Source organism: Haematobia irritans, chromosome 4 (genome assembly GCF_050003625.1).
Source record: "Haematobia irritans isolate KBUSLIRL chromosome 4, ASM5000362v1, whole genome shotgun sequence".
NCBI lineage: Eukaryota > Metazoa > Arthropoda > Insecta > Diptera > Muscidae > Haematobia > Haematobia irritans.
The window spans coordinates 14,184,810-14,256,898 of NC_134400.1; the positions used below are offsets into that span (position 1 = coordinate 14,184,810).

Consider the following 72,089-nt stretch of genomic DNA (forward strand, 5'->3'; position numbering starts at 1 on the left):
GTTCTGTACAAAATTTTGACAGAATTCTTGTTTTATAGAAAATTTTCTCAAAATTTTATTTCTATAGGAAATTGTGTCAAAATTTTATTTCTATAGAAAATTTTGTCAAAATTTTATTTCTATAGGAAATTGTATTAAAATGTTATTTCTATACGAAATTTCGGAATTTTATTTCAATGGGAAATTTCGGAAAAATTTTAGTTGTGTAGAAATTTTGTCGTAATTTTATTTCTATGGAATTTTGTCAAAATTTTATTTCTGTAGAAAATTTTGTCAAAATTTTATTTCTATAGTAAATTTTGTCAAAATTTTATTTCTCTAGGAAATTTTGTCTACAGAAATAAAAATTTGACAAACTTTTCTTTTGAAATACAATTTTGTCAAAATTTTCTATAGAAATAAAATTTTGACAAAATTTTCTATAGGCATTAAACTTTTGACAACATATTCTATAGACATAAAATTTTGACAAAATTTTCGATTCGATTTCCTTGACATTTTAAATTTGTGGAATACCTTTTTACTTTATTTTTCTAGGAAGTTTGTTTTAAATTTTCCCAATCATTTAAATTTTCTAAATATTCTTAATTTACTTTCACTTTCATGTGCATAGAAAAATACAATAAAAAAAGAAAAAATCTAGAAATAGAAAATAGAACAAAACCAAAAACGAAAACTTACTTATATACATTTGCCCTAAAATATATATGGCAATTGTGGAATATATTCCAAATACACAATTTCAGGCATTGGAATTCAGAAAATCCCGTCACGAAAAAAAACTAAATCTATGGCCATTTTGTCTTTTGCCCATATGAACAACAAAACCTCCAAATTTAAGGCAAAATAGTTGTAGATGATAACCCAAACCCTCGATGAAAATGGTCACACACACACACTCACACAAAATTTCTAAACTCCATCTAACACTGGGAAAACTAGCAAAACTATTTTTAAAGTCATAAATTCTACAAAAACCTACAAATGCCAAAGCCATGCGACAAATGCCAGAAACCTCATCACCAATACCCTCAATATCAATGGCACCACCATCAACACTACGGTGTTGTTGCATGGTGGTGGTGATGGTGTTGGTGTAACCTTGTCCCAGAGACAAATACGAATAGACATTCCCAACTGCTGCTGAAACTAAAACTAAGTGCAAAGAAATTTTTTCCACTCTCTTTTTCCTGGGACAAGGTCAACTATTGGTAGACAGATGGACGGACAAACAAAAAAACTTAACTTCAAATTCTATGCTCCTACATGCAGAAAACTTGCAACTGCTATGGTCTGGCCATAGTAACAACATCATCATCATCATCCTATAGCCAAAACTATCTACCCCTGAGAGTAGAAACCCCAGTATAAACTGGGAACTTAGATGGGCCAACAACTCAAGTTAGGCCTTTCTGTAAACGTAGCCCCATAACCATGCTCCGATTCTAGGACAGAATCACAAGTATTCTGCATTTGGTTTAGTTTTTCGGCTATTCATAGTGGGGGGGGGGGGGGGGGGGGAGGCCAAAGTGCAAGAGTATTTGTTTTTGCTGCAACAACAACCAATTCACGAAAATGTTTCATTCATAAAAATTCTAAAATTCGCCGAAAAAAAATCTAAAATTCTAAACACATTGGCAAAATACCAAACAATACTACCTCGTCATGTGTGGATGGTCGTAGCTCTGCTCTGCATCCAGACAACACCTCAAACTCAGCCTCAGCCTCATCCTCCACCGAAACCCATGCCCCATCAGCCGTGCTTAGTGTTGGACCAGCTACTGTTGCATTAGAATTTCAATGCCTCAAAAAAATATGGTGGGGTGAAAAATGCCTCAATGTGGCTTTGCAATGCATTTTTCCCGAGGGTTTTGTCCATGCAGCGCAAAGGGGTCGGGTATTTCTAAAATTGTTTCCTACCTTATATACGAACTTATGAGCCATGTACACTGCGCTCGATTGTTGTGTCTGTTACGGTGTTGGCTCTTATTTTTAGCCGGGTTGCCATGGAGTAGGTGATTGCCATAAAACGCGTAAAAATTTTTATTCTTCATCCCCCCTCTTTGGCATTGGGTTTTATTGCACATTTTCAGGACTGCATGTCCTAACATAACATCAGGTTCGTTTTATTTCCCGAATTCACGTTTCCATCTAACACTTGAAGTCAGTTTTTATTTTTGTCATCTCTTTGCCAGTGTTTCACCAGAGTTCGTTGAATCGTTTGAATCACACGGGGTTTGAGTTTTATGGATTTTGTGGAAATAAAACCAAAACTAAAAAATCTCGCAAAATATCTTTTATGTGCACATTGAAGATGAAAGAAATATTTTGCATCAAACAGGAAAGGAAGTTTATGTTTCAAAAGGAGGTCAAAAATTCTAGATTCAAAATAAATAAAAAAAAAACTACTAAAGAAACGCGAATAAAAAAATGGTATATATATATAAAAATTTCTTAAAGACGAAGAAATAAAATTTTGAGAATTTAAACAAAATTTTCTATAGAAATAAAATGTTGACAAAATTTTCTATAGAAATAAAACTTTGACAAAATTTTCTATAGAAATAAAATTTTCAAGAAATTTTCTGTAGAAATAAAAGTTTGAGAAAATTTTCTATAGAAAAAATAAAATTTTCAGTATTTTTCTATAGAAATAAAATTTTGACAAAGTCTTCTATAGAAATAAAATTTTGAGAAAATTTTCTATAGAAAACATTAAACAAAATTTTCTAAAAAAAATACAATTTTTGAGAAAATTTTCTATAGAAATAAAATTTTGAGAAAATTGTCTATAGAATAACAATTTTAAGAAAATTTTCTATAGAAATAAAATTTTGAGAAAATTTTCTATAGAAATAAAATTTTGACAAAAGTTTCTATAGAAATAAAATTTTGACAAAAGTTTCTATAGAAATAAAATTTTGACAACATTTTCTTCAGAAAGAGAAAATTTTCAATATATATATAATTTTGATAAAATTTTCTACAGAAAGACATTTTTTGAGAAAATTTTCTATAGAAATAAAATTTTTGACAAATCTTTCTATAGATATAAAATTTTGAGGAAATTTCCTATAGAAATAAAATTTTGACAAAATTTTGTATAGAAATAAAATTTTGACAAAATTTTCTATAGAAATAAATTTTTGATCACATTTTCTTTAGAATTAAAATTTTCTATAGAATAACAATTTTATAAAAATTTTCTATAGAAATAAAATTTTGACAAAAGTTTCTATAGAAATAAAATTTTGACAAAATTTTCTTCAGAAAGAGAAAATTTTCAATAGATATATAATTTTGATAAAATTTTCTATAGAAAGGCATTTTTTGAGAAAATTTTCTATAGATATATAATTTTGATAAAATTTTCTATATAAATAAAATTTTGAAAAATCTTTCTATAGAAATAAAATTTTGAGGAAATTTTCTATAGAAATGAAATTTTGACAAAATTTTCTATAGAAATAAGATTTTGATCACATTTTCTATAAAAATAAAATTTTCTATAGATCTAAAATTTTGAGAAAATTTTCTATTAAATACCATTTTAAGAAAATTTTCTGTAGAACAAAACTTAAACCAAATTTTGTAAAGAAATAAAATTTTTGCGAAATTTTTCTACAGAAATAAAATTAAAATTTCTATAGAAATAAGATTTTGATCACATTTTCTATAAAAATAAAATTTTCTATAGATCTAAAATTTTGAGAAAAATTTCTATTAAATACATTTTAAGAAAATTTTCTGTAGAACAAAAATTAAATCAAATTTTGTAAAGAAATAAAATTTTTGCGAAATTTTTCTACAGAAATAAAATTTTTGAGAAAAATTTCTATAGAAATACAATTTTGAAAAAATTTTCTATAGACATAAAATTTTGACAAAATTTTCTAAGAAATAAAATATCTATGGAAATATAATGTTGACAAATTTTTCTATGGAAATAAAATTTTGACAAAATTTTCGATGTTATTACATGTTTGAGAAATTTTTCTATAAAAAATTGACAAAACTTTCTGTAGAAATAAAGTGTTGAGATAAAATGTTATTTTTCTATAGAAATAAAATTTTGAGAAAATTTTCTATAGAATAACAAGTTTAAGAATTTTTTTTATAGAAATAAAGTTTTGAGAAAATTTTCTATATAAACAAAATTTTGACAATATTTTCTATAGAAATAACATTTTTAAGAAATTTTTCTATAGATATATAACTTTGATCACATTTTCTATACAAATAAAATTTTGAGAAATATTTCTACAGACAGTTTTAAGAAAATTTTCTATAGAAAAAAAAAATTGAACAAAATTTTGTAAAGAAATAAACTTTTTGGGAAATTTTTCTACAGAAATGAAATTGTGACATAATTTTCTATAGAACTAAAATTTTGGCAAATTGTTCTACAATTTAATTTAAAAAAATTAATATTTGGACAAAATTTTCTATAGAAATAAAATTTTTAGAAAATTTTCTAAAGAATTAAAATTTTTGAAATGAAAAAATTTATAGAAATAAAAGTTTTGGGGAAATTTTTCTGCAGAAATAAAATTTTTGAGGAAATTTTGTATAGAATAAAATTGTGACAAAATTTTCTATAGAAATAACATTTTGAGAAAATTTTCTATAGAATAATAATTTTAAGAATTTTTTTTATATAGAAATAAAGTTTTGAAAAATTTTTCTATAGAAATAAAATTTTGACAATATTTTCTATAGAAATAACATTTTTAAGAATTTTTTCTGTAGATATATAATTTTGATCACATTTTCTATGCAAATAAAATTTTGAGAAAAATTTCTATAGAATAACAGTTTTAAAAAAATTTTCTATAGAAAAAAAAATTAACAAAATTTTCTAAAGAAATAAACTTTTTGGGAAATTTTTCTACAGAAATAAAATTTTTACATAATTTTCTACAATTTAATTAAAAAAATTAATATTTGAACAAAATTTTCTATAGAAATAAAATTTTTAGGAAATTTTCTAAGGAATTAAAATTTTTAGGAAATTTTCTAAGGAATTAAAATTTTTAGGAAATTTTCTAAGGAATTAAAATTTTTGAAAAAAAAAATTATAGAAATAAAGTTTTTGAGAAATTTTTCTACAGAAATAAAATTTTTGAGAAAATTTTGTATAGAATAAAATTTTGAAAAAATTTTCTATAGAAATAAAATTTGGACAGAATTTTCTATGGAAATAAAATTTGGACAAAATTTTCTATGGAAATAAATTTTTGAGAAAAATTCCTATGGAAATAAAATTTTGACATAATTTTCTATAAAAATAAAATTTTGGCAAAATTTCCTTTAGAAAGAAATTTTTCTATAAATTTTTGAGAAATTCTTCTACAGAAATAAAATTTTTGAGGAAATTTTGTATAGAATAAAATTATGACAAAATTTTCTATAGAAATAAAATTTTGAGAAAAATTTCCATAGAATAATAATTTTAAGATTTTTTTTATAGAAATAAAGTTTTTAGAAAATTTTCTATAGAAATAAAATTTTGACAATATTTTCTATAGAAATAAAATTTTTAAGAAATTTTTCTATAGATATATAATTTTGATCACATTTTCTATGCAAATAAAATTTTGAGAAAAATTTCTATAGAATAGCTCTTTTAAGAAAATTTTCTATAGAAAAAAAATTTAACAAAATTTTCTAAAGAAATAAACTTTTTGTGAAATTTTTCTACAGAAATAAAATTTTGACAAAATTTTCTACAATTTAATTTAAAAAAATTTAATATTTGAACAAAATTTTCTATAGAAATAACATTTTTAGAAAATTTTCTAAAGAATTAAAATTTTTGAAAAAAAAAATTTATAGAAATAAAATTTTTGAGACATTTTTCTACAGAAATAAAATTTTTGAGAAAATTTTGTATAGAAGAAAATTTTGAAAAAATTTTCTATAGAAATAAATTTTTGAGAAAAATTCCTATGGAAATAAAATTTTGACAAAATTTTCTATAGAAATAAAATTTTGACAAATTTTCCTTTAGAAAGAAATTTTTCTATAGATGTATAATTTTAACAAAATTTCCTATCGAAATAAAATTTTTGAGAAAATTTTCTATAGAAAGAAAAATTTTGGCAAAATTTTCTATAGAAATAAAATTTTTACAAAATTTTCTATAGAAATAAAATTTTTGAGAAAATTTTATATAAAAATACAATTTTTAAAAAATTTGTGATAAAAATAAAATGTTTGAGAAAATGTTACCTTTTTTCGGAAGGTTGAAGTGTGGTTCACTGTTGGGTTTAGTGAACTGCCTGAATTTATTCTGATAATTGGTTGATAGTTTTGCTGCAAGTAGAGGATGCTGATGAGGAATGTGGTAATTCCGAAACGTCCGTCCATCCAACCATCTTGCAGTCTATAGGGCTTTGCCCAAATAAATTTGACAAACATTCTTTTCCTCTGTTGGTTAAGCTACACTTGTAGTTTAGTCAATGCATGGTTTTAAGCTATAATCAAAAACAACAACAATCATAAAAATAAAATTTTGACAAACTTTTCTATAGAAATTATATTTTGACCAAATTTTCTATAGAAATAAAATTTGGGAGATACTTGTAAAATTTTCTTCAAATTTTGGTAGATTATTTTTACCACTAAAATTGCCAAAATAGGGTATTATTTAAAAAAAAATTCAAAAACAATTCATATTGGAAAAGGAGAGCTTTTATTTCCAAATAATTTCCATGTTTTTAAGCTATTTAGTTAAATGTCATTAAGACATCTGAATGAAATGTTACGTTGCCTAGTGTTATCTTACAAATTATGGTAAAATTATATAGAAATCATTTTTGATATTATTAATTTTTAACAAAAGCAAGGAAATTGTATATCAAAAATCATTGAGGCATATGAAAATATAAAATTACCATTTCAATTTGGTATCCTAAACTTTGGCACTTATGTGTTCATTAGTTTAGATTTTTCATTTTTTTGCTTTTTGTATAACTTTTGAAATATTAATATTTAATTAAATTTATAGAAAATTTAATCCTGCCTAAATATGAATACATATAAAAATATCTGCATACACATGTGGTCATGTATGTCCAAGCATTCTCTAACATACACACCCACACTCATTTACACTCATGCGAGTGTATATGTGTGTGTTTGTGTGTAGGGTTAAAATATAATAAAAATAAATAGAAATATATTTTTAAACTCTGTCTGGTTGTCAAGTGCCAAAGCATAAAATTCAAAATCCAAAACCTAAAAAAATATCCCCTTCCATTAACGATCTAGACAAACACACCCGCATACACATACACATTCATCCTCTATACTTTAGCTTCAAACTGAAATCTAGACTATGGCATAATAGCTATCACTATGTGAGGAGAGTTTGGACATTTGAACTAACTAGCTTTTGGAGTCTATTGGTCCATTTAGTCATCCCACAGCTGCATTCTGATGCTATTCATTACTAACAAAACAAAAAATCAAATGCAACAAACAAACACCACACACACACACATACACGCAAAAAAAACTTGGTAGATTTAGCATGAATTTGTTGAAGTATTTACACAACGTCATGTTGTAGTTGTAACTGCATTTCAAGAGCCTATCTATCCACTGCAGTGCATTTGATTGCAACGGACCCCCCTATACTGCTGCATTTATAAAAATGCCTGGCAACAGAATGCCCCCTTACATAAGGAGAGAGAGAGAGAGAGTGTGGAGAAATACAATGCAATTCGTTGAAATGTTTTGTTCTACTTGCAGTTGAGTTGATTGTACTCTTAAAAACTCTCTGCCATGGTAGGGGCAGGGTTAATATAACTAATGGACGATGATGATGCCACAATGGGAGAGAGAGCTTTAAAAATTTATATGGGATTTTAGTCGGAATTTCCTATTGAAATAATGAATAAAAAAATAAGGAAGATTGATGAACATTTTTTATTTTTTTCTTTAAGGGGGACTTCTAGTGTAGCCGCTAAAATCAAAAAAATATTTATAAAATTCATGTTTTTTCAAGCTCGAGGTCTTTTTTAAATATTTTATTTGTTTTTTGTGGACTGTTTTGGTCAATGTATATAAATGCAAATAAAACAAGTTTGTTTCATCTTTTTTCACGATGTTTCGTCGGCTTTTTTCCGACCTTTTCCAGAGAATTTTCTTATTTGAAATATAATTGTTTTACATTTGTTTCATTTATAAATTATTAAAACTGGACATCACAAACAATTATAATAACTAAATAAATAAATAAAATGTAAATATTGCAACAAAACATAAAATATATATCACAGAACTATGTATGTTTACTCTTTAAACTATTCTATTTTTCCCAATATTTCGCGGTTACGATATTAAATCGCTTCGTAATTACGAAATATTGGGAATAAATAAATAAATTATTTAAAAAAGGCCTCAAGCTTGAAAAAACATGAATTTATTATTCTAACAAAAGGTCGACCACAAATCAAATAACAAAACTAATATTTTATTTATTTATGTAATTTTGTAGGTAATTTCAGTGAGACTGATTTTCATTTGAAAACTCTCTTTACATTCAAGCCTTACCAATAAGCACCCAAGAGGATTCTAGAAAGAGAAATGCTCTTAGATGATGCTCTCTCACAATCCGAACTAAGCGAATAAAACTCATCGACCTTATAATACATAGATGATCCACTATTCTCTTTTAAAAAAATGTGTCAGTTCCAAAAACTAATTTTCTGACATTTCGTTTTTATTTTTTCGTAAAGAGTCAGTCCCAAACATTAATTTTCGCGCATTTGCTTTTGTGTTGTTCGTAAAGAGCAATGCTGGTCAAACTTAAATTTCGTATTTTCGCGGTTTTGGTCACAACTTTTTGTTCAAATATGAACTTTTAATATATTAATTTATTTACAAATCCTCTGGTGCATCTTAGAAGGGTTTTAGACGATGCAATAATTGCATGCAATAATTGCACGCAATTCTTGTTTGTAGGCAAACGGGGTAGAGAAGCAAAGGGGGTAGAAAAAATTTCATGTTTTCCGTTCCTCTTGCAATTTTTTGACATTTCTGAAACTTGAAATTTCAAGCGATTGCATGAAAAATTTCAACGTATAAATGCTGAAGTTTTTAAGAAGCAACTTTAAAAAAGAATACAAAAAATTGCACGCAACCAATTGCATCGTCTAAAACCCCTCTTAAACGTTCTAATTTTGTGAAAAATTGGCAAACTACAAAAAGGAAAACGAAAGAGATTGTAAGCGTGCTCTTATTTTTCTCCTTTATTCTTAATCTTCGGAACTGTCAAACATAGTTTGACACCCATGGCTCATCTATGTATTATAAGGTCTATGATAAAACTTAACATATATTACGTTCTCACTAGGCACAAGATCTCCCCCTAAAATCTCTTTACAAATCTCTAGTGGTCAGAATGGTAAAATATTGTGATTTCGATCATTTGCGTTTTTTAGTTTACATTTGTTTTTAGTTTACAAATGAAATCAGTAAACACTTGACCAATTTTTAATATATACTGAATATTATTATATTATATTAATTCCATCAAAATCAAAAAAAAAAAATCTTTTTTTTATATGAAAATTATGAAAATTCCAAATCCCAAAAATTCAAATTTTTATATGAAAAACTTCTCTCCTGAACTAAGCGCCGAAAAGAGCGAAAGGACGTTAATTCGTGATCAGCCCCCAAACATTGGAAATTCCATCCAAATCCCAAACAAAATAAAATTTTTATATGAAAAACTTCTTTTGGTAATATCTCCTCAAATATTCGCTCTAGATCCAAAAGGGCCTTAATTCGTGATCACCCCAAAATATGAAAATTCCATCCAAATCCCCAAAAAAAAATCAGATTTTTATATGGAACACTTCTCTCCTAAATTAAGTGTTTCTGTGTGGTGGTTGGTCTGATTAAAAATTTAATTGATTTTTTATATCTCAAAAATCAATTAATTACTTCAAAGAAATTAAATTTTTGATAACATTTTCTACAGAAATAAAATTTCCGATAGAAATAATATTTTGACCCATTTTTCTATGGAATACAATTTTGACAAGCATTTTCCATAGAAACAAAATTTTGGGTAAATTTTCAAAAGAAATAAAATTTTGGCAAAAATTTTGTATAGAAATAAAATTTTTGAAAAAATTTTTGAAATAAAATTTTTGGCAAAAATTTCTATAGAAATAAAATGTGACAAAACTTACTATAACATAAGAATAAAATTTTTCCAAATTTTTCTATAGAAACAACATTCTAGTTGAACCCATCAAATATTTATTGTATTTTTTTTTTTATAATTATTCCATTTTCATGTGGCATAATTTTCTTGCAATTTTATAAGATTTCACACAATTTTCCATTTTCTTATGAATTTTCGGATTATAATTATAATTGGAAATGAAATCTTTTTTTTAATATTTTCCATCTTTTTTTATTTTAATTCCATTGTGTTTGATTATGATATGCAATGATTTGTTGCAGTTGTTGCAAATGCAGATCTTAGTGACGATGTCATTGTTGTTGTTATTGTTGTTTGATGCAGTTTTTCACTAGCAAGTGTTGTAGTAACGGCTGTTCTTGTTGTTGTTGTAGTTAAAATACATTTTAAACTGCAGCGTAGGCACTTGCATGGAAACAAACACTAACTGACTCACTCACGCACATAGAAAGCCAAAACATATTCAACTACTCCTATATGTACATATATTGGCACACAGACACACAAATATATGTATATAAATCTATATGTAGCCACATGTGTATAGCAAAGTTTTTCTGTACTCTTTTATATTTTAATGTGTGTCTATATATGTATGTGTTGTTGTGGCTATGCCTATAACAAAATAATACCAAATAATAGAGTATAACAAAATACCATTCACAAATAAAACGCACAAAAATATGTCTGGCTGTGTGTGTGTGGATGTGATTGCGTTTGGCTCTCCCTGTCCAGGCTAGCAAAATGTTTGCCACAGCAGAGACCAGCCTAAAAGTATGCTTTTATAAAAGTTGCATAACAAAATGCATTTTGTTTTATAAAATAAACTACACACTTGTACACACACACAACTACGCATTAACTGTAACGAGTTAGGAAATATAAGAACGGTTAGCACTCGAGCCAAATTTTGTTAAAAATTTTATTGAAAATTTTGAAAATTTTATTTCAATAGCAATTTTTTTCAAAATTTTATTTCTATGGCACATTTTGCCACAATTTTATTTCTGTAACAAATTTTGTCAAAATTTTATTTCTATAGAAAATTTTGTCAAAGTTTTATTTCTATAGAAAAAAAAAATTGCCAAAAATGTCTACAGAAATAAAATTTTGACAATATTTTTAATAGAAATAAAGTTTGACAACATTTTCTATAGAAGTAAAATTTTGACAAACTTTTCAATAGAAATAAAATTTTGAGAAAAATTCTCTATAGAAAAAAATTGTTTGATAAAATTCTCTAAGGAATAAAATTTTGCGAAAATTTTCTATAGAAATAAAATTTAAGAAAATTTTTTTATACAAATAAATTTTTGAAAAAGAAAATACCTTTTATATAAATAAAATTTTGACAAAATATTCTATAAAATAAAATTTAAAAAAATTCTATAGAAATAAAATTTTCTATATAAGTCAGCAAAAAAAAAAAGTAGTACACCAATAAATTTGAAATAAACTGTGAAACGATATGAAAAATATGAACTAAATGTATATGGCTACAATATAGAAAGAAAATTAATGCAGATTTAAGTCTGTTTAGGGAAATAAAAAACAAAAAAGAGTTAATTTCACTTGGCAAAAAAAAAATTGTACACTAAAAATAAATAAAAAATATTGGTTTAAACGCTAAATTTTTAAATATTTTATATGGTAGCCCTTAGTGTCTTCTACTGCCTGGAGTCTATTTGAGGGTGTGTTTAAAGAGTTTCTTTGCTAAAAATGTTAAAGTTATTGCTCATCTTTGTTTTCATATATGACCACATGTATTCAATTAGATTCATGACCGGGCTCTGCAGAGGTGAGGTAATACTTTTCTGGTGTTGTTGTATATCTGAATTTTTTTTCTATATTGTAGCCCGGATCTCAAGCTTTAATTTTAGGTATAATACATATATATTTAGTTCATATTTTTCATGTTCCACAATTTACTTCATTTATTTTTGGCTGACTGTAAATATTTTTCTATAGAAGTAATATTTTTGATAAAACTTTCTATAGAAATAATATTTTGACAAAATTTCTATAGAAATACAATTTTGACAAAATTTTTTATAGACATAAAATTTTGACAAAATTTTCTATAGACATAAAATTTTGGCAAAATTTTCTATAGACATAAAATTTTGACAAAATTTTCTGTAGAAATAAAATTTTGACAAAATTTTCTATAGAAATAATATTTTGATAAAATTTTCAATAGACATAAAATTTCCGATAAAACTCTGTATAGAAAACAAATTTTGGAGAAATTTTCTATAGAAATAAAATTTTGTTAAAATTTTCTATAGAAATACATTTTTGACAAAAAGTTGTTATAGAAATAAAGTTTTGACAAAATTTTCTATAGAAATAATATTTTGACAATATTTTCTATAGAATTAAAATGTTGGCAAAATCTTCTATAAAAAATAAAATTTTGACAAAATTTTCCATAGAAATTAAATTTTTCATAACATTTTCTAATGAATTTAAATTTTCATAAAATTTTCTATAGAAATAAAATGCTGACAAAATTTTTATAGAAATACAATTTTTGATAAAATTCTCTACAGGAATAAAATTGTGGCAAAAACTTTCTATAGGAATAAAATTTTGACAAATTCTTCTATAGAAACAAACTTTTTGATAAAATTTTCTATTGAAATTAGATTTTCACAAATTTTTTTAGAAATAATAAATAAAATTTTTGATAAAATTTTCTATAGAAATAAATGTGTTCATAAAATTTTCTTTTGAAATAAAATTTTGACAATATTTTCTATAGAAATAAAATTTTGACAAAATTTTCTGAAGAAATAAAATTTTGACAAAACTTTCTATAGAAATAAAATTTTGACAAAATTTTCTATAGAAAAAAAAATTTAATAAAATTGTCTATATAAATATTTTTTATAGAAATAATCTTTTTGATGAAACTTTCTATAGAATTAAAATTTTAACAAAATGTTCAATAGAAATAAAATTTTGTTAAAATTTTCCATAGAAATAGAATTTTGTCAAAATTTTTTATAGAAATAGAATTTTGTCAAATTTTTCTATAGAAACAAAATTTTGACAAAATTTTCTATAGACAAGAAATTTTGGCAACATTTTTATAGAAATAAAATTGTCTATCAAAATAAAATTATGATAAAATTTTCTATAGAAAAAAAAATTCATAAAATTTTCTATATAAATATTTTTTATAGAAATAATCTTTTTGATAAAACTTTCTATAGAAATAAAATTTTAACAAAATGTTCAATAGAAATAAAATTTTGTTAAAATTTTCTATAGAAAAAATTTTGTCAAAATTTTTTATAGAAATAGATGTTTGTCAAATTTTTCTATAGAAATAAAATTTTGACAAAATTTTCTATAGACATGAAATTTTGGCAAAATTTTTATAGAAATAAAATTGTCTATCATAATAAAATTTTGATAAAATTTTCTATAGATATAAAAATTTTGATAGAATTTTCGTTAGAATTAAATTTTTTTATAAAATTTTCCGTAGAACTAAATTTTTGGATATAATTTTCTATAGAAATAAAATTTTGATAAAATTTTCTATAGAAAAAAATTTGACAAAACTTTCTATAGAAAAAAAAAAAAATTTGATAAAATTTTCTATATAAATATTTTTTATAGAAATAATCTTTTTGATAAAACTTTCTATAGAAATAAAATTTTGTTACAATTTTCTTTAGAAATAGAATTTTGTCAAAATTTTTAATAGAAATAGAATTTTGTCAAATTTTTCTATAGAAATAAAATTTTGACAAAATTTTCTATAGAAATTAAGTTTTGACAAAATTTTCTATAGAAATGAAATTTTGGCAAAATTTTTATAGAAATAAAATTGTCTATCAAAATAAAATTTTTATAAAATTTTCTATAGATATAAAAATTTTGATAGAATTTTCTTTACAATTAAAATTTTTTATAAAATTTTCCGTAGAACTAAATTTTTGGATATAATTTTCTATAGAAATAAAATTTTCCATAGAAAAAAAATTTTGACAAAATTTTCTATAGAAATAAAATTTTGACAAAATTTTCTACAGAAATAAAATTTTGAAAAATTTTTCAATAGATATAAAAATTGGAAAAAAATTTCTATAGAAACAAATTTTGACAAAATTTTCTATCGAAAAAAAAAATTTTTTTTGATAAAATTTTCTATATAAATATTTTTTATAGAAATAATCTTTTTGATAAAACTTTCTATAGAAATAAAATTTTGTTAAAATTTTCTTTAGAAATAGAATTTTGTCAAAATTTTTTATAGAAATAGAATTGTGTCAAATTTTGATATAGAAATAAAATTTTGACAAAATTTTCTACAGTAAATCTAAAATATAAAAATTGGAAAAACTTTCTATAGAAACAAATTTTGACAAAATTTTCTATAGAAAAAAAAAAATTTTTGATAAAATTTTCTATATAAATATTTTTTATAGAAATAATCTTTTTCACAAAATTTTCTATAGAAATTAAGTTTTGACAAAATTTTCTATAGAAATGAAATTTTGGCAAAATTTTTGTAGAAATAAAATTGTCTATCAAAATCTAATTTTTATAAAATTTTCTATAGATATAAAAATGTTGATAGAATTTTTTTTAGAATTAAAATTTTTTATAAAATTTTCCGTAGAACTAAATTTTTGGATATAATTTTCTATAGAAATAAAATTTTGATAAAATTTTCTATAAAAAAAATGGTGACGAAATTTTCTATAGAAATAAAATTTTGACAAAATTTTCTACAGAAATAAAATTTTGAAAAATTTTTCTACAGAAATAAAATTTTGAAAAATTTTTCTACAAAAATAAAATTTTGACAAATTTTTCTATACAAATGAAAATTGGAAAAACTTTCTATAGAAATAAAATTTTGATAAAATTTTCTATAGAAAAAAAATGTTTGATAAAATTTTCTATGTAACAATTTTTTTATAGGAATAATATTTTTGATAAAACTTTCTATAGAATTAACATTTTAACAAAATGTTCAATAGAAATAAAAGTTTGTTAGAATTTTCTATAGAAATAGAATTTTGACAAAATAAAGTTTTGATAAAATTTTCTATAGAAATAAAATGTTAACAAAATTTTCTATAGAGATAGAATTTCGGCAAATATTTCTATAGAAATAAAATTTTGACAGAATTTTCTATAGAAGTACAATTTTGGCAAATATTTCTATAAAAATGAAATTTCGGCAATAATTTTATAGAAATAAAATTCTTGATAAAATTGTCTATTAAAATAAAATTTTTATGCATTTTCTATAGATATAAATTTTTTGATAAAATTTTCTTTAGAATTAAAATTTTTGATAAAATTTTCTATGAATTAAAAATGTTTGCAAAATTTTCTATAGAAATAAAATTTTGACGAAATTTTCTATAGAAATAAAATTTTGACGAAATTTTCTATAGAAATAAAATTTTAACAAAATTTTCTATAGAAATAAAATTTGAACAAAATTTTCTATAGAAAATTTTCGATAGAATAACAAATTTGACAACATTTTCGATAGAAATAAAATGTTTGATAAAATGTTTGTCTATGTCGTTCTGTTTGGTGAAGTTGTTCACTTACCTCGTCTAAATAAAAATACAAAATTTTGCTTAACGTTTTGTAAAGTTTGAAGCAATTTGATGCAATTGCTTCACCTCCCCAACCACAGTGACAAGTGGGTGGGGATTGAATGCGTTTTTACTGTGAAAGTTCAATGCAATTGTGTGTAAATGCAATTTTTGTCTGCATTTGGATGTCTGTGTTTGTGTACGAGTATGATGCTATATGGCAATGCGTGAGTGTATGTGTATGTCGATTAATATAAGCCTAGTTGGGATGTATGTGAGTATTAACTCTTTTTTATAATATAACAAATAGATAGGTTTTACTACTAAAATTTACTCTTTATTTTATATTTATTATATATGTACATACATATATAAATATATTTTTTGTATGTATATATATATAGATATAAAATCTATATATACAAATATATTGGAGTATTTTTGTTTTTTGTAATTTGTATAGATATATATATATAAGAAAAATGTTATAAATACAAACATATCTCTGGGTATAGAGGATAGGTGGTATATGTAGGATTTTGGTCTTTCGTTAGATTGTGTGGACTTTTGAAATAGGCTTTGAAAGTGTAAAATAAAATTTTGTTTTAAATATAGACATTTATCATATACATACCTACAAACACATGAAAAAAAATATATATATATATATATGTAAATTGCGTTTATACATTTATCAATAATACATAGTCTATATGTATGTGTAATAGTGGCTATATATCAAGAGCCATCTATTATGGTTGTGTATTATAAAAAAACTCGTGTGTAGGCTTATATTTGTATAAATTTCCTAGAGCTAAATGTATGTGTGGATGTGGCTAGATTTTTTTTTTATAGAAATATAAATACGTATTTAAAATTACTCATAAAAAATATTTATAAAATAGAGATATAGTTTTTTGCTCTTTCATATATATAGGCATAGCCTAGCAATATATATAGATATATATTTATTTGATTTGAAATTGATGATGATCCAAAAAAAAAAACAAAACTGGCGTCAAAGACCACAAAATGAACTACAAAAAAATATTTTTTAACCATAGCCATATTGCTGTAGGTGTGTGTTTGTAAACAGGGAGAGAGAAATTTATTTTATTTTATTTTTTTTTTGTTGTTAAAATTTGTGGCATTAAAAAACTACAACCCTTACTTCTAAATGGGTCGCCATTGTATGCATTTGCATTGTTTGATGTTACGCAAAAAATGAAATCTCTAAAATCCCTATAAAATTTATTTATGAACGGTACAGTCTAGACAAAACATTTTTATAATCGTTATAGAGTATTTTCTAGTCTAGTCTAGAAGCATTACGAATAACTTATTTCTGGTTAGGCTAAAGCATTAATTTCACCTAAAATCTTTGTTATCCATATGAAGACGATAAAATGTTGAATTTCAAAATTTGTCCTTATGCTGGTGATATGCATATATAAATATGGCCTTAAGGACACTCCTTGGTTTCATCTTCATCTTAGTGGATGTCCTTTTTGGTTTGTCTTAGCAATTGCTTTTAGATACTGTTGGACAAGTGTAAATTATTTTGCCTATTAGGATTAAAAAGAATGCTAGATGAAACCACAAACAACCATGGTTTATGGAATCCAAAAGTTAGTTATGTACACGCAAAGAAAAAAAAAACGTTTGCAAAACGTGTACCGAAAACGTTTTTCGTTTTTTTTTTATATATACACTCGAAAAATATACACTTTTATCACCAAAAAATTCGTTTGTTACAAAATTTTTATTTTTTCAATAAAAAAAGTTATTTTTGAACCAACAACACAGTCCATTTCGTTTATATCAAACACTGTTCTTTTCTGACTTTAAGTCTTTAATAAGACACATTTCATAGTTCAGAGTAAAAATTAAATATAGTACAATGTAATGTTGAACATTTTTTCGGGATCTTCCGACCATATCTGTAATATAAAAAAAAGCAGGGAACGAACCCACGACCCTTGGCGTGCAAGTCGGACGTAGCAACCACTGCTCCACGGTGCCCAACTAAATGTTTTTTTTTTTTGTTAAATAAACTTTGTTTAATCGGCTCGTGGGCGCCGCAAGCTATGCTATATAAATAACGGCTACATAGCTCAGTGGATAGTGTGTTGGCTTACAAATTGTAGGGTCCGCGGTTCGATTCTCCGTTAAAAAAAAATTTAAATTTATAAAATCGTATAATTTCTTCTACATTGTTTGTATTACAGAAAAAGGTGCTAAGAACTAAAAAACTTCGTGGATGTGAGAAAGATGTGAGGGAAAATGCAATTAGCCAGAAAAAATTTTTTTTTTGAGTTTGTCTTTTTGAAATTGTTTTTACATCCTGGAAAAGAATAACCGTTTATCACAAAAAGTATATACTTTTCTTCCAAATACACTTTCGTTTCAACGAAAAGCAAATGAGAAACGAACTTTGTTTGTCTAAAATTTCGTTTGGGAGGAAAGAATTATTTTTTTGCGTGTATATTCTTTCATTCCTTAAGATAAATGAAGCTATTTTTAATTGAAGTTTTAAAAGAGTTTAAAGAGTTTGTCTTACAGGAAAAAGTCTTACAGGCGAAAGTGTTAACATGGTATAGTGGGATGAGATAAAAAAGAATATAGAGACTTAATTTCGATTTATTTCTTTAAAAAAAATTTCTCAAAATTTATAATTATTTATATGGACAATTTTCTCAAAATTTTATTTATATGGACAATTTTCTCAAAATTTTATTTCTATAGAAAATTTTGTTAAAATTTTATTTCTTTTTTTTTGTCAAAATTTTATCCCTTTAGAATTTTTTTTTATCAAAATTTTATTTTTATGAAAAATTTTATCAAAATTGTATTTCTCTATGAAATTTTCGCAAAATTTTATTTCTACAGAAAATTTTGTCAAAATTTTGCTGCAAGTAGAGGATGCTGATGAGGAATGTGGTAATTCCGAAACGTGCGTCCATCCAACCATCTTGCAGTCTATAGGGCTTTGCCCAAATAAATTTGACAAACATTCTTTTCCTCTGTTGCTTAAGCTACAATTGTAGTTTAGTCAAGGTATGGTTTTAAGCTGCAATAAAAAAATCAACAACAATGCTTAAAGAACAAAACCAACAATAACAAAACAAAACAAATGAAAAAAGAAGAGGAGGCACGCTCAAAATAAACCCAGCCATGTGAATTCAAATCGATGATTTGACAGTGGCATAGGAAAAGAGATATGTTTGTTTCGAATTTATTTCGGCATAAGCCGGCTATCAATGTAAAACCTTTTTTCGGACGGTTCAAGTGTGGTTTTTGTTGGGTTTAATAAACTGCCTGAATTTATTCTGATAATTGGTTGATAGTTTTGCTGCAAGTAGAGGATGCTGATGAGGAATGTGGTAATTCCGAAACGTGCGTCCATCCAACCATCTTGCAGTCTATAGGGCTTTGCCCAAATAAATTTGACAAACATTCTTTTCCTCTGTTGGTTAAGCTACAATTGTAGTTTAGTCAATGTATGGTTTTAAGCTGCAATAAAAAAATCAACAAAATTTATTTCTATAAAAAAATTTATTTATATGGACAATTTTCGCAAAATTTTATTTCTTTCGAAAATTTTGTCAAAATTTTATCTCTATAGAATTTTTTTATCAAAATTTTATTTCTACAGAAAATTTTGTCAAAATTGTATTTCTATAGAAAATGTATTTATATGGGCAATTTTCTCCAAATTTGATTTCTTTAGAAAATTTTGTCAAAATTTTATCTCTATAGAATTTTTTTTATCAAGATTTTATTTCTACAGAAAATTTTGTCAAAATTTTATTTCTATAAAAAAATTTATTTATATGGACAATTTTCGCAAAATTTTATTTCTATAGAAAATTTTGTCAAAATTTTATCTCCATAGAATTTTTTTATCAAAATTTTATTTCTACAGAAAATTTTGTCAAAATTGTATTTCTATAGAAAATGTATTTATATGGGCAATTTTCTCAAAATTTTATTTCTTTAGAAAATTTTGTCAAAAATTTTCAAAATTTTATATCTATAGATTTTTTTTATCAAAATTTTATTTCTACAGAAAATTTTGTCAAAATTTATTTCTATAAAAAAAAATTTATTTATATGGACAATTTTCGCAAAATTTTATTTCTTTAGAAAATTTTGTCAAAATTGTATCTCTATAGAATTTTTTTATTAAAATTTTATTTCTACAGAAAATTTTGTCAAAATTGTATTTCTATAGAAAATGTATTTATATGGGCAATTTTCTGCAACTTTTATTTCTTTAGAAAATTTTGTCAAAATTTTATCTCTAGAGAATTTTTTTATCAAGATTTTATTTCTACAGAAAATTTTGTCAAAATTTTATTTCTACAGAAAATTTTGTCAAAATTTTATTTCTATAAAAAAATTTATTTATATGGACAATTTTCGCAAAATTTTATTTCTATAGAAAATTTTGTCAAAATTTTATCTCTATAGATTTTTTTTTATCAAAATTTTATTTCTACAGAAAATTTAGTCAAAATTTATTTCTATAAAAAAAATTTATTTATATGGACAATTTTCTCAAAATTTTATTTCTTTAGAAAATTTTGTCAAAATTTTATCTCTATAGAATTTTTTTTTATCAAAATTTTATTTCTATAAAAAATTTATATTTACATAAAATTTTGTCAAAATTTTATTTCTATAAAAAATGTTGTCAAAATTGTATTTCCACACGCAAAAAAATAATTCTTTCCTCCCAAAAGAAATTTTAGACAAACAAAGATTGTTTCTCAATTGCTTTTCGCTGTAAGAAAGTTTATTTGGAAGAAAGGTATATACTTTTTGTGATAAACGTTTACTTTTTTCCCGAAGGTAAAAACAATTCCATAATGACTAACTCAAAAAACAATCTTTTCTTGCTAATTGCATTTTCCCTCACATCTTTCTCACTTCAACGATGTTTTTTATTTCTTAGCACCTTGTTCTGTAATACAGACAATGTGGAAGTAACTATTCGATTTTATAAATTTCTTAAATTTTACCTTTCGCCTGGACGGGGAATCGAACCGCGGACTAATTTGTAAGCCAACACACTATCCACTGGGCTATGTAGCTGCTACTGTCATCAATATACAATTATCGTTATAAGTTATATTTATATAGCGTATTTTGCGGCGCCCACGAGCTGATTAAACAATTTCTATTTAACAGAAACATACGTTTAGTTGGGCAACGTGGAGCAGTGGTTGGTACGTCCACCTTGCATACCAAGGGTTCTGGGTTCGATCCCTGCTTCGACCGAACACCAAACAGTTTTTTTTTTGCTTTTTTTTCATATATCCTGATTTATTCGGATGATTCCGAAAAGGTGTTCAACATTACATACTACTATATTAAATTTTTATTAAACGTGTCTTATTAAAGGTTTAAAGTAAGAATAGAACAGTGCTTGATATAAACGAAATGGACTGTGTTGTTGGTTCAAAAATAATTTTTTTATTGAAAAAATAAAAATTTTGTAACAAACGAAGATTTTTGGTGATAAAAGTTTAAAATTTTCCAAGGAAATTTGTTTAGGCAGGTGCCGACTATCAAACCCTTTTTCGGGAGGTTCAAGTGTAGTTCACGTTGGGTTGAGTGAATTACCCGAATTTATTCTGATAATTGGTTGATAGTTTTGCTGCAAGTAGAGGATGCTGATGAGGAATGTGGTAATTCCGAAACAGCTGTACATCCAACCATCTTGCAGTCTATAGGGCTTTGCCCAAATAAATTTGACAAGCATACTTTTCCTCTGTTGGTTAAGCTACACTTGTAGTTTAGTCAATGCATGGCTTTAAGCTGAGATCAAAAAAAACAACAATAACAATTTTCCAAGGAATTCAAAAAACTCAAAAAAAAAAAACGTTTGCGGTACACGTTTTCCAAACGATTTTTATCCAAATTTTATCTCTATAAAAACTTTTGTCAAAATTGTATCTCTATAAAAAATTTTGTCAAAACTTTATCTCTATCGAAAAGTTTGTCTAAATTTTATTTCTAAAGAAAATTTTATTGCTAAAGAAAATTTCGTCAATATTTTATTTCTAGAGGAAATTTTGTCAAAATTTTATTTTTTTGAGGAAATTTGTGAAGTGCCTCTTGTTGGAGAGGAATATTTTGCAAAATCTACTAAAACATTAAGAATTCTACCTTTCTACCAAACAGTAAAGAATGTACCATTTTTTGTACCATTATTGGAAATTTTTTTCAAAATTTATTATTTATTTATTAAACTTATAGTAAATATAAGAATAATAGAGAGAAAATCTAGCATTAGCTACTATAGAAATGAAATTTTTACAAAAATTTTCTAAAGGAATGAAATTTTGACAAAATTTTCTATAGAAATAAAATTTTGACAAAATTTTCTATAGAAATAAAATTTTGACAAAATTTTCTATAAAAATAAAATTTTGACAAAATTTTCTATAGAAATAAAATTTTGACAAAATTTTCTATAGAAATAAAATTTTGACAAAATTTTCTATAGAAATAAAATTTTGACAAAATTTTCTATAGAAATAAAATTTTGACAAAATTTTCTATAGAAATAAAATTTTGACAAAATTTTCTATAGAAATAAAATTTTGACAAAATTTTCTATAGAAATAAAATTTTGATAAAATTTTCTATAGAAATGAAATTTTGACAAAATTTTCTATAGAAATAAAATTTTGTCAACATTTTATTTCTATAGAAAATTTTGTCAAAATTTTTTCTCTATCGAAATTTTGTCAAAATTTTATTTCTATAGAAATTCTTTTTTCAAAATTTTATTTCTATAGAAATTCTTTTTTCAAAATTTTATTTCTATAAAAAAATTTTGTCAATATCTTATCTCTAGAGAACATTTTATCACAATTTATTTTCTATAAAAATTTTGTAAAAATTTTTATTTATATAAAAAATTTTGTCAAAATTGTATTTCTATAAAATATTTTTTCAATATTTTTTTTTCTAAAAAAATTTTGTCAATATTTTATCTCTATTGAAAATTTTATCGCAATTTTATTTCTATAAAAAAATGTTGTCAAAATTATATTTTATATAAAAAATGTTGCCAAAATTTTATTTCTGCCGAAAATTTTGTCAAAATTTTATTTCTACCCTTATTGGTAGAATTTTAACAACTGTAGCAACCATGGGCTTGTTTATGTACTCGAAATGCCGCTAGATTTCCAATTTCAGGAAAATCGAATAAAAATTGCGATGTGCAGATGCTCAAGATTCCAAATTGGAGGGTCGGTTTGTATAGGGGTAAATCAAACTCTAAACCCATATAACCAATCTTCGAACTTGACCTGCTTGACCTTTAATATTGAAAAATGGGCTTAGGTTAGGTTAGGTTATGTGACAGCCCGATGTATCAGGCTCAGTTAGACCATTCAGTCCATTGTGATACCACATTGGTGAACTTCTCTTAATGGGCTTAAATGTGCAAAAGCTCACCGATACACAAAGAGGGAGAGAGAGAGAAACTGAAAAGATCTTAGGAGTTGCTGCTCTTGCACGAAAGTGTCCTAAAGATAGTATTGAAACCCAGAGCAGTCAAATATTTCGCCCATGGACATTCCACCAGGACTCTGCATCATGGCATTCACCACTCAACAAAGAATAGCTTAAAAGGATAGCTCCTTGCTTTATTTCCACCAAATTGCTTTATGGCCACCAAAATCTTCGAATCTCAATCCGTTGGTCTTTTGTTCTTTTCGTTCTATTATCTCAAGTTGAAATGAGGCAAAATATCGGATGGAAAGCCTTATAGCAGCGACCTCACACTTGGTAACTGGCTTAAGGCCTCTTTATGTTAGGTTAGGTATAGTGGAAGTCCGATATTTCAGGTTCACTTAGATTATTGTGATACCACAGTGGTGAACTTCTCTCTTATCACTGAATGCTGCCCGATTCTATGTTAAGCTCAATGACAAGGGCAAAAAAATATTACCACTATGGTCATATGAGTGTAATCGGGTAAATGATATATATGGGAGCTATATCTTAATCTGAACCGATTTCTTACAAAATCAATAGGGTTCTATTCTGACCCAAAATAGATACTTGTGCTAAATTTCAAATTGATTTGGCCAAAACTGTGAATGTGTTCACAGATAGACGGACATATAAAATAAATAAAATTTTGCTAAAACTTTCTATGGAAATAAAATTTTGCAAATGTTCTATAGAAATAAAATTTTTCAAAAATTTTCCATAGAGATACAATTTTGCGAACATTTTCTATAGAAATAAAATTTTAACAAAATTTTCTATAGAAATAAAATTTTGACAAAATTTTCTAAAGAAATAAAATTTTAACAAAATATTCCATAGGAATAAATTTTTAACAAAATTTTATATAGAAATAAATTTTTGACAAAATTTTAAACGGAAATAAAATTTTGACATAATTCCCATAGAAATAAAATTTTAAAAAATTTTCTATAGAAATAAAATTTTGACAAAATTTTCTATAGAGATAAAATTTTGACAAAATTTTCTATAGAAATAAAATTTTGGCAAAATTTTCTATAGAAATAAAATTTTGATAAAATTCTCTATAGAAATAAAATTTCGACAAAATTTTCTATAGAAATAAAATTTTGACAAAATTTTCTATAGAAATAAAACTTATAGACAAAAATTTCTATAGAATAAAATTTTGACAAAATTTTCCATAGAAATTAAGTTTTGACTAAATTTTCCATATAAATAAAATTTTAACAAAATTTTCTATAGAAATAAATTTTTGACAAAATTTTAAACAGAAATAAAATTTTGACACAATTCCTATAGAAATAAAATTTTAAAAAATTTTCTATAGAAATAAAATTTTGATAAAATTTTCTAGAAATAAAATTTTGGCAAAATTTTCTATAGAAATAAAATTTTGGCAAAATTTTCTATAGAAATAAAATTTTGATAAAATTTTATATTGAAATAAAATTCTTGATAAAATTTTCTATAGAAATAAAATTTCTACAAAATTTTCTATAGAAATAAAACGTATAGACAAATATTTCTATAGAATAAAATTTTGACAAAATTTTCCATAGAAATTAAGTTTTGACTAAATTTTCTATAGGAATAAAATTATGCAAAATTATTCTATAGAAATAAAATTTTCTATAGAAATAAAGTTTTGCAAAAATTTTGTATAGAAATAAAATTTCGACAAAATTTTCTATAGAAATAAAATTTTGACAAAATTTCCTATAGAAATAAAATTTTGGCAAAATTTTCTATAGAAATAAAATTGTTAATACAATTTTCTATATAAATAAAATTTTGCAAAAATTTTCTATTGAAATAAAATTTTGACAAAATTTTCTATAGAGATAAAATTTTGACAAAATTTTCTATAGAAATAAAATTTTGGCAAAATTTTCTATAGAAATAAAATTTTGGCAAAATTTTCTATAGAAATAAAATTTTGATAAAATTCTCTATAGAAATAAAATTTCGACAAAATTTTCTATAGAAATAAAACTTATAGACAAAAATTTCTATAGAATAAAATTTTGACAAAATTTTCCATAGAAATTAAGTTTTGACTAAATTTTCTATAGGAATAAAATTTTGCAAAATTTTTCTATAGAAATAACATTTTCTATAGAAATAAAGTTTTGCAAAAATTTTCTATAGAAATACAATTTTGCTAAAATTTTCTATAGAAATAAAATTTTGACAAAATTTCCTATTGAAATAAAATTTTGGCAAAATTTTCTATAGAAATAAAATTGTTGATACAATTTTCTATATAAATAAAATTTTGCAAAAATTTTCTATAAAAATAAAATTTGTCAAAAATTTTCCATAGAGATAACATTTTGCGAACATTTTCTACAGAAATAAAATTTTGACAAAATTTTCTATAGAAATAAAATTTTAACAAAATATTCCATAGGAATAAAATTTTAACAAAATTTTCTATAGAAATAAAATTTTGAAAATATTTTCCATATAAATAAAATTTTAACAAAATTTTCTATAGAAATAAATTTTTGACAAAATTTTAAACAGAAATAAAATTTTGACACAATTCCTATAGAAATAAAATGTTAAAAAATTTTCTATAGAAATAAAATTTTGATAAAATTTTCTAGAAATAAAATTTTGGCAAAATTTTCTATAGAAATAAAATTTTGGCAAAATTTTCTATAGAAATAAAATTTTGATAAAATTTTATATTGAAATAAAATTCTTGATAAAATTTTCTATAGAAATAAAAATTCTACAAAATTTTCTATAGAAATAAAATTTTGACAAAATTTTCTATAGAAATAAAACGTATAGATTTTAATTTAAATTTTGACAAAATTTTCTATAGAAATAAAATTTTGGCAAAATTTTCTATAGAAATAAAATTTTGGCAAAATTTTCTATAGAAATAAAATTTTGATAAAATTCTCTATAGAAATAAAATTTCGACAAAATTTTCTATAGAAATAAAATTTTGACAAAATTTTCTATAGAAATAAAACTTATAGACAAAAATTTCTATAGAATAAAATTTTGACAAAATTTTCCATAGAAATTAAGTTTTGACTAAATTTTCCATATAAATAAAATTTTAACAAAATTTTCTATAGAAATAAATTTTTGACAAAATTTTAAACAGAAATAAAATTTTGACACAATTCCTATAGAAATAAAATTTTAAAAAATTTTCTATAGAAATAAAATTTTGATAAAATTTTCTAGAAATAAAATTTTGGCAAAATTTTCTATAGAAATAAAATTTTGGCAAAATTTTCTATAGAAATAAAATTTTGATAAAATTTTATATTGAAATAAAATTCTTGATAAAATTTTCTATAGAAATAAAATTTCTACAAAATTTTCTATAGAAATAAAACGTATAGACAAATATTTCTATAGAATAAAATTTTGACAAAATTTTCCATAGAAATTAAGTTTTGACTAAATTTTCTATAGGAATAAAATTATGCAAAATTATTCTATAGAAATAAAATTTTCTATAGAAATAAAGTTTTGCAAAAATTTTGTATAGAAATAAAATTTCGACAAAATTTTCTATAGAAATAAAATTTTGCTAAAATTTTCTATAGAAATAAAATTTTGGCAAAATTTTCTATAGAAATAAAATTGTTAATACAATTTTCTATATAAATAAAATTTTGCAAAAATTTTCTATTGAAATAAAATTTTGACAAAATTTTCTATAGAGATAAAATTTTGACAAAATTTTCTATAGAAATAAAATTTTGGCAAAATTTTCTATAGAAATAAAATTTTGGCAAAATTTTCTATAGAAATAAAATTTTGATAAAATTCTCTATAGAAATAAAATTTCGACAAAATTTTCTATAGAAATAAAACTTATAGACAAAAATTTCTATAGAATAAAATTTTGACAAAATTTTCCATAGAAATTAAGTTTTGACTAAATTTTCTATAGGAATAAAATTTTGCAAAATTTTTCTATAGAAATAACATTTTCTATAGAAATAAAGTTTTGCAAAAATTTTCTATAGAAATACAATTTTGCTAAAATTTTCTATAGAAATAAAATTTTGACAAAATTTCCTATTGAAATAAAATTTTGGCAAAATTTTCTATAGAAATAAAATTGTTGATACAATTTTCTATATAAATAAAATTTTGCAAAAATTTTCTATAAAAATAAAATTTGTCAAAAATTTTCCATAGAGATAACATTTTGCGAACATTTTCTACAGAAATAAAATTTTGACAAAATTTTCTATAGAAATAAAATTTTAACAAAATATTCCATAGGAATAAAATTTTAACAAAATTTTCTATAGAAATAAAATTTTGAAAATATTTTCCATATAAATAAAATTTTAACAAAATTTTCTATAGAAATAAATTTTTGACAAAATTTTAAACAGAAATAAAATTTTGACACAATTCCTATAGAAATAAAATGTTAAAAAATTTTCTATAGAAATAAAATTTTGATAAAATTTTCTAGAAATAAAATTTTGGCAAAATTTTCTATAGAAATAAAATTTTGGCAAAATTTTCTATAGAAATAAAATTTTGATAAAATTTTATATTGAAATAAAATTCTTGATAAAATTTTCTATAGAAATAAAAATTCTACAAAATTTTCTATAGAAATAAAATTTTGACAAAATTTTCTATAGAAATAAAACGTATAGACAAATATTTCTATAGAATAAAATTTTGACAAAATTTTCCATAGAAATAAAATTTTGGCAAAATTTTCTATAGAAATAAAATTTTGGCAACATTTTCTATAGAAATAAAATTTTGATAAAATTATCTATAGAAATAAAGTTTTGCAAAAATTTTCTATAGAAATAAAATTTCGACAAAATTTTCTATAGAAATAAAATTTTGACAAAATTTCCTATAGAAATAAAATGTTGGCAAAATTTTCTATAGAAATAAAATTGTTAATACAATTTTCTATATAAATAAAATTTTGCAAAAATTTTCTATAGAAATAAAATTTTGGCAAAATTTTCTATAGAAATACAATTTTTGATAAAATTTTCTATAGAAATAAAATTTTTACAAAATTTTCTATAGAAATAAAATTTTGACCAAATTTTCTTTAGAAATAAAATGTTGACAAAATGTTCTGTAGAAATAAAATTTTGACAAAATTTTCCATAGAAATAAAATTTTGATCAATTTAAACTCTCCATTTAAATTCTTTTGGTTTATTCTATACCATTTAAAGTTCTTGCTATAGGCCATAATCAGAAGAAATGAAGATGAAGTAGACGAACACGAACACATCCCAATGAATCTGTGTTAATGGACAAGAATTTTTCTCATGCTCTCATCATCTTTCTTGTGGCCCATTTATGGGATATATCCTTTTTCGCTGAAAGAATACCTCAATGCAGCGAATTTAAAAATGCAACTCCCATCTTTCATACATTGCAATGCTATGTCAGCCAGGGGAACACAACACAGAATCCAACCCCCACCCAGTGGAAGTAGAAGTGATGTTGGGGCTAACATCAATGCCTTGATGAATGAATGAATGGAGGGATGCAGGAAAAGATTGCATTCGTAAACACGCACACACAAGCCAAGCATATAGCCTTGCATCTAGTCACCGTCGTCGCCATCATCATCATCGGGAGTAATGGCAGTAGCCACTAAAAGCGAGCAGCAAGTACTCGTAGAAAGTCATGCCTCAACAATAATACTTAACAGCAGAATCGTCGTAACAACGGTGGCTAAAATTAAATACGTCCTCGACCTAGTTCGATGTCAATGTTATTGTGCCACACAGTCACAGACACAATCTCATTTCCTCCTCTATATATACACATGGACAAGAAGGAGTTTGGCTATATATACATACCCAGGCACACACAGCTATATATGCACTCTGTTAGCCTCAAAGGCCGAATACCAAGAGTCTGGCAAAAGAGGTACAACTCCTCGCACAAACTCAAATCCCAAAATTTATACCAACCAAACCAACCACCTAAAGGCAACATTAAGCATTCAAGAATGCACATCCAATACTCCCATAAATGCTCGCACCCCAACTCGAACTCGAACACCAGACACCAATACCCATACACAATAGCCACCACAACATATGGTGGCTGGCGTAAGGCCTCTTTACGACCATCATCGCCATCACCAATAATAATATCGCCTTAAGGATGAGTATAATGATGATAGCGCCAACGAATTTCACGTTTTGTTGATAGTCTCTCGGTCTTTGGGTAATCTCAGTATCGCACTTACACCAAAATCCACCAACAGATATCACCACTACCGCCCCCCATCACGGTTGCCACTCGAGCAAAATATAATCTACCAAAATTCGGAGAAAAATTTTACCAAACAAAAAATTTTATTTCCATAGAAAATTTTGTCAAAATTTTATTTCTATAGCAAATTTTTGCAATATTTTATTTTTATAGAATATTTTTGCAATATTCTATTTCAAAATTTTATTTCTATAGAAAATTTTGTCAAAATATTATTTCTATAGAAAAATTTGTCAAAATTTTATTTCTATAGAAATTTCAAAAAAAAAATATTTTATAGAAAATTTTAATAAAATTTCATTTCTCTAGAAAATTTTATTAAAATTTTATTTCCATAGAACATTTTGACAGAATTTTATTTCTATTGAAAATGTTGTCAAAATTTTATTTCTATAGACAATTTTGTCAAAATTTTATTTCAATAGCAAATTTTGACAACATTTTATTTTCATAGAAAATTTTGTCAACATTTTATTTCTATAGAAAATTTTGTCAAAATTTTATTTCTATAGAAAATTTTATCAAAATTTTATTTCTATAGAAAATTTTGTCAAAATTTCATTTCTATAGAAAATTTTGAAAAAATTTTATTTCTATAGAAAATTTTGTCAAAATTTTATTTCTGTAGAAAATTTTGTCAAAACTTTATTTCTATAGAAAATTTTGTCAAAATTTTATTTCTATAGAAAATGTTGTCAAAATTTTATTTCTATAGACAATTTTGTCAAAATTTTATTTCTATAGATAATTTTGTCAAAATTTTATTTCTAAAATTTTATTTCTATAAAAAATTTGGTCAAAATTTTATTTCCATAGAACATTTTGTTAAAATTTTATTTCTATAGAAAATTTTTGTAAAATTTTATTTCTATAAAAAATTTTGTCACAATTTTATTTCTATAGAAAATTTTCTGAAAATTTTAATTCTATAGAAGATTTTCTCAAAATTTTAATTCCATAAAAAATTTTCCAAAAAAATTAATTCTAAAGAAAATTTTGTCAAACTTTTAGTTCTATAGAAAATTTTGTCAATATTTTATTTCTATAGAAATTTTGTCAAAATTTTATTTCTATAGAAAATTTTGTCAAAATTTTATTTCTGTAGAAAATTTTGTCAAAATTTTATTTCTATAGAAAATTTTGTCAAAATTTTATTTCTATAGAAAATGTTGTCAAAATTTTATTTCTATAGACAATTTTGTCAAAATTTTATTTCTATAGATAATTTTGTCAAAATTTTATTTCTAAAATTTTATTTCTATAAAAATTTTGGTCAAAATTTTATTTCCATAGAACATTTTGTTAAAATTTTATTTCTATAGAAAATTTTTATAAAATTTTATTTCTATAAAAAATTTTGTCACAATTTTATTTCTATAGAAAATTTTCTGAACATTTTAATTCTATAGAAGATTTTCTCAAAATTTTAATTCCATAAAAAATTTTCCAAAAAATTTAATTCTAAAGAAAATTTTGTCACACTTTTAGTTGTATAGAAAATTTTGTCAATATTTTATTTCTATAGAAATTTTGTCAAAATTTTATTTCTAAAATTTTATTTCTATAAAAAGTTTGGTCAAAATTTTATTTCCATAGAACAATTTGTTAAAATTTTATTTCTATAGAAAATTTTTGTAAAATTTTATTTCTATAAAAAATTTTGTCAAAATTTTATTTCTATAGAAAATTTTCTGAAAATTTTAATTCTATAGAAGATTTTCTCAAAATTTTAATTCCATAAAAAATTTTCCCAAAAATTTAATTCTAAAGAAAATTTTGTCAAACTTTTATTTCTATAGAAAATTTTGTCAAAATTTTATTTCTATACAAAAGTTTTTCAAAATTTTATTTCTATAAAAAATTTGGTCAAAATTTTATTTCCATAGAACATTTTGTTAAAATTTTATTTCTATAGAAAATTTTTCTACAATTTTATTTCTATAAAAAATTTTGTCAAAATTTTATTTCTATAGAAAATTTTCTGAAAATTTTAATTCTATAGAAGATTTTCTCAAAATTTTAATTCCATAAAAAAATTTCCCAAAAATTTAATTCTAAAGAAAATTTTGTCAAACTTTTATTTCTATAGAAAATTTTGTCAAAATTTTATTTCTATAGAAAAGTTTGTCAAAATTTTATTTCTGTAGAAAATTTTGTAAAAATTTTATTTCTATAGAAAATTTTGTCAAAATTTTATTTCTAAAGACAATTTTGTCAATTTTTTTCTATAGAAAATTTTGTCAAAATTGTATTTCTATTTTTTAAAATTTTATTTCTATAAAAATTTGGTCAAAATTTTATTTCCATAGAACATTTTGTTAAAATTTTATTTCTATAGAAAATTTTTTTAAAATTTTATTTCTATAAAATATTTTGTCAAAATTTTATTTCTATAGAAAATTTTCTGAAAATTTTAATTCTATAGAAGATTTTCTCAAAATTTTAATTCCATAAAAAATTTTACAAAAATTTTAATTCTAAAGAAAATTTTGTCAAACTTTTGTTTCTATAGAAAATTTTGTAAAAATTTTATTTCTATAGAAAATTTTGTCAAAATTTTATTTCAATAGCAAATTTTGTCAACATTTTATTTTCATAGAAAACTTGGTCACAATTTTATTTCTTTAGAAAATTTTGTCAACATTGTATTTCTATAGAAAATTTTGTCAAAATTTTATTTCTATAGAAAATTTTGTCAAAATTTTATTTTTATAGAAATTTTTTTCAAAATTTTATTTCCTCAAAAAACTTTGTCTGAATTTTATTTCTATAGAAAATTTTATTTCTATTAAACACTAAAAATTATACCAATCTACCAAACAGTAAAAAATCTACTATTTTTGGTTGAATTCTACCAACTGTGGCAACCGTACCCCCAAACCCCACTACTAAAGCCTAAAAACGCATTATAGAACACCAAAATTCTGCAGCCATCCCGATAACCTCGGTGAAAGCTACAACTCCTCCATCCAACTGTTGCAAATACAAAACATCGAATGCCGCTACTCTTGAATATAAATGCAAGGTTTCGTACCTTCCGTACTCCTTTCACCACAAATAACAACCACGAATAATGGCCAGGATGTGAAAACGAATGCCAATGCGAATACGGATGATGATGATGATGAAAAGCGCCTAGCCATACGGGGCGAACAACTCCTTTGATAGTATGGCAGTTACGTGCAGTTTTGTTTTTTTTCCGGTTTCATATGGCGCATCCACTGTTTTGCGAGGACTGATGATTGTGTTGGTGTTAAGTGCATGTCCTTGCACTTGAACAGGCTTTTCAATGGCAACGAATGTTGCTAAAGTTAGTGGCCTCCTTATATATGTACGTATGTTTGGAAGCAATCCCCACATTTGCCACATTTGCTCTACTTGCCAATGTCAACCTATGGTGAGGACACAATCTGCTGCAGCAGCATCAACAGTACCCCCAGCTAAAATGGCTGTATTAACACAGTTCCCACAGTTACAAAAGCTAGCTAGCTAACAATACCACCTTATGAATGAAGGCCACGCTTAGAGCCATTATTTTTGGATCATTGTACCATGCAAATCCAGTCAACTTTCTAACACTGAAGTGGCGGCGGTTAAAATCACCCATAGAATGCAACGGAGGTAGCTTCCCTAGTTTCCCTTTCCTAGGATGTAGATTCATCTTTCCGCTGATTAGGAATGCTGGCCAATGTACCTTTACATATTATCCCCCCCTCTCGCCCAGCCTCACCAAACATCAGTCACCATAGCAAATAAGCATGAATCCTTCCATCTAAACCAAAACCAAACACAAAGTGCACTAAACTCTCCCACCCATACTCTGAGAAACTTTTTGCACTCGGTTAAAGTTCAACATCCTCTACCTCAACCTTCTCTATTGAAATATTCTGCCGCTGCAGAGAGATAGAGAGAGATGGAGATTTCTGTTGCTCAAAATATTACCAGAGTTATTATTTACTGGTTCTTATCCCCAAAAAAAATCCCCCCAATTATGACAATTTTTGATAAAACAAAAAGCCTTAATAAATTTTGTAAAAAATCTTATTTCTATAGACAATGTTTGCAAAATTTTATTTTTATAGAACATTTTTGCAAAATTTTATTTCTATAGAAAATTTTGTCAAAATTTTTATTTCTATAGAAATTTTTTGCAAAATTTTTACTTGTATAGAAAATTTTAACAAAATTTTATTTCAAAAGAATATTTTGTCAAAATTTTATTTCTATAGAAAATTTTAACAAAATTTTATTGCTATAGACAATTTAAACAAAATTTTATTTCTTTTATTTCCTTTTCTATAGAAAATGTTTGTAAAATTTTATTTTTATAGAACATTTCTGCAAAATTTTATTACTATAGAAAATTTTAAAATTTTATTTCAAAAGAATATTTTGTCAAAATTTTATTTCTATAGAAAATTTTAACAAACTTTTATTTCTATAGAAAATTTTAACAAAATTTTATTACTATAGACAATTTTAACAAAATTTTATTTCTTTTATTTCCTTTTCTATAGAAAATGTTTGCAAAATTTTATTTTTATAGAACATTTTTGCAAAATTTTATTTCTATAGAAAATTTTGTCAAAATTTTATTTCTATAGAAAATTTTTGCAAAAATTTTATTACTATAGACAATTTTAACAAAATTTTATTTCCATAGAAAATATTCTCAAAATTTTAATTCCATAGAAATTTTTGTTAAAATTTTATTTCTATACATAATTTTGTCACAATTTTAATTCTATACAAAATTTTGTCAAAATATTATTTCAATAGAAAATTTAGACAAAATTTTATTTCTGTAGAAAATTTTGTCAAAATTTTATTTAAAAAAAAAAAAAAATATTCCCAAATTTTTAATTCTAAAGAAAATTTTGTCAATAATTTAGAAAGTGCTTGCAAAATTTTAGAAGGTTTTTGCAAAATTTTATTTCTATAGAAAATTTAAAAAAATTTTATTTCTTTTATTTCCTTTTCTATAGAAAATGTTTGCAAAATTTTATTTTTATAGAACATTTTTGCAAAATTTTATTTCTATAGAAAATTTTGTCAAAATTTTATTTCTATCGAAAATTTTGTCAAAATTTTATTTCTATAGAAAGTTTTTGCAAAAATTTTTATTTGTATAGAAAGTTTTAACAAAATTTTATTTCAAAAGAATATTTTGTCAAAATTTTATTTCTATAGAAAATTTTAACAAAATTTTATTACTATCGACAATTTTAACAAAGTTTTATTTCCATAGAAAATATTCTCAAAATTTTAATTCCATAGAAATTTTTGTCAATAGAAAATTTTAATTCTATACATAATTTTGTCACAATTTTAATTCTATACAAAATTTTATCACAATTTTAATTCTATACAAAATTTTGTCAAAATTATTTCTATAGAAAATTTTGTCAAAATTTTACTTCGATAGAAAATTTAGTCAAAATTTTAATTCTATCGAAAATTTTGTCAAAATTTTATTTCTATAGAAAGTTTTTGCAAAAATTTTTATTTGTATAGAAAGTTTTAACAAAATTTTATTTCAAAAAAATATTTTGTCAAAATTTTATTACTATCGACAATTTTAACAAAGTTTTATTTCCATAGAAAATATTCTCAAAATTTTAATTCCATAGAAATTTTTGTCAATAGAAAATTTTAATTCTATACATAATTTTGTCACAATTTTAATTCTATACAAAATGTTATCACAATGTTAATTCTATACAAAATGTTGTCAAAATTATTTCTATAGAAAATTTTGTCAAAATTTTACTTCGATAGAAAATTTAGTCAAAATTTTAATTCTATAGAAAATTTTGTCAAAATTTTATTTCCAAAAAAAAAAAAACAAAACTATTCCCAAAATTTTAATTATAAAGAAAATTTTGTCAAAATTTTAGAAAGTGTTTGCAAAATTTTAGAAGGTTTTTGCAAAATTTTATTTCTATGGAAAATTTTATTACTATAGAAAATTTTAACAAAATTTTATTTCTATAGAAAATATTCCCAAAATTTTAATTCCATAGAAATTTTTGTCAAAATTTTATTTCTATAGAAAATTTTGTCAACATTTTATTTCTATAGAATATTTTGTCAAAATTTTGATTTCTATAAAAGATATTGTCAAAATTTTGATTTCTAAAAGCATAAAAAGTTTAAAACCTTTGTCATGCCACAACACAACAATTTCGTCCTCATTCACGTAAAAACCCAATTTTGAAGGGAAAAATATCCATACTGGCAACATTGATTGTATCCAACATCAGTCATCTTCCTTTTTCGCTTCCTTCTGGGGGTTCTATAAAAGTTTAAATACAAACTTGATGTTTTTCATGCCACCTAAAAAATCGACAACCAACATCTTTCCGCGTTCTATCATCTGCCCGCCTCATGCCACTTAGAAGTGTGCCATCATCATCTTTCCATGTTTTATGTTCTCATTTTATTTTTGTTATCCGCTCTTTAATGAAATAGACATGCCTGTTTTGTAATAGAGTGTTTCGCTCTCTCTCGCGCGCGTTATCTCGTTATCTCTTTAATGCTCTTTCCAGTTTTGTTGAGGGCAAAATCAGTGTTGCCATTACAAAATATTTGTTCGCCGGCATTTTTTATAAAAACCGCCGTTTTTAATAGAAACAAATCACTGTGTTGAAAAAATGCATATTTTTTACTCAAGCTAATTGGGAGGGAGGTTTCTATAAAATCCTATAGGAGGCTAGTATGGTTTACCATATCAAAGGCTTTAGACAAATTCAATGCTACGAGAATCGAACGTTTATGCGGCCTCTTACTTTTAAATTCCTTTCCAATTCTTAATGTTAATTTATGTCGCTCTTATTCCCTTTTCACTCTCATAACCGGCCAGGTGATTAATTGATTGTAACTCCCTTCTGAAATCGAACCGAATCGCCTTGGATCTTTCCTGGCGTGGTAAATAGCTCCCAGTTAGTCTTATCCAAGGTCATAAAAGTTATATTCTCCAGAATAACGGTATCTGTCCAAAGTTTATGGCTATATCTACCATGTTAGCATTATGGCCACCGTGGTGCAATGGTTAGCATGCCCGCCTTGCATACACAAGGTCGTGGGTTCGATTCCTGCTACGACCGAACACCAAGAAATTTTTCAGCGGTGGATTATCCCACCTCAGTAATGCTGGTGACATTTCTGAGGGTTTCAAAGCTTCTCTAAGTGGTTTCACTGGAATGTGGAACGCCGTTCGGACTCGGCTATAAAAAGGAGGTCATTGAGCTTAACATGGAATCGGGCAGCACTCAGTGATAAGAGAGAAGTTCACCACTGTGGTATCACAATAGACTGAATAGTCTAAGTGAGCCTGATACATCGGGCTGCCACATAACCTAACCTAACCTACCATTATGGCAGCTTCGCTAGAAGGCCGTCATGGTAGTCTGGGGGTCTTCATTTCACAGAAGTATGGATAGTTTTCTCACTACATATTGGGATGATTAGGTAAGACCATTACTACTGGAGAGTTTGGTCTCCTGGAGCGTTTCCTTTCCACGAAATCTGTGATTTCAGTAATCTTCCTTGTCAGCCCATTAAAGTTTTACAGATAGATCTTAAGGTGTCCTTACTGGTTCCTATCAGTGGTTAGAGCTGTTACACTTGACATCTTTAGCTGGTCTATAGTATGAACTATTGACTTCGTGACATGTCTATTGCTATTGGATGGGGGTAACTGAGTTGATCCACATTCCCCACTCTGACCAGATTGAAAATCTTCCTTATTTTTTTTCTTATTTTTTACTTTGGTAAAACGAGGTCGGTGCAAAGCTCACAACTTTTTCCTTTATAGTTCGTTCGAACACTTTTCCTCCTTTGGTTTTAATTCCTCAAGCTTGAATACCTAACTCGAAGTCTTGCAGATGGAACACTGAATCGGTTTAGCTGCCCTGGAGAATTTCCTTCAAAAAGTCCGACAAGATTCTGGTCCAAGTATACTATTTAATACGGCCGGCGTTGGACTGATGGATGATGAATGTGTATGTATGGGAGGGGATGTGTCATTGCTGGGGGTGTGGTGGGGACGAGCGCACACAGGTGGGACACTTAAAGGCAGGTGTGTTGTCTCCAACTTTTTTGAGTCTTGAGTAACGCAAGTGTACCCAGCTATGACATTCTCTGCACTTCACAGAGTAAACTCGGCGTGTGATTGGTTGCAAAAAGACTGGACACATGTACTGTACTCGTTCTGGGGGGTTACTCTGTATTGCGATGCGTAAGAAAAATTGTCGCGAATCGAGTAATTGGTACTCAGTAATTCGTTTTCGTATCTACCTTGCGCATCTAGTTTTCACAAATCTGGCATCACCGCACTCTATAATGCGAAAGCGTATGTCAAACTCGTTCGTTGATCGCAAAAATCGTGCGCAAACAAAATAGCAATCGCAAAGTAACAAATATGTAAGTAAGCACAATTAAATTTTTATATTTGTATCTAAATTGTTTATTGTTTTAGGGAAAAACCAAAAAAGTTACAGACACAGCAACGTCAGTTCCAAACTTTGGTAGACTTTATGGTCTCTTCCGCAGTTACCTCAAATTGTATGTGCTTGGGACAAAGTATTCGTTCAATCACCTCGCAAACTTCTTTTAAGCAGCGCGACATAGATTGCTCTGATAGTCCTAAAAGATGGTCTTGGCCGATTTGTAGATAACCACCTTGTCCAAGCAATTTCAAAGCAGCGGCCACTTTTATTGGAGTTGGAATGGCGGTGGATTTATTTGGAACGACGAGGTCGTCTTTAATAGCGTTTAATACATACATAAACGCATCTTTATTAAGACGAAATCTATAAAAATGAAATATTCGAAAACGTTTGTCACATAATTTGAGTTTCCATTTTCTTACCCGTGGTCACTTAGGGAGAGTATATTTGACCGATCTCGCAAAATTCTTCTTGTAATTCGTTCATGTTAATTTTCTTCAAACCATAACGCTATCGAATCCATAATTATTACTTTTTTGTTATAAACGATTAGCAAGTTTTAAAAGAACACGCACCGAACGGAAGATTGTTTAAAATGTTTTTTTTTACAATTTTTTGACATTTCTTTTTATCATTTTCGTTATTGTTTACATTGTGCAGCCAGCGTTGTCATATTTTCGCTTTATTTTGCTAAAGCGTTGCCATATTTTCAGTTTACTTTGCGAAAGCGTTTGCGCAAGTGATACAGAGTACCGAATTGTACTCTTAACGCATTTAACTATCGCATCGCATTTGCTTTCGTATCGCAATACAGAGTAACCCCCCTGGATTGCTCTCAATGTCGCCGGCACAAAGGAAGAGATTCTGAGCAGACTTTGCCCAGTAAAAAAAAAATTTTGTTTTTTTTTCTTATACTGCATTCCAGGAAAAATCTTTGACACATGTTTTAGACATGTTTTTCCACTTGACCATCTGTACTAGGAATTACCCATAGATTTCAATATCAACAAACGTAATGGACATTTATTATTTGACAAACTAAAACTTAGAAATAGTTCTTAATAGAAAAAAATTAAATATAGTAAATTACTCCAGATAACACAATTGAACACAATTCAATTCTAGGTAATCTAAGGAAGTGGTGGTCAACACAACAGCAATCTTTGCTAGATAATGTTAACGTTATTTTTTTCTTATTCTACGGAACTTCCGATTTCTCACAGTAAGTAATGAAAATATTCATCAAAGTATTCATTTAGAATGGCCTCGTCATCACTCTCATTATGTTGATGTAAGGCTATTTTATGGGCATTACTATACAGATCATTCATATCGATATCATCATCTGGAAGAAAACGAGAAGAAGTTACTCTAAAAACCACATGTAGGGATATTCTTTTAGGACCTACCCTTCAATTTTTGCTTTCTACCCCTTCTGGATTTAGATGGTAATACAGCTTCATCCAATATATCGAATTGTGTGTGCTTACTTTGCTGTGAATAACGTACGGGTTGGGCCAAAAACCAATAATTATTTAATATTGTCCTAAGACCTGGCATCCGCCTTAACTCCTCCAAAGCCTTGGGTTGTTTAGACATTGCACGAAATGCTCTCAATTGCAGACATTCCGCTTGTGAGGTAGCATTGATTAAACGTATAGCCGATTTAGCTGCTGTTGAACATACCATAGGATATAGATTTACACTAGGATCTGTGGGAATATTGGTAAATGCCACACCAAGAGAACGTCGATTTAAAAAGAATTCCAAATGTCCTCGACTGCGATCCAATAGAACACCAACAACACAGCCTTGAGAAAATTGTTGTCCATACGGTGTATGTTGACCATTATGATGAATTTTACCTTCATAGGAGAGAGCCCAGGATTGATTGTTTGCCCCAAGTGCCGAAACAAAATGAAATTTATATTCGTTTAGATCGATTTTGTCTGTACCAATGCCGAACATCTATAAGTGAATAGAAAATAGGAAATTCACTTAAGTACTTTGTCAAAAAAATATATTGTTTTATAATAACAAAATGTATTGAGGACAATATTTTATGAAACCCTTTATTACTCAGATTTTTTTTAGGTAAATACCCCCTATATAAATCGATCGCCAGATTTGAGCCTGCTGCAAAAGCAGGACATCTCTTAGCATTTGACTATACTGTAAGATTTTCTAAAAGCACAGACATTCTTTTCCAACAGGTATCTAAAACTTTCTGCCCCGAAATAGACAGCAACCGTCTTCACGTCGTGGATCAATTAAGTGACCGAGAAAGCTGGCGCAAGCATCTGGAGATTACCGATCTTGAATTCAAATTGCTACGGTCGACATGGTTCACAACCTCTCGAACCCCAAAAGGAAAGATAATTCCATTTCGTTTGGGGAAGGCTATGTCCCGCACGGCGAATGCAAACAATTTGCAAGTATCCCCAATCTGCACACCGTGCAGACCAGATAGCCCACTGAATTGAATAGTAAGAGGCCGCATAAACGTTCGATTCTCTTAATGTTGGATTTGTCTAAAGCCATTAATAAGGTAAACCACAACATCCCCTTAGAGGATATTATGGAAAATTATTCCCTACCAATTACCCTGGAGTGGATATTAATGTAATATGCAGTCCATTGTGATACCACAAGTGGTGATCTTCTCTCTTATCACATAATGCTGCCCGATTCCGTATTAACCTCAATGGCAAGGGGACTCCTTTTTATAGCCTAGTCTGAATGGCGTTTCACATAGCGGTAGAATAATTTAGAGAAGCTATAAAACACTCAGAAATGTCATCAGTACTACTGCGAGGGGATAATCCACCGCTACCACGGTGGCTCCCAGTGTAAGCGAATCCCACTGGAGGTGGTGCAGAATACTGCGTTGCGTAGTGCCACTGGATGCCACTCTAAGACAGCGGAACAACATTTGCACCATGAGTCTAAAATGCTTTTGGCGAAGCAACACTGCGATAACCTTACCCACCAGTACCTCGGAAGGTGCAAGGGGGAACCCAACCGACCCTTGGCACTTCCAGGAGGGCGCCCTCTGAAAGAACCAAGGTCATTCCGTTCGATTTCAGAAAAGACTTACAAGTTAATCAGAACCAAGAATCAGTGGCGCAAGCATCTTGAGAAGCCCGACATTGCATCCAAACAGCTATGGTCGACGTTTCGGAACTTCTCGAACCACAAACGCAAAGATAGACCCTCCGAAAGATGAAATATGTACGGCGAATGCAAACAATTTGCGAGCACCACCAAACTGCACATCGTGCAAGCAGAAGGCAAAGGCTAGTCTTTCGTGCACTCAGACCAGACAGTCCCATGTGAATTAAGGGCCAGAATTGCAGATAGATTGGATAGTAAGAGACCACATAAACGTTCGCTTCTCTTAGCGTTGGATTTGTCCATATACCTTATAATACATAGATGAGCCATGGGTATCAAACTACGTTTGACAGTTCCGAATATTAAGAATAAACGAGAAAAATAAGAGCACGCTTACCATAGACCTTATAATACATAGATGAGCCATGCGTGTCAAACTATGTTTGAAAGTTCCGAAGATTAAGAATAAATGAGAAAAATAAGAGCACGCTTACAATCTCTTTCGTTTTCCTTTTTGTAGTTTGCCAATTTTACACAAAATTAGAACGTATATGATGCAACAGAGGATTTATAAATTATTTAATATATTAAAAGTTCATATTTGAACAAAAAATTGTGACTAAAATCGCGAAAATACGAAATTTAATTTTGAGCAGCATTGCTCTTTACGAACAACACAAAAGCACACGCGAAAATTAATGTATGGGACTGACTCTTTATGAAAAAATCAAAACGAAATGTCAGAAAATTTATTTTTGGAACTGACACATTTTTTTAAAGAGAATAGTGGATCATCTATGTATTATAAGGTCTATGGATTTGTCTAGAGCCTTTAATATGGTAAACCATACCACACTCTTGGACGATATTATGGAAACCTACCGCCCTCCCCATTACCTTGGTTTGGACTCCCAGTGTAAGCGAAACTCATTGGTGGAACCTGTAAATTGTGCAGAATACTGCGCTGCAGTTTCCCACTGGATGTCACTCTGAGTTCTACCCACCAGAAAGTTCAGGGAACCCACCGAACCCTCACACTTCCAGGAGAGCAAAGAACCAAGGCCATTCGTTTCGATTTCAGAAGAGACTTGCAATCAATTAATCGCATGGTCGGTTATGATCGTCTATGGCTCAGCACTGTTTTGCGCCATCCAGACTATAAGTTTTTCCGAAACGGAATGTCTGTGTTTTTAAAAAAAATCTTACTGTGTGGCCGAACGCTAAGAATTGTCGGAGGTAAGTAAAATATCGATAAATGTGTTGTCGATCCCATTAGCCAGCTGCGGTATCGATAATGTCTTCGAGCATAACTTATAGTGTGGCCAATATCTGGGATATGTTCGACACCAGCACTGTCGTCCAGATAAACTTACAATCTGAATCGGTCCATAAATCGATCCCCAAATTTGACCTCTGGAACTTCTTAGCTGATTTCTCTCGAAGAGCAGTCTCCGCACTTTTTCCAGCCCATATATTAAGCAATATTCGTTTTTAGGACTAAAAGATCCATCTTTCATAGACAAATCTGTAACCCCATATTTTTGCATTTGGCCACAGTGGTCATTTCTCTCTTAGGGATCTATAGTACAAACTAATAATCGATTTTTCGACATTTCGATTATTGACTTTTAATCAAAAATCGATTTTCGATTATTTATACCAATGGAAATTCGAATATTCGATTTTTCATAATCGATTTTCATAGAAATAATGATTCTAAAAAATATTCGATTTTATGAAATCTATTTGTCTTTTTGTGAGTATTATTAACAATATTTGGTAAGAAAAGCAAAAAATTTGTGTTCCAGTCAAACATGTTAATTTTTAAATTTGTTTAAAAATTAAAATGTTCAATATAAAATTTTTAACATGTGCCAATCATTAATTTTTATTTCCCCAAATAATTACACTATAAATTCAAGGAAATTGAAAACACAAAGATTCATTTCCACCAATTTGATATTTTATTTAATAAAATCAGAATTTTTATTTTTCTAGTTCAAAATTTAAACTTAATTTTTGGTGGTCAAAATTAAAAATTAGTTGAAAATCTAAAATCGATTTTGCGATTATTTTTAGCTTAATAATCGATTTCGACTTTTTTAGATTTTCATGCCAAAATTCGAATAATCGATTAATCGATTTTCGATTTATAGATCCCTATTCTCTCTGTTTCGTATGTGCAACATTACTGCGATTCGGAAGATTTGTGGCTTATATTCAATTTATCTTGGGTTAAAATTTGCCTTTTCGATCTTTTCCCAATTTTTTCTATCTGTTGGCCAATTTCTTGGGAGGATTATATCAAAAAATTGTATTTGTATAGAACACATTTTTCACATATAGGTGGCTCTGACACGAACATTCATGTACGAATTTATTTTCCCTTACATGATTCGATCTCATTACAACTCATTCATGTTTCTAAAATTTCGTGGACGAAGATTTCTGAATGATCAGATCATCAGATTTGTATGAATGAAGAGAACGGCACTTGGCACCATGGTTGCCCCAGTTGGTAGAATTTTACCAAAAAATTGAGATTTTTTACTGTTTGGTAGATTGGTAGAATTCTTGATGTTTTGGTAGATTTTGCGAAACATTCCTCTCCAACTAAGAGGTACTTCACAAATTTTCGATAGAAATAAAATTGTGACAAAATTTTCTATAGAAATCAAATGTTGACAAAAAATTTCTATGGAAATAAAATTTTCAGAAAATTTTCTATAGAAATACAATTTTCTACAGAAATAAAATTTTCAGAAAATTTTTTATAGAAATATAGAAATAAAATTTTAACAAAATTTTCTATAGAAATCAAATTTTGACAAAGTTCTCTAAATAAAATTTTAACAAAATTTTCTATAGAAATAAAATTTTGAAAAAATTTTCTAAAGAAATAGAATTTTGACAAAATTTTCTATAAAAATAAAAATTTGTTAAAAATTTCTATAGAAATAAAATTTTGAAAAAATTATCTATAGAAATAAAATTTTAACAAAATTTCCTATAGAAATAAAATTTTGACAATTTTTTTTATAAAAAAAAAAAATTTTTGACAAAATGTTCTATAGAAATAAAATTTGGACAAAATTTTTATAGAAATAAAAATTTGAAATAAAAATTTTTATAAAAAAAATTTTGACAAAATGTTCTACAGAAATAAAATTTTGACAAAATTTTCTATAAGAAATTTTTTGACAAAATTTTCTATAGAAATAAAATTTTGACAAAATTTTCTATAGAAATAAAAATTTGAAAAAGTTTCTGTAGAAATAAAATTTTGACAAAGTTTTCTATAGAAATAAAATTTTGACAAAAATTTCTATAGAAATAAAATTTTAACAAAAATTTTCTATAGAAATAAAATCTTGCAAAAATTTTCTATAGAAATAAAATTTCGACAAAATTTTTTATAGAAATAAAGTTTTCTATAGAAATAAAATTTTCTATAGAAATAAAATTTTGACAAAATTCTCTAAATAAAATTTTAACAAAATTTATTTATTTATTTTTTATTTATTTATTTTATTTATTTATTTAATCAACCAACGCCCTTCTGGACAACATGTTGATAGAAATTCAATCAATAGAGCTCTAGTATTCCAAATAAAAACTTAACCTTATAATTAAAACGAAACTAAAAAAAAAACTTAAAATTAAAATCCTAACGCACAACCCTTTATACATAGCAAACAAGAAATTAAAACGCATTGAGTTTGAAATTGTCAGTGAGATGATAAATATTTGCATTATAGAGTAGATAAATAATTTAACAAATTCTTTTTAAATGTAAAAGGAGTAATAGAGAAATTTTTAAGGTGGTGAGGTAGCGAGTTCCATAACCTGGCTACACGTACAGAAAACGATCTCTCAAAGACAAGATGGTGAAAATGATCCAACAGCACCTGTGTATTTCTATAGAAATAAAATTTTGACAAAGTTCTCTAAATAAAATTTTCTATAGAAATAAAATTTTGACAAAATTTTCTAAAGAAATAGAATTTTGACAAAATTTTCTATAAAAATAAAATTTTGTTAAAAATTTCTATAGAAATAAAATTTTGACAAAATTATCTATAGAAATAAAATTTTAACAAAATATTCTATAGAAATAACATTTTGAGAAAATTTTCTATATAAATAAAATTTTCATAAAATTTTCTATAGAAATAAAATTTTGACAAAATTTTCTATAGAAATAAAATTGTTTTTGTTGGTAGTTTTTAGGTAATTTTTTTTCCAAATTTTAGTAGATTATTTTGGGTTCGAATGGCAACCGTGCTTGGCACACGAAACTTGTCAGTAATTTTTTTGCCAAATAGTTGTACTAAGTGCCATAGGAATGAAAAATGCAGTCTGCCTGGCGCCTGGGGAAAATAAAATTCAAAGCATCTAAATAGAAAAGAAAAAAACTTTTGTTAAAAGAATATATTTTTAAATAGACTTTCGATTGCCAATGAATGTGATGTCATTTTTGCAGTGGACTATGAAGCGTGCCACTAATATTAGAAATTTGTTATAAGATAAATTTAAATATTAGCACACGTTTTTTCTTCCATTTAAAAAAAAAGACGAAATTAGATGAGACGTAAGCATGAATATGTTATAAATCTTATAATTGATTCATTTATCAAAATGCTCTATTTTCAGACTATTTAAAGTACGTACAATCTGTAAACGCGACTTGATAAAATCATTTAAATCGAAATACCTTAGACAAGTTACGATAAATGGATTTAGGGTAAGAAATACATAAAAACAAATCCATAAAAATTTAGAACAAATCAATACAAATTCTTATCACTTTTAAGACCATATGTGGGCAAATGTTTTTCCCAAGTTTTTACAGATTAAAATGCATAGACACAACTGTCTCCAACAGAATACAACAAGCCTGGCAACATATGGTCTTGTGATGGACCCATAACAGTACATCAGTAGTATTCGCGATAAGGTCATCATAGGCTTTATTATTATTGATCTCTAAAATAGAATCTATATAAAAATCAATAATCGTCCCCCGTTTCGAAAATCTAATCAAATATTTGTCAATGTAAATGCTCCGGGGAAAATTAAGTAAATACGTGTATTCGCTCAGTCTTTATTAATTGTACTTCTCTGGACTGTGTATAGACAATGATAAGAGATTGTAGGAAATACAATACGTTTGCCATGTACGTTCTTACATGCTCTAGAAAATGTAAAATAAACAAATGTGGGCCAATGGTCATCATAAATATTATGTGTCATTGATGTAAACCTAAGATGAAAGCAATTAATGAAGCCAGATTGAAATATCATGGAGAATTACGAAGATAAAGAATACATCAACAGAAAAATAAATCTGGAATTCTGAGAAATTCTTAGAAGAACAAAGACGAAAGTCAAACTCATGAAGCCTATAGAAATAAAACTTTCTATAGAAATAAAATTTTCAGACAATTTTCCACAGAAATAAAATTTTCTATAGATATAAAATTTTTCAAATATTTTTTATAAAAATAAAATTGTAAAACATGTTCTATAAAAATAAAATTTTGCTAAAATTTTCTATAGAAATAAAAATTTGACCAAATTTTCTAAAAATAAGTTTGGCGAAATTTTCTAAATATAAAAGTTTGGCGAAATTTTCTAAAAATAAAATTTTGGCGAAATAGAAATACAATTTTGCTAAAATTTTCTATAGAAATAAAACTTTGCTAACATTTTGTATAGAAATAAAATTTTGACAATATTTTTTATGGAAATAAAATTTTGAGACAATTTTCTATAGAAATAAAATGTTGACAACATTTTCTATAGAAATAAAATTTTGGCATAATTTTCAATAGAAATAAAATTTTGACAAAATGTGCTATAGAACTAAAAGTTGGACAAAGTTTTCTATAGAAATAACATTTTAACAAAAAAATTCTATAGAAATAAAATTTTGCTAAATTTTTTTTTAAATAAAATTTTGCTAAAATTTTATATAGAAATACAATTTAGACAAAATTTTTTTATAGAAATAAAATTTTGCTAAAAATTTCTATAGAAATAAAAATTTGACCAAATTTTCTATAGAAATAAAATTTTTCAAAAATTTTCTATAAAAATAAAATTGTGCAAAATGTTCTATAAAAAAAATAAAATTTTGCTAAAATACATAAAATTTTTACAGAATTTTCTATAGAAATTACATATTTACAAAATTTTCTATAGAAATAAAATTTTCACAAAATTTTCTATAAAAATAAAATTTTGAAAAAATTTTCTATAGAAATAAAATTTTGCTAACATTTTTTTATAGAAATACAATTTTGGCAAAATTTTTTATGTAAATAAAATTTTCAGAATTTTTTTTGTAGAACTAAAATTTGGACAAAATTTTCTATAGAAATAACATTATAACAAGAAATTTCTATAGAAATAAAATTTTGCTAAATTTTTCTATAAAAACTAAATATTGATAAAAATTTTATATAGAAATAAAATGTTTATAAGAATTTTCTATAGCAATAAAATTTTGATAAAAATGTTCTACACACAAAAAATTATCACCAACATTTTTTCAATTAAACACTTAATTGAATTTGGGAACGGATTCAATTAATATGTTAATTGATTCAATTAATTATTTAATCAAATCCGAATAAAACCCAATTAAAAAAATGATTGATATTTGTTACGTTTCCAATTAAAATATTAATTGATTCAATCAATTTGTTAATCAATTCGGAAATAATTTTCAATTACAAACGTGATTGAAATTTTTTCCGTTTCCAATTACACATGTGATTGATCCAATCACTTTTGTGATTGAAATTGAATAATTTTGAGCAATGGAAAGAGCGAAAAGAGAACAAGAGAATGGGTATTTATTCAACATTGTATGATGGAGAGATCAGTCTGTAGAAGTAACTTGAAACGAACGGTTGGGTTTTTGTTTTTCGCGTAAATTGAAAAACATGATTGGCGACATTCTGTCTGCTGCATGGAAAATGTGTACATAAATATTTTGAACGCAACAACAAATCATAGCAAAGGGTTGAAATAAATAAAGTGTGCAACAACAAATGGCCACGTGGTAAATGTTTGAAAAAATATATGAGAGAACGCATTTGAAATTACCTGTGTTTGTGTTTTGTGGTATTGTAAAAATGGAAAACAATCTACGTTTATTGAAGGTAAGAAATTGTGAAATGTGAATACCGTTTTCCATTGAAGCCTGTTTACATTAAACGGACTAAAATAATATATTTTTTATTCATTTCTTTTAGTAACCAATTTTATTTCGTGAAATTGACCAATCAATCCCATCAACTCCATCATTTTATCAAATATGTAAAAATATGTTTGCAACAAAAAAGTGGGTACCCTATTGATCTTTTAAAATTATAATTTTTTTTCACTCCTAGTTTTCTTAAAACCAAGAGCGGTATGGGTTTGTTGGAAGATTCACCTTGAAGTTGCGAAGTGGCGTTGGCATTAAATTGTATTTTTGTTTTACCTGCCTTTTTCAGTTTGAACCCAAGTAGATAGCAGTATATCTGATATATAAACTAATGAGCTGAATTATGTAATGGTAAAAAAGTTCTTTCTTTTGGATTTAAAAATATAAAAAATATCCGAAAATAATAAAAATATGTATTTCCCATTTATATATTTTTTCTATTTTTAGAATTTGCAAAGTATCATCAATATAATACCAAATATTACATTGCTTTCCCATTATTTTTGTCTATGATTGGTTCAAATTTTAATAGACGATTTCAATGTGCGGAAATTTTGGAAAGGAATTGCTGGTGACATTTCTGAGGGTTTCAAAGCTTCTCTAAGTGGTTTCACTGGAATGTGGAACGCCGTTCGGACTCGGCTATAAAAAGGAGGTCCCTTGTCATTGAGCTTAACATGGAATCGGGCAGCACTCAGTGATAAGAGAGAAGTTCACCACTGTGGTATCACAATGGACTGAATAGTCTAAGTGAGCCTGATACATCGGGCTGCCACATAACCTAACCTAACCTAATACACCTTTTTATGCTAAAAGACTACAACTGCAAAAGAAGATTATAAATCTGCAACCTGGAACTAAGAATTGAACTTGATATTCTATGCAATGTTCTATGTAATGTTCAACAAAATTAACTTGTAATTTAACAAAATTAAATTCGAATTATTCTGTTTACTTTCAGAAAAACTAATTTAGCTTACAGGCTGCTGATTTATTGGAAATCTAGGCGCATCTACATATTAGAAGGACCATGCTAACATGGTTATTATTATAAGGAAGATAATGATTTATATAATTTATGTAATTGTATTTGTAAGTTATGTTAGAACAAGAACCAAATTTATTTGTCTATTGCATAATTCAAAAAATAATAAAATATTAAATATGTTTTATAAGAAACACATATTTTCTTTTATTTCAAATAAAATTAAATACGATTTTGGGGTCGCAATATATAAATTTTTTGATTGAAATTTATAGCCAATTTCAATTAATTATTTAATTGAATGAATCAAATAGTTGATTGTTTTTTGTCGCGAAATTAATTAAAATTTTAATTGATTCAATTAAAACTGTGATTGAATTTTATGTTAAAAATCAATCACGTTTTTAATTGATTCAATCACACAATTAATTGATTCCGTGACAAAGTCAATTAAATTTTTAATTGAAAATCGTGTTGGTTTTCAATCAAAATGGGTGATTGATACTATCATTTTCGTGATTGAAGACATTTCAATTAAAAAAATGATTGAATCCGCGATTTTCGTGATTGAAATCAAAAAAAATTTTTTTGTGTGTATAGAAATAAAATTTTGACAAAATTGTCTATAGAAATAAAATTTTGACAAAATTGTCTATAGAAATAAAATTTTGAAAAAAATTTCTATAGAAATAAAATTTTGAAAACATTTTTTATAGAAATAAAATTTTGACAAAATTTTTGATGGAAATAAAATGTTGGCGTAATTTTCAATAGAAATAGAATTTTGACAAAATGTGCTATAGAACTAAAATTTGGACAAAATTTTCTATAGAAACATTTTAAGAAAAAGTTTCTATAGAAATAAAATCTTGCTAAATTTTTTTGTTAAATAAAATTTTGCTAAAATTTTCTATAGAAATAAAATTTTGACAAAATTTTTTATAGAAATAAAATTTTGACAAAATTTTTTATAGAAATAAAATTTTGCTAAAATTTTCTATAGAAATAAAAATTTGACCAAATTTTCTATAGAAATAAAATTTTGACGAAATTTCCAATAGAAATAAAATGTTGACAAAATGTGCTATAGAAATAAAATGTTTACAAAATTCTTTATAGAAATAAAATTTTCACAAAATTTTCTATAAAACTAAAATTTTGCTAAAATTTTCTATAGAAATAAAACCTTGCTAACATTTTCTATAGAAATACAATTTTAACAAAATTTTTTATGTAAATAAAATTTTCATTTTTTTTTTTTTTTTTTTGTAGAACTAAAATTTTGACAATCAATTTTCTTTCTGTACCAATCTTTTGTATATAATACTTAATTTTTATTAAAAGATTGTGTGCTAGTATAGGTTTAATAGTTAGTTTTGAGTCAATTTTTCCTGAATTGTACTAAATTCTATCAACATGTTGTCCTATGTATAGGGCGTTGGTTGATTAAATAAATGAATAAATAAATAAATAAATAAATTTTCTATAGAAATAAAATTTTTATAAGTATTTTCTATAGCAATAAAATTTTGATAAAAATTGTCTATAAATAAAATTTTGTGAAAATTTTCTATAGAAATAAAATTTTGACAAAATTGTCTATAGAAATAAAATTTTGACAAAATTTTTTGAAAAAAATTTCTATAGAAATAAAAATTTGAAAAAATTTTCTATAGAAATACAATTTTGACAAAATTGTTTATGGAAATAAAATTTGCAGAATTTTTTTGTAGAACTAAAATTTGAACAACATTTTCTATAGAAATAAAATTTTTACAAAAAATTCCTATAGAAATAAAATTGTGCAATTTTTTTTTTAATAAAATTTTGCTAAAATTTTCTATAGAAACAAAATATTGATACAAATTGTATATAAATAAAATTTTGACAAAATTTTCTATAGAAATAAAATTTTGCTAAAATTTTCTATAAAAATAAAATTTAGCTAAAATTTTCTATAGAAAAAAAATTTTGCTAAATTTTTGACAAAATGTGCTATAAAAATAAAATTTCCTATACAAATAAAATGTTGCTAAAATTTTCTATAGAAAAATCATTTTGACAAAATTTTCTATAGAAATAAAATTTTGACAAAATTTTTTGAAAAAAATTTCTATAGAAATAAAAATTTGACAAAATTGTTTATGGAAATAAAATTTGTAGAATTTTTTTGTAGAACTAAAATTTGAACAACATTTTCTATAGAAATAAAATTTTTACAAAAAATTCTTATAGAAATAAAATTGTGCAATTTTTTTTTTAATAAAATTTTGCTAAAATTTTCTATAGGAACAAAATATTGATACAAATTGTATATAAATAAAATTTTGACAAAATTTTCTATAGAAATAAAATTTTGCTAAAATTTTCTATAAAAATAAAATTTAGCTAAAATTTTCTGTAGAAAAAAAATTTTGCTAAATTTTTGACAAAATGTGCTATAAAAATAAAATTTCCTATACAAATAAAATGTTGCTAAAATTTTCTATAGAAAAATCATTTTGACAAAATTTTCTATAGAAATAAAATTTTCATAAGATTCGGTCTGGCCAAACTTTCGATTTTTTTTTATAGATTTAACTTTAGGATTGGCCTGGTTATTTGTCCCCGAGATAAACAATGCGAATATGTATGTAAGATTCATATAAAACAGATAACACTGCAAAAGATAAGCAATATCAATAACATTTCAATGTATAGAGCAATAAGTTGTCCGTCTATCTGTCCATGATTTTGTTGTTCGCAATTAACCAATTTTGATGTAATTTGGTACAGGAGTTTTTATTTGGCACAAGGACAAATGTTATTGAGAGTTAAAAAATAAATAGGATAAAATTTAGATATAGCTCCCTTATATATATCGACCGATTTCGACAAATTGGGTCATATTGCGCTTATTTTCAAACCACAATTTGTCTTCTAATGTGACACAAAGTAAATGTTTAATTTAATTTTAAACGGAAAATATTAATAAAATGAATTGTTTTAATATGCATGGCATAATTATATGTTTGTGCTCATGATTGCCAAGATCAAGTATAAACTGATTTAATGGCCTGTTATTAATTATTAAAATTCAATGTCATATAAAAACATTGCCCGCTATTCTGAAAACACATACCAGGGTCATTGCATGTACATATATATTTTATCTCCATTAATAGGAAAAAAGTACATGCGGCCATAAGTTGGGTCTGGGCGAATCTTAAATACTTAGCATTGTCAAAATTTTATTTCTATAGAAAATTTTATCAAAATTTTATTACTATAGAAAATTTTGTAAAATTGTTATTTCTATAGAGAAGTTTCTGAAAACTTTATTTCTATAGACAGTTTTTATCAAAATTTTATTTCTATAGAAAGTTGTTATCAAAATTTTTTTCTATAGAAAATTTTTCCGCTGTTTCCATTAAAGAATTTCTTTGGATTTAATCATCTTATACTTACCACATCTGTTCCTGAGAGAGCTGTCAGTATACGTATCTCCCAAAAGTGCATCATATTTGGCGCCAAGGGTTGTTCACCTCTTACAATGGCCGTACCTTGTGAATAAATTGGATGGAATGTACAATCATAGGAATCTTGGTGTTCATCTAAACTAATATCCGATTCTGGATGTTTATGCCAATGCCATTTTATGGAATGATATGCGGCATCATCTTCACCACAACGGCACTTAACCAAATCTGAAATTGGACCTCTGTAGCCCACAACTATACTCGATGTGGGAAATTCACAATCACAATAGGCAGGACTGGGAACATTTTTTCGCAGCAGTAGGTGATGATTATCATTCTCTTTATATTGCGGCATAGTGGTTGATGATGATGGATGAATGAATCGAACACTGGATTGTTGATGTTGCTTGATTTGTGGCAGCCACCAAATATAACTTTCAATCAACGTTAAAAGTCGTTTTGGATAATTGCCAATAAATGCTGTTAAATTAGATAAAGTTGTTAATAATTGACCCGTTTTGGAAGATTTTTGATTTTCTTTAAGCGCGTTAGCAAGTGTGTGTAGGTGAACAAAAAAAAAATCAAACAAACTATAACGAATTTAACCGATAGCCAATTTTTTACTATACTCTCTTGATTTGTTTATAAACAATATATATTCATTTTCCCTGGATTGTTGTTTTTATTGCGATCACTGTTTTTGATAGCCGCTTTCTTAGGGTATGGTTAACACAAGACGATTGAATGTTTTTCATGCGATTGTTTAGTCGTTCAGAATGCAAGTGATTCAAATTTTTAAATATTTGAGTCCATAGCTAAAGAAATTGTACTACACTCATTCGCATATTGTTGTTATTGTTCTCTCTTAGCTTCTATAATAGGGATGCCAGATTTGTAGATTTTGATACCCCACATCCATACCCAAATATTTCATAAAAATTTCTATAGAAATATATATTTTTTTTTTGTCAAAATATTATTTCTATAGAAAATTTTGTCAAAATTGTATTTCTATAGAAAATTTTTTCAAAATTTTATTTCTATAGAAATCTTTGTCAAAATTTTATTTCTATAGAAATTTTCTGAAAATTGTATTTCTATAAAAATTTTCTGAAAATTTTATTTCTATACAAAATTTTTTGAAAATTTATTTCTATAGAAATTTTCTGAAAATTGTATTTCTATAAAAATTTTCTGAAAATTTTATTTCTATACAAAATTTTCTGAAAATTTATTTCTATAGAAAATTTTGGTCAACATTTTATTTCATTAGAAAATTTTTTGAAATTTTTATTTTTATATAGAAAATTTTCTAAAAATTATATTTCTATAGAAAATTTTCTCAAAATGTTATTTCTATAGAAAATTTTCGGAAAATTTTATTTTCTCAAAATTTAATTTCTATATAAAATTGTTGTTATTTCTATACAAAATTTTGTCAAAATTTTATTCCTATACAATTTTTTTTCAACATTTTATTTCTATAGAAATTATTATCAAAATTTTATTTCTATAGAAATTATTATAAAAATTTTATTTCTATAGAATTTTTTGTCAAAATTTTATTTCTATAGAAAATTGTTTGAAAATTTTATTTCTATAGAAAATTGTTTGAAAATTTTATTTCTATAGAAAATTTTCTGAAATTTTATTTTTATAGAAAATTTTCTGAAAATGTTATTTCTATAGAAAATTTTCTGAAAATTTTATTTCGATAGGAAATTTTTTGAAAATTTTATTTCTATATATAGAAATAAAATTTTCAGAAAATTTTCTATAGAAGTAAATTTTCTATAGAAATAAAATTTTCAGAAAATTTTCTACAGAAATAAAATTTTTAGAAAATTTTCTATATAAAAATAAAAAATTTCAAAAAATTTTCTAAAGAAATATAATTTTCTGTAGAAATTAATTTTTCAGAAAATTTCCTATAGGAAATTTTCTGAAAAATTAATTTCTACAGAAAATTATATTTCTTTAGAAAATTTTTTGAAATTTTTTATTTTTATATAGAAAATTTTCTAAAAATTTTATTTCTGTAGAAAATTTTCTGAAAATTTTATTTCTATAGAAAATTTACTTCTATAGAAAATTTTCTGAAAATTTTATCCCTATAGAAAATATTCTGAAAATTTTATTTCTATAGAAAATTTCTGAAAAATTTATTTCTATAGAAAATTTTCCATAGAAATACAATTTTCAAGAAAATTTTCTATAGAAATAAAATGTTGACGAAATTTTCTATAGAAATAAAATTCTGAAATAATTCGATTTATTTGAAAATTTCAATTTTCGTTTTATTTCATGCAAAAATTGGTCCACATCGGCACATAATTATATTTATATAGCCCCCCTATAAACCGATCCAGGGATTTGACTTCCATAGCCTCTTGCAGGGTTATACTTCACCCGATCCGATTGCCATCGGGAACCGTTACAACAACCTACGTAATTCGATTAGGGATGACAGTCTGATGAAGGCAAATAAGATTCGGCCTGGCCGTATGTATTTGTTTTTATTTAAGCCCAATGTGCCTTATAAACAATTGAGCTGAACACATATACTTTTTTCGCCTCTCTCGCGTTGACAGAACCTTATAATAATTTTGTAAACACAGTGTAATCGGGAAGAGGTTTGAATATCAATAACAGGGCCAGATCTAATCACAGTTTGTACATATGAGGCTAGATTAATTTTAGATTTATTGATACAGTAAACGTTCACCAAACAGGGACAAAATCTCCCTATTACGTTTGATAACTACCATCCATTGTCTTGGCTATTTGATGGTCAAAGACCTCGTCATTTGGCACACAATAGCTTATCGCGTTTACTTAGAAACATTTAGAAAATGAATATTAAATCCGTCTAGAATCGAATTCTTGTTTTGCGTTTTTTTTAATAAACCAATGACATAGAATTTGTATTTTACAGACAAATAGGTAGATGACACACTAAACAATGAGATAACCTTGACTACACAATGAGACAGACAAATAAATTTGAGTAATTCAAACAATTGCTGTTTGAATTGAGACAATTATTTGCAGATTAGAATTCATTAAAATTGGTCCATAATTAATAACGTGTATGCAAATAGGTGATATAAGTGTAACGGTATGAATATAAATTGGTAGAATACTTTGTCCTACAAAGATGGGATAGGAACCGGCAAGATTTCGTTTTTTGTTTTTTAATTTCTATGAATACTGGGGGGTTGAATACATGACCACTAAATTTGTCCTTCGAATTACTTATACACGTTGTCCGCTAGAGTTTGAAAAAAAAAAATGTCAAACTCATTAACTTGCAAATTTTGAAAAAAATTTCTATAAAAATAAAATGTTGACAAAATTTTCTATAGAAATAATTTCTATAGAAATGTTGACAAAATTTTCTATAGAAATAAAATTTTGACAAAATTTTCTATAGAAATAAAATTTTGACAAAATTTTCTATAGAAATAAAATTTTGACAAAATTTTCTATAGAAATAAAATTTTGACAAATTTTTCTATAGAAATAATATTTTGACAAAATTTTCTATAGAAATAAAATTTTGACAAAATTTTCTATAGAAATAAAATTTTGACAAAATTTTCTATAGAAATAAAATTTTGACAAAATTTTCTATAGAAATAAAATTTTGACAACATTTTCTATAGAAATAAAATTTTGACAAATTTTTATATAGAAAATGTTGCCAAAATTTTCTATAGAAATAAAATTTTGCAAAAATGTTCGATAGAGCTAAAATTTGGCAAACTTTTTCAATAGAAATAAAATTTTGAAAAAAAATTTCCATATAAATAAAATTTTGACAAAATTTTCTATACTCTCAAAATAAAATTTTTTGTTTGGTTTTTTAGTAAAATGTTGGTAATTTTTTTTGTCTCGTGTGGCAACCGTGGTGACAACTCCTACTTATTTATTGCTTTTATTCTTGTAAGTAGGACTTCACAACTTCGAGTCGCAGATTTCGTCTAGCTGAAAACCGCTGATGTACCAAATGTGTACAGCATTTTTATTACATTTCTAATGCCTAAATAAAATGCATATTAAATATGAGTTTCGGTTAATTCAACGCATGCATAGGTGCATTTTCCCAAAATGATTTCCAAGTAATGAAAATCGTAGGTTTGTAGGATAAAAGAATTTTTCAAAACAAAATGTCTTCTAAATATGCTATTGGATTCTGTGTTGAGCTCACTGACAAGAACCTCTTTCTTTGAACCAAGTCCCAATGGCACTTAAAAGAGCCAATAGTTTTACGAAGAAGAACGCAAGTAAAATGAAGTTCACATAAAGGGACTATAATCCTCACCTCAAGTACCTTGGAATTGACATAAAAAATCATTTGGCTATTCTTTCTTGGTTAAGATTTTTGAAACATCCGAGAAAACAAAAACCACAACAAGACCTAAACTGTCTTGGTGGCAAAAGAAAAAACTTACCACAAATTCGTGACCACTAAAAAAGTTTGTATGCAAATTCTTTTTTTAATTCATTGTTAATTTGCAACTTTAAAATTCTAATATCTTCGCTTTACTGATTTACTCACGATTGTTTACTTTTGTGGCAGATGTGTCAAAATATAAACAAACTGTCAATTAGTTGCACACGTAGGGTAGCGTATCTGGTAACGGTTCGTAGTCAGTGCTGCCATTTCCTAACGCTACCCATTGATATTACGAAGCACGCTGTTATCGATCTTAAAGGTATGTACGATATACATTTCTAGCGTAAATTCCGTTAGTAAGTCAATAAAACAATATTGCAATGTATTTCTTATGGGAGCAAAATGTGTATAATCGATAAAAACGGAATTTTCGTTAGCAAATATAACAAAGCATTTCTTATGGGTAACGGAATTTTTGCTAGAGGTGCAATTCTATCCGAAAACCGAATTCAAAACAGCAATTGGGCAAAAGCAGAATGAGCTAAAAAAAAAAAACAATAATAATCAAAAATAAAGATCATTTACGTTTGTTCCTGATTTTAGTGTAGTTTATTTCTTTGGTATAACATATGAGTGAAAACATTGGACGGCCATTCGCGAATATATTGAATATCGGGATTTTCCGTTTATTTCGGATCCCGTAATTTTTGGTATTCTTTAAATATACTGATTTATAACCATGGATGGTAAATGATGTTGACGAAAAAGTACTAAAAATGTGATAGAAATGTACATTTCGAAGCCAAAAAGTGCAAAATTTACATAATATAAAATTTAATAACTCCCTGCCAACATTTTTTGATTTTGGGGGCGCTTCTGAGAATTCCCTCTACGTCGAAAACAGTCGTATACGATATCCAAAACTCCTCGGAAAAGCACCGTCACTATTGAGAAGTTGTACCACGCCAAGTTACTACAAAAAAGTATCGCATGAGTGCAATTATTAGGTGCCCTTCTGGATACATTTAGAAGGACGCCAATAAGTGTCCCTTCAAACAATCAGACAAAGTGCATTTTAAGATAGTTGTAAAAGAATTAATTTTATTAAACATTTATAAATTCTCATAAATATAACATTTATACGACTGTCACATCACAATTAACATATTTTTATGCATTAATAAAAGATTGATGTTGAGTTACAAGTTGCAAGTTACATCCCTGCCAGCATTTCAAAGTTCCATTTCATCCTCATCGCTACCACAGACTCGTAAATGTCACCACAACCATCGCGAACTGTGATGGGGGAAGCATATCAAAAAGTACAAAATGTACATGAAAGTATTTTGCCATCACTACTGTTAGAAGAGCCATTTTATTTTTTGTGAAACGCCAAGCGCAACCAGCTTGTTATATTTTATTTAAATAAAAACGAAAATAAAGTTCTGAAAACATAGATATTACGCTTAAAATTGTGAAAGGTATATGATGAACAATTTTCGACTTTCCAAATAGAATAAAGTGATCGTTTTTCAAATATTTTTCCAGACACGCTGTCTCCATCGAAAATAAACAAACTGGCTGATAGACGCTGCAATATGTAACTTGCTACTTAAAACTCAACATAATTATTTTATTAATGCAGAAAATTATGTTAAATGTGATGAGATAAACCGAAAAATGTTATATTTATATAAAATTATAAATGTTTAATCAAATCAATAAACATCTACACAATCGTGTTTTACTTGACCACAATTATTCTTCTACAATTACCTTAAAATGCACTTTTTCTGATAGTTTGCAGGGTTCTTATTGGCGTCCTTCGAAATTGATCTAAATAGGCACCTAATAATTGCACTGATGAGAAACTTTTTCGTAGTAACTTGGCGTGGTACAACTTCTCAATAGTGAAAGGTACATTGTTCACCAATATACCTTTCACAATTTTAAGCGAAAAAACTATGTTTTCAGCACTTCATTGCCGTTTTTATTTAAATAAATTATAAGAAGCTAGTTGTGCTTGGTGTTTCACAAAATATAATATGACTCTTGTAACAATAGTGATGGCAAAATACTTTCATGCGAATAGTGATGGCAAAATACTATCACAGTTGGCGATTGTTGCAGTGTCACTTATGAGTCTGTGGTAGCGATGATGATGAAATGGAACTTTGAAATGCTGGCAGGGCTAATATAAAAGTGTACGTATATTTAAATCTAGACCGATTTGGATATTTTTTGTTTTCTAAAAAGATCTTATTTTGCTAAATTTTATTTCTGCAGAATATTTTGTAAAAATTTTATTTCTGCAGAAAATTTTTTAAAAATTTTATTTCTGTGAAAATGTTGTAAAAATGTTATGTTGACAACATTTTATTTCTATAGAAAATTTTCTCAAAATTTTATTTTATTTCTAGAGAAAATTTTGTTAAAATTTTATTTTTGTCAAAATTTTATTACTATAGAAAATTTTGTCAAAATTTTATTTCTATAGAAAACTTTGTAAAAAATTTATTTTTGTCAAAATTTTTTTTCTTAGAAAATTTTGTCAAAATTTTATTTCTATTGAAAATTTTGTCAAAATTTTATTTCTATAGAAATTTTGTCAAAATTTTATTTCTATAGAAAATTTTGTCAAAATTTTATTTCTATAGAAAATTTTGTCAAAATTTTATTTCTATAGAAAATTTTGTCAAAATTTTATTTCTATAGAAAAATTTGTCAAAATTGTGGCAACCGTGATTACAATACGACGGTAGTATTTGTAAGCGAATTTAACAAAAAAAGAAAATATTTAAGATTGAGAAGGTGACAAACCAAATTTTATTTTCTTAAAATTCAGTCTAAAGGATTTTTTGTTGAAGTTTAGTGAAAAGTACTTTTTCTCTCAAAAAATACCTCTTTGTACACTCTGTAAAATTGTATTTTCCAACCCTGATTAAGAAATAAATGGTGAAACCATGGCTGAACAAGAAGGTTAAATCATGGGCCCATATGATTACAATTTTTTTTATTTCGACAAAATTTTAAGATGTCAAAATCATATGTTTATGGGGATTGCAGCTCTCCAAATGACACTGCATAGCAAATGCATCTCAAACAAACTCGCGCATTCATAGCTGGAGTATTGTTCAAAGATGACTTGAGTATCTTGATAACATATTCCAGACCCAAAATACCAAGCACAACAGTTTTTAAACTGCATCATAAACTGTTTTTGTTAATAGATGGCGAAGATCCATTTGACAGACTTCCATTCTTAACTTTGGTGGGTACTATAGTCTTATTTGTCTCATATCGGCGTTCCTCGGATGAATTATCCACTTCACAATCACTCATAGGTGACGCAATTAAATTTGAACCTTTATTTTTCTCTGGATTTGAATTATTTTTTCAGGACAATTGAAAGAATAAATAATTGCCACTTTTACCAATGCCATACGATTCTTTTATCAGCTGATTTTGACTTCTTAAAATTGTAAACAACATATTGAAATTTGTTGTTTTTGTTATCGTGATTCAACCTCCTTATTCAGCCATGGGTGAAACTGTATTATGGGCATGTATTAGGGAGAACTGCATATCGCACTTTGTGCGTTTCTATTTAGGTTAGACCTATTTTGAATAGTCGCTAACAATTTAAAGGTGGCAGCACTGCTAACTTATCTAAGTGGTAGCAGTTATAAGTAAAGTGAAGCCAATATTGGCATCTGGTAATGTCACGAATGGCAATGCTGTCCCTGATTTGATTACATTTATTTTTGCAATTGGTAACAATAACTATATTTTGTTTTAATAACGCATCTTCCATTTCAAATTTTGTACATAATTCAAACTAAACACTCATGAAAAAATTCGAAGATCCAATTATTTCGAATATTATGAACTTTAATACTATAAGTGGGGACGACTGTGGTGCATGTCCGCAGATCTTTTGCATTTTCGAGCGGGTTTTTAGAAATGTTACAATATACCAAATATCTGAGCTGGTGATTCAAATATACAACTACATGGGACATCATAAACTAGTGGAACTAATAAACAAGTAAGGAAAGTCTAAAGTCGGGCGGGCCGACTATATTATACCCTTCACTACTATGTATACCAACATGTTTATTTAAATATGAACCAATTTGGACAAAATTTTTTAAACTTTCACAAACTCTCTAGACTTTAAATTTAAATTGGTTAATGGCCAGGATGTTAGTAAAAAAATGTTAGTAAAAAATATTGGAAATATGTAAATTGCATAAGATTTCGCAAATGTGCATTTATGGTTTATCGGTCGATACATACGAATTAGAGTATAGGTAGTAAATTTGATTAATTTTTACGAGTTTTCGACTTCTCAGTGACGGTTTTACAAGGAAAATGAGGGTATTTTGGTCATATTTGCTAAATTCGGAAGAAGATGTATATGAAGGCTTTGATAAAATTTGATAAAAATTTGGCACACATTGTTAAAATTTTAATTGAACATAATTTGAAACTTTGGCCTTCGTGGTCATATAAATCGAAATCGGGCGAAAGATATATATGGGAGTTATATCTAAAACTGAACCGACTTAGACCAAATTTGGCATGTGTAGCAAGAGTGTTAGTCGTACTCTCTGTGCAAAACTTAAAAGTAAATCGGAGTGAAATTTCGACCTCTGGGGCCATATAAGTGCGTATCGGATGAAAGATAGATATGGCAGCTATATCCAAATCTGAACCAATTTCAACTAAATTTGGCATGCATATTAAAAATTTTATTTCCATTCATTGTACACAATTTTAAGTAAATCGGTGGGAAATTTTGATCTACGGTAGTCATATGACTGTAAATCAGACAGATATATACGGGGGAGATATATCTAAATCTGAACCGATTTCAATCAAATTCGGTATGCATTTTTATAATGCCAGTTCTACTCCCTGTGCAAAATATCACGTAACTCGGAGTAAACCTTTCGCCTGTGGGGCCATAGGAGTGTAAATCGAACGAAAACTATATATGGAAGCTATATCCAAATCTGAATCGATTTCAACCAAATTCGGTGTGAATATTTATAATGTTAATTTTACTCCCTGTGCAAAATTTCACGTAAATCGGAACGAAACATTGGCCTCTAGAGCCATGGGAGTGTAGATCGGGCGAAAGCTATATATGAGAGCTATATCTGAATCTGAACCGATGTGATTGATATTTTGCAAAATTTACGAGACTCACAAAAAAATTGGAAGCAGATCGGTTGATAAATACGTCATTTATGAACAGATCGGTTATAAATATATATAGCAGCTATATCTAAATCTGAAACGATATCAAAATCAATAAGGAGCCGAAAAAAGACCCTATGCCAAATATGAGGACGATTGGATTTAAAGTGCAAGCTGGACTTTGCACACAAAAATACATGAACAGACAGACAGACAGACGGACATCGCTAAATATACTCAGAATTTAATTCTAAGCCGATCGGTATACTAAAAGATGGGTCTATGACTACTGCTTCGCGGTGTTACATACAAATGCACAAACTAATTATACCCTGTACCACAGTAGTGGTGAAGGGTATAAAAAATACATCTGAATTACGCAGGCACGCATTGCTATACACGATCACATTACGAATAGTGATAAGGGCTTCCTATGAAGATTTAAGATTCATATGCAAACAAAGAAAACCAAAACTGAAAACTATCATCATGCCAACAACATCAATTCAAATTGAAAAAATGACATGTGGACTATACCCCCGTACTGGCTATTCTGTTCTGAAGACGCCCGAAAGGCAGCTTGGACATTGAATGCAATCAGTTTTGTTCTCAAATATGAGATGCGATAAGAACGTCATATTTTTATTTCAAAGAATATGATTGACAGTGAGTATGCATGCATCCCTGCTAGGCCCTGGTGCATGTCACCATTTATCTATCTTTACATGCAGTCAGTAAATGTTGATATCATTGAAGGAGTATGTGGCACAGTGGCCCAAACATCGTATGCAGCAGACAAATGTTTAAAAGTTTCCATTTCAAAACGAAGGAATTTGGGCGCAAATCAAAATTCTCTAGGGTGGGTGGATCATTAACTATTTAGCCTTATGTGTTGATTATATATTGAGTTTGAAACACATCCAAACCGGATTAGATAGTTTTGGCCAATCTGAAAAAGCACGTTAAAAAAAGTCGAAAACTTTAGCAAAAGAAGAAGAAAAATTTTGAAAAACACGAAAACTAAAACAGTCGTATTTAAAGAAAATTGAGAACCCAAAAATCAACTTGTCAAAAATAAAAATGTTGTCAAAATTTTATTTCTATAGAAAATGTTGTCAACATTTTATTAATATAGAAAATTTTGTCAACATTTTATTTCTATAGAAAATTTTGTCAAAATTTTATTTTTTTTAGAAAATTTTGTCAAAATTGTATTTCTATAGAAAATTTTGTCAAAATTTTATTTCTATAGAAAATTTTGTCAAAATTTTATTTCTATAGAAAATATTCTCAAAATTTTACTTCTGTAGACACTTTTGTCAAAATTTTATTTCTATAGAAAATATTCTCAAAATTTTACTTCAATAGAAAATTTTGACAAAATTATATTTCCATAGAAATTTTTGTTAAAATTTTACTTTTACAGAAAATTTTATTTCTATAAAAATTTTTGTCAAAATTTTATTTCTATAGAAGGAATTTGGGCAAAGAAAAATTTTGAAAAACACGAAAACTAAAACAGTCGTATTTAAAGAAAATTGAGAATTCAAAAGTTAACTTGTCAAAAATAAAAATGTTGTCAACATTTTATTTTATAGAAAATTTTGTCAAAATTTTATTTTTATAGAAAATATTACTTTTATAGCAAGTTTTGAAAAAAATTATATGCATAGAAAATTTTGTTAAAATTTTATTTTTTATACAAAATTTTGCCAAAATTTTATTTTTATAGAAAATTTTGTCAAAATTTTATTTCTATTGAAAATTGTGTCAAAATTTTATTTTTTTTAGAAAATTTGGTTAAAATTTTATTTCTATAGAAAATTTTGTCAACATTTTATTAATATAGAAAATTTTGTCAACATTTTATTTCTATAGAAAATTTTGTCAAAATTGTATTTCTATAGAAAATTTTGTCAAAATTTTATTTCTATAGAAAATTTTGTCAAAATTTTATTTCTATAAAAATTTTTTTTAAAATTTTATTTCTATGGAAAATTTTGTCAAAATTTTATTTCCATAGAACATTTTGTTTAATTTTTTTTATAAAAAATTGTGCCAATTTTGTTAAAATTTTATTTTTATAGAAAATTTTGTCAAAATCTTATTTCTGTAGAAAATTTCAACATTTTATTTCTATAAAAATTTTGTAAAAATTCTATATCTATAGAAAATTTTGTCAAAATTTTATTTCTATAGAAAATTTTGTCAAAATTTTATTTCTATAGATAATATTGTCAAAATTTTACTTCTATAGCAAATTTTTAAAAAATTTTATTTCCATAGAAAATTTTGTTAAAATTTTATTTTTATAGAAAATGTTGTCAAAATTTCATTTCTGTAGAAAATTTTGTCAAACTTTTATTTCTGTAGAAAATTTTGTCAAAATTTTATTTTTTTAGAAATTTTTGTCAAAATTTTATTTCTATTAAAATTTTTGTCAAAATTTTATTTCCATAGAAATTTTTGTCAAAATTTTATTTCTATAGAAAATATTGTCAAAATTTTACTTCTATAGCAAATTTTTAAAGAATTTTATTTCCATAGAAAATTGTGTCAAAATTTCATTTCTATAGAAAATTGTGTCAAAATTTCATTTCTATAGAAAATTGTGTCAAAATTTCATTTCTATAGAAAATTGTGTCAAAATTTCATTTCTATAGAAAATTTTGTCAAAATTTTATTTCTATAGAAAATTGTGTCAAAATTTAATTTCTATAGAAAATTTTGTCAAAAATTTATTTCTATAGAAAATTGTGTCAAAATTTAATTTCTATAGAAAATTGTGTCAAAATTTCATTTCTATAGAAAATTTTGTCAAAATTTTATTTCTATAGAAAATGTTGTCAAAATTTTATTTCTATAGAAAATTTTGTCAAAATTTTATTTCTATAGAAAATATTGTCAAAATTTTACTTCTATAGCAAATTTTTAAAAAAAATTTATTTCCATAGAAAATTGTGTCAAAATTTCATTTCTATAGAAAATTGTGTCAAAATTTCATTTCTATAGAAAATTGTGTCAAAATTTCATTTCTATAGAAAATTGTGTCAAAATTTCATTTCTATGGAAAATTTTGTCAAAATTTTATTTCTATAAAAAATTGTGTCAAAATTTCATTTCTATAGAAAATTTTGTCAAAATTTTATTTCTATAGAAAATTTTGTCAAAATTTTATTTCTATAGATAATATTGTCAAAATTTTACTTCTATAGCAAATTTTTAAAAAATTTTATTTCCATAGAAAATTTTGTTAAAATTTTATTTTTATACAAAATTTTGCCAAAATTTTATTTTTATAGAAACTTTTGTCAAAATTTTATTTCTGTAGAAAATTTTGTCAAAATTTTATTTCTATAGAAAATTGTGTCAAAATTTAATTTCTGTAGAAAATTTTGTCAAAATTTTATTTCTATAGAAAATTGTGTCAAAATTTCATTTCTATAGAAAATTGTGTCAAAATTTCATTTCTATAGAAAATTATGTCAAAATTTAATTTCTATGGAAAATTGTGTCAAAATTTAATTTCTATAGAAAATTTTGTCAAAATTTTATTTCTATAGAAAATTTTGTCAAAATTTTACTTCTATAGAAAATTTTGTCAAAATTTTATTTCTATAGAAAATTTTGTCAAAATTTTTTTTCTATAGAAAATCTTGTCAAAAATTTATTTCTATAGAAAATTTTGTCAAAATTTTACTTCTATAGAAAATTTTGTCAAAATTAATTTTTTGTAACTTAACCCCTTTGAATGGTATAGCCTCTTTCGCTTGATTGGATTCGTTACAGTGACCCTTTAAGACAAATTCTTTTACTTGGTTGTTTTTTTTTTTTGTATTTGTATTTTTAATGGAATCTTTGATATGTCCGTCTATTTATCTCCCTTTGAGATTGCAAAAGGCAGTCAAAGGCTTAAGATATTTCGAATGGATACCTATTTTATGGACTAACTTTGAAGCAAGGCAATCGTCTAACCGGTTTACCAACATCATCATCGTCATCACCATCATCTTGCTATGCATTATTGTATTTAAATATTTTCACTTTGAGTCTCCTCCCTGTTTTTCGAATTGGTAATGTTAATAAATTTTGGGAAGCTTTTGATGCTGATATGACATTAACCCGCAAGGGATTAATTACACTCAATGACCGCGGTGATGTTGGAAAAAAAGGTTACAGTTCTAAAATGCGAAAGAGGAGGATCGGTCTTCCCATTGAAGTCACTCAGTTAATCGGTCGTCCCTGTTTTTTGTTTAACAAAAATTCACATTTTGATTACAAGATCTCATGTTACAGAGATTTTGGTAAGGAGAACAAAAAAAAAAAAAACTTGACATGTGGGAAAGAGTGTAGTGGAACCCTCTTTTATGTTCAAGACAAACCCGCATTTTGTTGAAGGTTTTCCAAAAAAAAAATTAAAAAAAATCATATTCCTTGTCCAAACCATTTATAATTTGTTTTGGAATTTTATGATCCTATATGACCTAGAAGGTTGTTTTATTTAACCCCCCTCCCCTTAATTCCACCCCACTGAGCAAGTTGGTATTGAAGTAAATTTTTATTGTGAAACAATGTTCCTTTATAATGAGAGCCATGTTGCCAGAAGACAATGCAACCCATATTCAATTAGGAAACAATTTCCAATTTTGCCATTGAAGCATGAATAAATGGTGGATTTATTTCTATTTTAAATTTGTGAAATTTATCGAGGTTGATAGCATTCCTCCAGAGTGGACTATTTTGGTTGTGGCAATCAGCAATGTGTGATATGTCAATATGCATAGAGGGTGACATACATTCAAATATTCCATAATTTAGAAGGACAATAGTTTTTCTATAGGGGTTCATTATTTTTTGATGATTCGTTATAGTTGCGGGGCCCTGAAATATATATTGTATAGGCATAAAATTTTGATAAAAATTTCTATAGAAATAAAATTTTGACAAATTTTTCTGTTGACATAAAATTTGGAGAACAGTTTTTATTGAAATAAAATTTTCACAAAATTTTCTATTGAAATAAAATTTGGAGAACATTTTTTTATAGAAATAAAATTTGGAGAAAATTCTTTTATAGAAATAAAATTTTGACAAAATTTTCTATACAAATAAAATTTTGAGAAAATTTTCTATACAAATAAAATTTTGAGAAAATCCTCTACACAACTAAAATCTTGACAAAATATTCTACAGAAATAAAATGTTGACAAGATTTTTTATAGAAATAAAATATTTAGAAAATTTTCTATAGAAATAAAATTTCGAACAATTTTCCATAGAAATACAATTTTGACAAAATTTTCTATAGAAATAAAATTTTGACAAAATTTACTATAGAAATAAAATTTTGAACAATTTTCCATAGAAATAAAATTTTGACAAAATTTTCTATAGAAATAAAATTTTGACAAAATTTTCTATAGAAATAAAATTTTGACAAAATTTGCTATAGAAATAAGATTTTCTATAGAAATAAAATTTTGACAAAATTTCTATAAAAAAAAAAATTTTTGACAAAACTTAAATAATAAAATTTTGACAAAATTTTCTATGAAAATTTTCTATAGAAATAAAATTTTGACAAAATTTTCCTATAGAAATAAAATTTTGACAAGATTTTCTATAGAAATAAAATTTGGAGAAAATTTTCTATAGAAATTTGAGAAAATTTTCTATACAAATAAAATTTTGAGAAAATCTTCTACACAACTAAAATCTTGACAAAATATTCTATAAAGTTTTTACAAAAATTTTTACAGAAATAGAATATTTAGAAAATTTTCTATAGAAATAAAATTTTGACAACATTTTCTATAGAAATAAAATTTTGACAAAATTTTCTATAGAAATAAAATTTTGACAAAATTTTCTATGAAAATAAAAGTTTGACAAAATTTGCTATAGAAATAAAATTTTGACAAAATTTCTATAGAAAAAAAAATTGACAAAACTTTCTATAGAAATAAAATTTTGACAAAATTTTCCATAGAAATAGAATTTTGACAAAATTTGCTATAGAAATAAAATTTTAACAAAATATTCTATAGAAATAAAATTTTGACAAAACTTTCTATGAAAATAAATTGTTAACAAAATTTTCTATAGAAATAAAATTTTGACAAAATTTTCTATGAAAATAAAAGTTTGACAAAATTTTCTATAGAAATAAAATTTTGACAAAATTTGCTATAGAAATAAAATTTTGACAAAATTTCTATAGAAAAAAAAATTGACAAAACTTTCTATAGAAATAAAATTTTGACAAAATTTTCCATAGAAATAGAATTTTGACAAAATTTTCTATGAAAATAATTTTTTTTTGCAAAATTTTCTATAGAAATAAAATTTTGACAAGATTTCCTATAGAAATAAAATTTTAACAAAATTTTCTATAGAAATAACATTTTGACAAAACTTTCTATGAAAATAAATTGTTTACAAGATTTTCTATAGAAATAAAATTTTGACAAAATTTTCTATAGAAATAAAATTTTGACAAAATTTTCTATAGAAATAAAATTTTGACAAAATTTGCTATAGAAATAAGATTTTCTATAGAAATAAAATTTTGACAAAATTTCTATAAAAAAAAAAAAAATTTGACAAAACTTAAATAATAAAATTTTGACAAAATTTTCTATGAAAATTTTCTATAGAAATAAAATTTTGACAAAATTTTCCTATAGAAATAAAATTTTGACAAGATTTTCTATAGAAATAAAATTATTACAATATTTTCTATAGAAATAAAATTTGGAGAAAATTTTCTATAGAAATTTGAGAAAATTTTCTATACAAATAAAATTTTGAGAAAATCTTCTACACAACTAAAATCTTGACAAAATATTCTATAAAGTTTTTACAAAAATTTTTATAGAAATAGAATATTTAGAAAATTTTCTATAGAAATAAAATTTTGACAACATTTTCTATAGAAATAAAATTTTGACAACATTTTCTATAGAAATAAAATTTTGACAAAATTTTCTATAGAAATAAAATTTTGACAAAATTTCCTATGAAAATAAAAGTTTGACAAAATTTGCTATAGAAATAAAATTTTGACAAAATTTCTATAGAAAAAAAAATTGACAAAACTTTCTATAGAAATAAAATTTTGACAAAATTTTCCATAGAAATAGAATTTTGACAAAATTTTCTATGAAAATAAATTTTTTTTGCAAAATTTTCTATAGAAATAAAATTTTGACAAAATTTGCTATAGAAATAAAATTTTAACAAAATATTCTATAGAAATAAAATTTTGACAAAACTTTCTATGAAAATAAATTGTTAACAAAATTTTCTATAGAAATAAAATTTTGACAAAATTTTCTATGAAAATAAAAGTTTGACAAAATTTTCTATAGAAATAAAATTTTGACAAAATTTGCTATAGAAATAAAATTTTGACAAAATTTCTATAGAAATAAAATTTTGACAAAATTTCTATAGAAAAAAAAAATTGACAAAACTTTCTATAGAAATAAAATTTTGACAAAATTTTCCATAGAAATAGAATTTTGACAAAATTTTCTATGAAAATAAATTTTTTTTGCAAAATTTTCTATAGAAATAAAATTTTGACAAGATTTCCTATAGAAATAAAATTTTAACAAAATTTTCTATAGAAATAAAATTTTGACAAAATTTTCTATGAAAATAAATTGTTTACAAGATTTTCTATAGAAATAAAATTTTGACAAAATTTTGCTATAGAAATAAAATTTTGACAAAACTTTCTATAGAAATAATATTTTGACAACATTTTTATAGAAGTAAAATTTGGAGAAAGGTTTTTATAAAATGTAATTTTGAGAGAATCTTCTACACAACTAAAATCTTGACAAACTGTTCTACAGAAATAAAATGTTGACAAGATTTTCTATAGAAATAAAATTTTGGGAAAATTTGCCATGGAAATAAAATTTTCACAAAGTTTTCTATAGAAATAAAATTTTGAGAAAATTTTCTATAAAAATAAAATGTTGACAAAATTTTCTATTGAAATAAAATTTTGCAAAAATTTTCTATAAAATAAAATTTGGAAAATATTTTTTAAAGAAATACCATCAGGTCTCGGCGATTAAAATATTTCTACGGAACATCAATTATTGCAATTATTTAGTCATTTTCCCTTTGTACAACGAAAGCGCATGCTAAAAACTCGTACTAAATCCTTGTGCCAAAAGCCAAATATCCTTATGCTCCTTAGCAACATCACACACAGCAATAATGCATGGGACTTTCTTCTCTATGTCAAAGACACGTTTTCTTTGTTTTCCCACGATACAAGTAAAATAATAGTATCAGCTATTCCATAATATGATTTTGAAACGCACTTGTATGCCTTACAAATTTTTTTTGAAATTCAAGGAAGAGTCCAAAGAGCCCAAAACAAAAACCTTTTGCCATAAGAATTTGGCACACATTATTTATGTATAGGTATATGGAGTAAGCAAACAAATTTTCGTCGCATTCATATCGTATCCCTAGGTTAAACCTGCCCAATGCCATTTGGAGATGAAAAAGGGACAACATTTAGTGCGCATGCGTAACATACGAGAGATGGAAATGATTGGCTGGTTATGGGATGTAAAGGGGACCCCTAAGCATGGCTGCCATAGTTGGTAGAATTCTATCAAAAATGGTAGATTTTTTTTTACTGTTCTCTATAGAAATAAAATTTTGATAAGGTTTTCTATGGAAATAAAATTTGGAGGACCTTTTTTTTATAGAAATAACATTTTGAAAAAAAATTCTATAGAAATAAAAATTTGACAAAATTTTTTATAGAAATAAATTTTGACAAAAATTTCTTTATATAAAATTTGGAGAAAGTTGTCAATAGAAATAAAAGTTTGTATAAAAATAAAATTTTGACAACATTTTCTATAGAAATAAAATTTGGAGAAAGTTTTCTATAGAAATAAAGTTTTGCAAAAATTTTCTATAGAAATAAAATTTTGAAAATAAATTCCTATAGAAATAAAATTTTGGCAAAATTTTCTATAGAAATACAGTTTTTGATAAAATTTTCAATAGAAATAAAATGTGGGGAAAATTTGTTATAGAAATAAAATTTTGAGAAAATTTTCTATAGAAATAAAATTTTGACAAAAGAGAAATTTTCTTGAGAAAATTTTATTTAGATATAAAGTTTGGAGAAAATTGTCAATAGAAATAAAAGTTTGACAAAATTTTCCATAAAAATAACATTTTGACAAAATTTTCTATAGAAATAAAATTTGGAAAAAATTTTCTATAGAAATAAAATTTGGAGAACATTTTCTATAGAAATAAAATTTAGAGAAAGTTTTCTATAGAAATAAAATGTGGAGAAAATTTTCTATAGAAATAAAATTTGGGGAAAATTTTCTATAGAAATAAAATGTTGATAAAATTTTCTATAGAAATAAAGTTTTGCAAAGATTTTCTATAGAAATAATATATTGAAAATAAATTCCTATAGAAATAAAATTTTGGCAAAATTTTCTATAGAAATACAATTTTTGATAAAATTTTCAATAGAAATAAAATGTGGAGAAAATTTGTTGTAGAAATAAAATTTTGACAAAATTTTCTACGAAATAAAATTTTGAGAAAATTTTATTTAGATTTAAAGTTTGGAGAAAATTGTCAATAGAAATAAAAGTTTGACAAAATTTTCCATAAAAATAAAATTTTGACAAAATTTT

General features: G+C 25.4%; 1 protein-coding gene and 3 long non-coding RNA genes across 5 annotated transcripts; 2 read left to right on the top strand and 2 right to left on the bottom strand.

Annotated features, from left to right (window-relative positions):
• Positions 1 to 37,891: 37,891 nt before the first annotated feature.
• LOC142233850 (uncharacterized) lies at positions 37,892 to 38,415 on the top strand. The gene is made up of 2 exons (XR_012721498.1): positions 37,892 to 37,988; positions 38,044 to 38,415. It is a non-coding gene; the product is annotated as an uncharacterized LOC142233850 (long non-coding RNA).
• Positions 38,008 to 38,832, bottom strand: LOC142233851 (uncharacterized). The gene is made up of 2 exons (XR_012721499.1): positions 38,437 to 38,832; positions 38,008 to 38,377 (listed from the first exon to the last, which is right to left on the bottom strand). It is a non-coding gene; the product is annotated as an uncharacterized LOC142233851 (long non-coding RNA).
• Positions 38,833 to 39,009: 177 nt separating this feature from the next.
• Positions 39,010 to 57,374, bottom strand: LOC142233849 (SPRY domain-containing SOCS box protein 3). Of its 2 annotated transcripts, XM_075304916.1 has the most exons (4): positions 57,242 to 57,374; positions 52,777 to 53,267; positions 39,424 to 39,982; positions 39,010 to 39,359 (listed from the first exon to the last, which is right to left on the bottom strand). In XM_075304916.1, the coding sequence occupies exons 2-4, from the start codon at positions 53,140 to 53,142 to the stop codon at positions 39,232 to 39,234; spliced, it is 1,053 nt and encodes a 350-aa protein (XP_075161031.1). In that variant the 5' UTR covers positions 53,143 to 53,267; positions 57,242 to 57,374; the 3' UTR covers positions 39,010 to 39,231. The 2 variants fall into 2 exon arrangements, with proteins under 2 accessions (XP_075161031.1, XP_075161032.1); XM_075304917.1 differs by lacking the exon at positions 57,242 to 57,374 and having other exon boundaries at positions 52,777 to 53,575.
• Positions 57,375 to 58,395: 1,021 nt separating this feature from the next.
• Positions 58,396 to 58,944, top strand: LOC142233283 (uncharacterized). Its single transcript, XR_012721377.1, has 2 exons — positions 58,396 to 58,667; positions 58,735 to 58,944. It is a non-coding gene; the product is annotated as an uncharacterized LOC142233283 (long non-coding RNA).
• Positions 58,945 to 72,089: the final 13,145 nt, after the last annotated feature.

What these genes read in the sequence shown, in the direction of transcription:
- LOC142233849 (XM_075304916.1), bottom strand. Translation starts at nt 53,142, where the DNA reads ATGCCGCAATATAAAGAGAATGATAATCATCACCTACTGCTGCGAAAA. An exon ending in CTCTCTCAGGAACAGATGTG is followed by an intron (nt 39,983 to 52,776) that starts GTAAGTATAAGA and finishes ATTCACTTATAG; the next exon opens with ATGTTCGGCATTGGTACAGA. An exon ending in TAGAAAGCAAAAATTGAAGG is followed by an intron (nt 39,360 to 39,423) that starts GTAGGTCCTAAA and finishes GTTTTCTTCCAG; the next exon opens with ATGATGATATCGATATGAAT.